The sequence below is a fragment of the Bufo bufo genome, chromosome 1 (assembly GCF_905171765.1).
Source record: "Bufo bufo chromosome 1, aBufBuf1.1, whole genome shotgun sequence".
NCBI classification, from domain to species: domain Eukaryota; kingdom Metazoa; phylum Chordata; class Amphibia; order Anura; family Bufonidae; genus Bufo; species Bufo bufo.
In genome coordinates, this window is record NC_053389.1 from 222,499,953 (window position 1) to 222,572,041 (window position 72,089).

Sequence of the window (72,089 nt, forward strand, 5' to 3'; positions counted from 1 at the left end):
TCGCCCCCCCCCCCCCCCCCCCCCCCCGCTTGGCGCCTATGGCACTAGCCATGGCTGCCATAGCTTAGATACGCCACTGGGTCCTGTGGGATCCATGCCTGGTTCATTTTTATGAACGTCAGCTTGTCCACATTGGCTGTAGACAGGCGGCTGCGTTTGTCTGTAATGACGCCCCCTGCCGTGCTGAATACACGTTCAGACAAAACGCTGGCCGCCGGGCAGGCCAGCACCTCCAAGGCATAAAAGGCTAGCTCTGGCCACGTGGACAATTTGGAGACCCAGAAGTTGAATGGGGCCGAACCATCAGTCAGTACGTGGAGGGGTGTGCACAGGTACTGTTCCACCATGTTAGTGAAATGTTGCCTCCTGCTAACACGTTCCGTATCAGGTGGTGGTGCAGTTAGCTGTGGCGTGGTGACAAAACTTTTTCACATCTCTGCCATGCTAACCCTGCCCTCAGAGGAGCTGGCCGTGACACAGCTGCGTTGGCGACCTCTTGCTCCTCCTCTGCCTTCGCCTTGGGCTTCCACTGGTTCCCCTGTGACATTTGGGAATGCTCTCAGTAGCGCGTCTACCAACGTGCGCTTGTACTCGCGCATCTTCCTATCACGCTCCAGTGTAGGAAGTAAGGTGGGCACATTGTCTTTGTACCGGGTATCCAGCAGGGTGGCAACCCAGTAGTCCGCACACGTTAAAATGTGGGCAACTCTGCTGTCGTTGCGCAGGCACTGCAGCATGTAGTCGCTCATGTGTGCCAGGCTGCCCAGAGGTAAGGACAAGCTGTCCTCTGTGGGAGGCGTATCGTCATCGTCCTGTGTTTCCCCCCAGCCATGCACCAGTGATGGGCCCGAGCTGCTTTGGGTGCCACCCCGCTGTGAACATGCTTCATCCTCATCCTCCTCCACCTCCTCCTCATCCTCGTCCTCCTCGTCCTCCAGTAGTGGGCCCTGTCTGGCCACATTTGTACCTGGCCTCTGGTGTTGCAAAAAACCTCCCTCTGAGTCACTTTGAAGAGACTGGCCTGAAAGTGCTAAAAATGACCCCTCTTCCTCCTCTTCCTCCTGGGCCACCTCCTCTTCCATCATCGCCCTAAGTGTTTTCTCAAGGAGACATAGAAGTGGTATTGTAACGCTGATAACGGCGTCATCGCCACTGGCCATGTTGGTGGAGTACTCGAAACAGCGCAACAGGGCACACAGGTCTCGCATGGAGGCCCAGTCATTGGTGGTGAAGTGTGTCTGATCCGCAGTGCGACTGACCCGTGCGTGCCGCAGCTGAAACTCCACTATGGCCTGCTGCTGCTCGCACAGTCTGTCCAGCATATGCAAGGTGGAGTTCCACCTGGTGGGTACGTCGCATATGAGGCGGTGAGCGGGAAGGCCGAAGTTACGCTGTAGCGCAGACAGGCGAGCAGACGGCCCGCACTTTATGCAGCAGCTCTGACATGTCGGGGTAGTTGCGAATGAACTTCTGCACCACCAAATTCAGCACATGCGCCAGGCAAGGGATGTGCGTCAAACCGGCTAGTCCCAGAGCTGCAACGAGATTTCGCCCATTATCGCACACCACCAGGCCAGGCTTGAGGCTCATCGGCAGCAACCACTCGTCGGTCTGTTGTTCTATACCCTGCCACAACTCCTGTGCGGTGTGGGGCCTGTCCCCCAAACATATGAGTTTCAGAATGGCCTGCTGACGTTTACCCCGTGCTGTGCTGAAGTTGGTGGTGAAGGTGTGTGGCTGACTGGATGAGCAGGTGGAAGAAGAGGAGGAGGAAGCTGAGTAGGAGGAGGAGGAGACAGGAGGCAAAGAATGTTGCCCTGCGATCCTTGGCGGCGGAAGGACGTGCGCCAAACAGCTCTCCGCCTGGGGCCCAGCCGCCACTACATTTACCCAGTGTGCAGTTAGGGAGATATAGCGTCCCTGGCCGTGCTTACTGGTCCACGTATCTGTGGTTAGGTGGACCTTGCCACAGATGGCGTTGCGCAGTGCACACTTGATTTTATCGGACACTTGTTTGTGCAGGGAAGGCACGGCTCTCTTGGAGAAGTAGTGGCGGCTGGGAACAACATACTGTGGGACAGCAAGTGACATGAGCTGTTTGAAGCTGTGTGTGTCCACCAGCCTAAATGACAGCATTTCATAGGCCAGTAGTTTAGAAATGCTGGCATTCAGGGCCAGGGATCGAGGGTGGCTAGGTGGGAATTTACGCTTTCTCTCAAATGTTTGTGAGATGGAGAGCTGAACGCTGCCGTGTGACATGGTTGAGATGCTTGGTGACGCAGGTGGTGGTGTTGGTGGTACATCCCATGTTTGCTGGGCGGCAGGTGCCAACGTTCCTCCAGAGGCGGAGGAAGAGGCCGAGGCGGCAGCAGCAGCAGAAGAGGCCGAGGCAGCAGCAGCAGAAGAGGTAGCAGGGGGAGCCTGAGTGACTTCTTTGTTTTTAAGGTGTTTACTCCACTGCAGTTCATGCTTTGCATGCAGGTGCCTGGTCATGCAGGTTGTGCTAAGGTTCAGAACGTTAATGCCTCGCTTCAGGCTCTGATGGCACAGCGTGCAAACCACTCGGGTCTTGTCGTCAGCACATTGTTTGAAGAAGTGCCATGCCAGGGAACTCCTTGAAGCTGCCTTTGGGGTGCTCGGTCCCAGATGGCGGCGGTCAGTAGCAGGCGGAGTCTCTTGGCGGCGGGTGTTCTGATTTTGCCCACTGCTCCCTCTTTTGCTACGCTGTTGGCTCGGTCTCACCACTGCCTCTTCCTCCGAACTGTGAAAGTCAGTGGCACGACCTTCATTCCATGTGGGGTCTAGGACCTCATCGTCCCCTGCATCGTCTTCCACCCAGTCTTGATCCCTGACCTCCTGTTCAGTCTGCACACTGCAGAAAGACGCAGCAGTTGGCACCTGTGTTTCGTCATCATCAGAGACGTGCTGAGGTGGTATTCCCATGTCCTCATCATCAGGAAAAATAAGTGGTTGTGCGTTAGTGCATTCTATCTCTTCCACCCCTGGGGAAGGGCTAGGTGGATGCCCTTGGGAAACCCTGGCAGCAGAGTCTTCAAACAGCATAAGAGGCTGCTGCATAACTTGAGGCTCAGACAGTTTCCCTGATATGCATGGGGGTGATGTGACAGACCGATGGGCTTGGTTTTCATGCGCCATCTGTGCACTTTCTGCAGAAGACTAGGTGGGAGATAATGTGAACGTGCTGGATCCACTGTCGGCCACCCAATTGACTAATGCCTGCACCTGCTCAGGCCTTACCATCCTTAGAACGGCATTGGGCCCCACCAAATATCGCAGTAAATTCTGCTGGCTACTGGGACCTGAGGTAGTTGGTTCACTAGGACGTGTGGCTGTGGCAGAACGGCCACGTCCTCTCCCAGCACCAGAGGGTCCACTAACACCACCACGACCATGTCCACGTCCGTGTCCCTTATTAGATGTTTTCCTCATTGTTCCCGTTCACCACAATTTTGAGAATGGCAAATTTGGGAATGGTTTTTCAACCCAGAAAAAAAAGTGTGCTTTTACGGTCAGTACAAATAACTTGACCAGCTAAAACAGTACAGATTTGGTTAAATAGAGATGTGAGGCCTGTTTTTTTTTGCGCTGTGTGACAGGTATAGGTTTAATCACAGAATCAGACTTCTATCAGCACGCTAGCGTGTGTCTTAGGTTTTTCTGAATGACACTATCAGTACCTTCAATGTAAGATATTCTTTTTGGGATAGATTTCAAGTAGGCCTCAAATACCAGAAACTAGTTATTTTGAGAATGGCAAATTTGGGAATGGTTTTTCAACCCAGAAAAAAAAGTGTGCTTTTACGGTCACTACAAATAACTTGACCAGCTAAAACAGTACAGATTTGGTTAAATAGAGATGTGAGGCCTGTTTTTTTTTGCGCTGTGTGACAGGTATAGGTTTAATCACAGAATCAGATTTCTATCAGCAGGCTAGCGTGTGTCTTAGGTTTTTCTGAATGACACTATCAGTACCTTCAATGTAAGATATTCTTTTTGGGATAGATTTCAAGTAGGCCTCAAATACCAGAAACTAGTTATTTTGAGAATGGCAAATTTGGGAATGGTTTTTCAACTCAGAAAAAAAAGTGTGCTTTTACGGTCACTACAAATAACTTGACCAGCTAAAACAGTACAGATTTGGTTAAATAGAGATGTGAGGCCTGTTTTTTTTTGCGCTGTGTGACAGGTATAGGTTTAATCACAGAATCAGATTTCTATCAGCACGCTAGCGTGTGTCTTAGGTTTTTCTGAATGACACTATCAGTACCTTCAATGTAAGATATTCTTTTTGGGATAGATTTCAAGTAGGCCTCAAATACCAGAAACTAGTTATTTTGAGAATGGCAAATTTGGGAATGGTTTTTCAACCCAGAAAAAAAAGTGTGCTTTTACGGTCACTACAAATAACTTGACCAGCTAAAACAGTACAGATTTGGTTAAATAGAGATGTGAGGCCTGTTTTTTTTTTTGCGCTGTGTGACAGGTATAGGTTTAATCACAGAATCAGATTTCTATCAGCACGCTAGCGTGTGTCTTAGGTTTTTCTGAATGACACTATCAGTACCTTCAATGTAAGATATTCTTTTTGGGATAGATTTCAAGTAGGCCTCAAATACCAGAAACTAGTTATTTTGAGAATGGCAAATTTGGGAATGGTTTTTCAACCCAGAAAAAAAAGTGTGCTTTTACGGTCACTACAAATAACTTGACTAGCTAAAACAGTACAGATTTGGTTAAATAGAGATGTGAGGCCTGTTTTTTTTTTGCTCTGTGTGACAGGTATGGGTTTAATCACAGAATCAGACTTCTATCTGCACGCTAGCGTGTGTCTTAGGTTTTTCTGAATGACACTATCACTAGCTTCAATGTAAGATATTCTTTTTGGGATAGATTTCAAGTAGGCCTCAAATACCAGAAACTAGTTATTTTGAGAATGGCAAATTTGGGAATGGTTTTTCAACCCAGAAAAAAAAGTGTGCTTTTACGGTCACTACAAATAACTTGACCAGCTAAAACAGTACAGATTTGGTTGAATAGAAATGTCAGGTCTATTTTTTAGGCGCTGGGTGACAGGCTCAACTTGCCCCTGATGTAATATATGGCCAAAAAATAACCACACTGTTGATGGTTAAATGCACTTGGGTGACACAGGCTCAGCCTGCACCAGATGTAGTATATGGCCAAAAAATAATCAGACTGTCGATGGTTAAATGCACTTCGGTGACACAGGCTCAGCCTGCAGCTGATGTAGTATATGGCCAAAAAATAACCAGACTGTTGATGGTTAAATGCACTTCGGTGACACAGGCTCAGCCTGCAGCTGATGTAGGATATAGCACAAAATAACCACACTATCGATGGTTAAATACACTTGGTGATAGCTTGTGCTGGCGCACCACAAGTCACAAAATGGCCGCCGATCACCCCAGAAAAAAAGTGATCTAAAAACGCTCTGGGCAGCCTCAAAAAAGTGAGCAAGTCAATAATAGCACTTCAATGATCCACAGCTGCAGATCGATCACAGAATGAAGTCTTTTGGAGGAGTTAATCTGCCTAATCTCGCCCTAACGTCGCAGCTGCAACCTCTCCCTATACTGATCATAGCAGAGTGACGTGCGGCGCTACGTGACTCCAGCTTAAATAGAGGCTGGGTCACATGCTGCACTGGCCAATCACAGCCATGCCAATAGTAGGCATGGCTGTGATGGCCTCTTGGGGCAAGTAGTATGACGCTTGTTGATTGGCTGCTTTGCAGCCTTTCAAAAAGCACCAAGAAAGCGCCGAACACCGAACCCGGACTTTTACGAAAATGTTCGGGTTCGGGTCCGTGTCACGGACACCCCAAAATTCGGTACGAACCCGAACTATACAGTTCGGGTTCGCTCATCCCTAGTTGCTATCAGTCAGGAATTGGCACAGAAGTTGATTGAGAGCATGCCCAGTCGAATTGCAGAGGTCCTGAAATAGAAGGCCCAACACTGCAATACTGACTCTTTGCATAAATGTCATGTAATTGTCGATAAAAGCCTTTGAAACGTATGAAGTGCGTGTAATTATATTTCACTACATCGCAGAAACAACTGAAACAAAGATCTAAAAGCAGTTTAGCAGCAAACTTTGTGAAAACTAATATTTGTGTCATTCTCAAAACTTTTGGCCATGACTGTACAGTGCTGCGCTTGGTAAATTGCAAGAAGGCCTCGGCGCTCACAGGGATGGCAGTGCCTTCTTGAACAGCTGATCAGCAGGGGTCCCGGATGTTGGACCCCCACCAATCAGATACTGATAACCTATCCTGGGGATAATTTATCAGTATTAAAATCCCAGAAAACCCCATTAATGCTGACTCATTTCATACTAGTTGGCTCTCTACCTGTCTACGACTAGGAATCCATGTACTTCACTGTCCAAATATACAGTAAATAACAAACCCGTTTTAATGTTTCTGATGGAGATCTGCACAACCTCTCACACAAGGTCCAAAAATGACCGCTGTTCTATATATGTTCTGTGAATCACTCCCCGAAAGATGGGAAGCAACCTCTATGGGAACTTTTACACAAACATGGAGCTACAATTAAATGGGTTTTCCCTAGTGTTGAGCGAGCATGCTCGGCCAAACTGCTGTTTGGCTCCAGCATCGCTATGCTCGGCACATGGCGGTTCTCGGCCGAGTACCGCATGTGCTTGAGCGCCATGCTCGAGTCTCCTTCCCGCACGTTTCGTGGCTGCTATGCAGCCAATAAATGTGCAGGTAAGTACTGCCCTTACTGTAATGCCAGTAGCCATGTTGGCAACTGGCATTACAGTGATTGGCTGTCCGGAACACCCGATGATGCATGTTCTACTCATTTGTAGTCAGGGAGAGCTGCGCTTTGGAAGGGACAGAGAGTGTAGGGAGTCTGATCGCAATCAACGTTTCAAATACCCAAAAGTCCTTTTAAGGACTATTGTGTGTGGTGGCAGGCTGGCAGTATTTATAGCTACAGTACAATTATTTTTTTTTCATCATTTTCAAGACTTTTTCTATAGAAGGTTTCTGCAGTGACTTGTGATATCTGTCCAATATTTATATATTTTTTCATCATTTTAAATACTTTTTCTATAGAGGGTGCCTGCAGTGACTTCTGACATCTGTCCAATACCTTCTGTGTGTCAGGGCTAGAGATTTGAAAAATATAAGTGAAAATGACTATATTTTTTCCATCATTTTCAATACTTTTTATATAGAGGGTGTCAGCAGTAATTTGTGACATCTGTACAATACCTTCTGTGTGTCAGGGCCAGAGATTTGAGAAATATAAGTGAAAATTACTATATTTTTTCCATCATTTTCAATACTTTTTATATAGAGGGTGTCTGCAGTGACTTGTGACATCTGTTCAATACCTTCTGTGTGTCAGGGCCAGAAATTGGAGAAATATAAGTGAAAATGTATATATTTTTCCATCATTTTCAATACTTTTTATATAGAGGGTGTCTGCAGTGACTAGTGACATCTGTCCAATACCTTCTGTGTGTCAGGGCCAGAAATTGCAGAAATATAAGTGAAAAGTACTATATTTTTTCCATCATTTTTAATACTTTTTATATAGAGGGTGTCTGCAGTGACTAGTGACATCTGTCCAATACCTTCTGTGTGTCAAGGCCAGAGATTGGAGAAATATAAGTGAAAATTACTAAATTTTTTCCATCATTTTCAATACTTTTTATATAGAGGGTGTCTGCAGTGGCTTGTGACATCTGTCCAATACCTTCTGTGTTTCAGGGCCAGAGATTTGAGAAATATAAGTGAAATCTATTTTCATTTTTTCATGCTTTTACATACTTTTTCAATATACTATGCTTGCTGTGAACTGTGACATCTGTGCCACATCTTGTGTGTCAAGCGTACATATAACATTTAATATGAAGAAGGCGAGCAGTAAGAAACGGGGAAGTGGGTGTGATGCTGATGGTTCATGCAGAGGCCGTGGCCCTGGCGCGTTGAAACTGTGCCTGCTGCCAGAGCACAAGAAAAATAATCATCCACGATACCTAGCTTAATGTCTCAGTTTGCAGGGCATCGCAGGACAAAACTCTTGAAGTCAGAACAGTGCGACCAGGTGGTCGGTTGGATTGCAGCAGATAATGCTTGCAGTCGGTTAAGCACCACCCTGTGTTCCACCAAGTCCAGTCTCAGTAGTCAAGAGTCTGGTCAAAAGAATCCTCTCCCTGATCCTCCTTCCTCCCACCATGGAGAGTCTGGCCAAACAAGTGATCCCACACTCAGAAATTCCAAGGAGTTCTTTTAATCGCCATTACTTGATTTGGCCCTCTTGCCCAGCACGCTTGAAGAGGGACATGAGATCTTGTGCCCTGATTCCCAACTTCTTGAGCATACACAGTCACAAGAACATGACGGTGGGGAACGGCAATTAGTGTTTAATGAGGTGGATAATGATGAGACACAGTTGCCAATGAGTCAACCACAATTACTGTCTCAAGAGATTGATGAAGAGGATGAGACACAGTTATCAATCACTGAGGTTGTGGTTAGGTCAACAAATCAAGAGTATGATCAGAGTGAGGAAGTGGAAGTGGAGGTAGTGGATGATGAGGTCACTGACCCAGCCTGGGAAGGTGGAAAGCCGAGCGAGGACAGCAGTACAGAGGGGGAAGGATCTGCAGCAACGCAACAGGCTGGAAGAGGCAGTGGGGTGACAATAGGGAGAAGGCGGGCCACACCAAACAGGTAAATCTTGCGTAAATCTCCCTTGCCAAGGGGTAGGTGTTCCACAGTATGGTGCTTTTTTGAAGAAAAGTGCAGACGACAAAAGAATAGTAGTTTGCAACCTGTGCCACACTAAAGTGAGCAGGGGCGTTAACACTAGCAACCTCAGCACCACTAGCATGATCCGCCACATGGCATCCAAGCACCGTAATAAGTAGGACGAATGCCTGGGTCCACAATCTGTGTCTGCGAGTCACACCACTGCCTCCTCTTCCCTTATGGTACGTGCTGGCTAATCACCTGTCGAAGGCGCAGGCGAGGATACCTCCTGCCCGGCACCTGGACCTTCGCAAGCACCATCAGCGACCACATCCACTTCCCTGTCCCAGCGCAGCATCCAAATATCATTAGCCCAGGCATTTAAACGCAAGCGCAAATACCCAGCCACCCACCCACAGGCCATAGCACTAAATGCGCACCTTTCAAAATTACTGGGCCTGGAAATGTTGCGATTTAGGCTTGTGGACACTGAGGCCTTCTGCAGCCTGATGTCGGCAGCCGTCCCGCGGTACTCTGTCCCCAGCCGCCACTATTTTTCAAGGTGTGCTGTGCCCGCCTTACACCAACATCTGTTCCGAAACATCACACGTGCCCTAACCAACGCAGTTACTGGAAAGGTACACTTAACCACGCACACATGGACAAGAGCATTTGGCCAGGGACGCTACATTTCCCTGATGGCACACTGGGTGAACATTGTGGAGGCCGGGATTGAGTCGTACCCTGGGATGGCACAGGTGCTACCGACGCTGAGGATTGCGGGCCCTAATTCCATCAGCGTTTCCGCCAGCACTAACGTTAGTGGCTCCAACCCCCACTATCCCTCCTCCGCCTCCTCCTTCACTTCCACCTCCGAATTATCCGCGTGCAGCACCAGTCAGCCATCAGTCGGTAGCTGGAAGCAGTGTAGCACTGCAGTGGGGAAGCGTCAACAGGCCGTGCTGAAGCTGAAATGCTTAGGGGACAAACAACACACCACCGCAGAGCTGTTGCATGGGATAAGAGACCAGACTGAGCTGTTGCTCTCGCCACTCAACCTACAACCAGGCATGGTTGTGATGGGGTATGTGATGGGGTGAGTTCCACACCTGTTCACATGGTGCAGTACTACACGGCGGCCATTGTTTCTTTGCTGCTGTCCCGGTGGGTTGGTGGGGCCCAGTGCCAGGGTGGCTTTGTTGGACAGCGGGGGCACTGTTTAACTGCTGGGTCCCGCTGCCTGCCAGGGTGGTGCTGCGGCGTCGGTGGTCACCGTATAGTGCTGCGCCAAATTTAGAATAGTGTCCCATTCGAAGAGGCAACCTTGTCGCGGTGAGTGGGCCTATACTTTTTGATCAAATTGTATACTAATGCCTCATGTATAGCATGCAGCATAGGGGTAGATATACGATAAATTGCGCTGAGAAGCGAAGTTAATTATGCTGAGAAGCAGTTAGATAAAAGCATCTTATTAGTATTGAGGATGTGCGATCCAGTTCTTTTTCTAATATTTTACATTACTGTAGAATCTATGCTCTTTTCCCTTCTGGTATCAGCACTCCTCCCCATTCGGCCCAGGTGTTTTTAATTAGCAGGAGTCTGCATAAGGGCCCATTCACACGTCCGCAACGTGTTTTGCGGATCCATGGATCCGCAAAACACAGACAGCGGCAATGTGCGTTACGCATTTTGCGGACCGCATATTGCCGGCACTAAGAAAATGCCTATTCTTGTCCGCAATTGCGGACAAGAATAGGACATGTTCTATTTTTTTCCGGAACGGAATTGCGGACCCGGAAGTGCGGGTCCGCAATTCCGTGTCCGGGAAGCACATCGTGCTGCCTAATAGAAATGAATGGGTTCGCAATTCCGTTCCGCAAAATGCAGAACGAAATTGCGGATGTGTGAATGGACCCTAAGGGTATAAATTCCTATAAGTTCCACACCTGTTTACATGGTGAGAGTATGTGATGGGGTGAGTTCCACACCTGTTCACATGGTGCAGTACTGCACGGCGGCCATTGTTGCTTTGGTGCTGTCCCGGTGGGTTGGTGGGGCCCAGTGCCAGGGTGGCTTTGTCGGACAGTGGGGGCGCTGTTTGACTGCTGGGTCCCGCTGCCTGCCGGGGTGGTGCTGCGGCATCGGTGGTCGCCATGCCAGTGCGGCAAGCTCAGACACATCCCATGCCTAGCCCATGTCTTAAACTTAGTGGTTCAGCGGTTTCTCAAAACCTACCCCAATTTACCTAAGCTACTGGTGAAGGTGCGCCGCGTGTGTGCACATTTCCGCAAGTCATCGACAGCTTCAGCCAGTCTGTCAATGCTCCAGCAGCTCTTTAACTTGCCAGCTCACCAGCTGTTGTGCGACGTGAGCACACGCTGGAACTCCACGTTCCACATGTTGGCCAGGCTTTGTGAGCAGCAGAGAGCAGTAGTGGAATACCAGCTGCAACATGGTGGTCGCCTCCGCTAATAATACCAGAAGGTCCTTGTTGAAAAATTGTTCCAAAAATTTCCATCTGACAACGATGGCGGCAAAGTCCGTACTTCCTTGGGCAACCGAGGAGGGGATACAAAGGGAACACACAGCAGTTCCAACAGAGGAAGGGCAACACTCTCCAAGGCCTGGGACAGTTTCATGACACCCCGCTAGCACCCTCACCCTGATGCGTGGCCTAGTGTCACAAGGAGGTAAAAGTTTTGGAAGATTGTGAAGGAGTACGTAGCAGACCGTGTCAGCGTCCTCAGTGATCCCTCAGTGCTTTAAACCTACTGGGTGTCCAAGCTGGACACGTGGCACAAACTGGCGCTCTACGCCCTGGAGGTGCTGGCCTGCCCTGCCGCCAGCATTTTGTCTGAGCGGGTATTAAGTGCTGCTGGTGGATATTATAACAGATAAGCGTATCCGCCTTTTAACTCAAAATAATGACAAGTTGACTCTAAAAATGAACAAGGCCTGGATTGCCCCAGACTTCTCGACTCCACCAGAGGAAAGCGGATGAACAAAGGCACTTTAAATGTGTTGTTTAATGTACACTGTATTCCCATGCACCCCTTCCACCACAAAAAAGGGTATATGGTTAAATCTTCCTTTTCTCATCCTCCTCTTCCATCATATCAACATGCTTATTCGTCACATATATGCCCTCGCATATAATGTTTTACAGGGTCAGCTCAACTGCAGGCCCTCGCATATAATGTTTTACAGGGTCAGTTCAACTGCAGGCCCTCGCATATAATGTTTTACAGGGTCAGCTCACCTGCAGGCCTTCGCATATAATGTTTTACAGGGTCAGCTCACCTGCAGGCCCTCGCATATAATGTTTTACAGGGTCAGCTCAACTGCAGGCCCTTGCATATAATGTTTTACAGGGTCAGCTCAACTGCAGGCCCTCGCATATAATGTTTTACAGGGTCAGCTCAACTGCAGGCCCTCACATATAATGTTTTACAGGGTAAGCTCACCTGCAGGCCCTCGCATATAATGTTTTACAGGGTCAGCTCAACTGCAGGCCCTCGCATATAATGTTTTACAGGGTAAGCTTACCTGAAGGCCCTCGCATATAATGTTTTACAGGGTCAGCTCACCTGCAGGCCTTCACCTACAATCTTTTACAGGGTCAGCTCACCTTCTGATGACAATAGAGAAGTCTTGCCTGTTGGTACTCTGGCACACATGGCTGACTTCATTTTATGTTGCCTTTCCCACGACCCGCGTGTTAAACACATTTTAGACAACACGGATTACTGGTTGTTCACCCTTCTCGACCGCTGCTACAAAGAGAACTTCTCATGTCTCATTCATCTGGTGGAGAGGACAAGCAAAATTGTGCTATACCAGAAGGTCCTTGTTGAAAAATTGCTCCAAAGTTGATAGGGCAGACATCCAAATGGATCGTCACCGTCACGGGGACATGCGATCGCCTAGAAGTTATCTAGAGTCAACAAGGTCTGAAAGAATATCTGCACATTAGTTATCTGACAGCCTCTTTTGGTTTCACTTTGTCTGTGTGTTGCTGGTATGTCCACACCCCCTGTTCAGGTGTGGATCATGTGACCTTCACCTCCCCCTATTTAGTCTGACTTTACCCATCACTCCTTGCTCTGAATAGCTTCATTTGATTTTTGGAAGAGCTGGAGTGTGGTTCATGGTGAAGTCCTGTTCGTCCATCATCCATCAGCCTCAGAAGTTAAGTGTTCCACTTGTTGTGTTTTGTATTCCCCCCCACCTTTGTTGTTTACTAGGCCTCAGCGAGACGCTGGTTCCTTCACCAGGGAAGGAGCGGGTTGTCTCTGCCCGGTCATTACTATTAGGGCAACTGAGGGCCACCAGGGTTTTCTAGGTTCCTGTGTATGGGCATCTCTACCATCGAGAGGTGCCCATACGGATAGGAGTTAGGGCCAGGAGCAGGGTTTTATAGGTGGTGACCCTTTTCCTTCCCTAGCGGTGAGGCCTAGTGTCTTTTCCCTTCCTTCTTGTTGTCCTTTGGTGTTCTCCCCTACAACATTCGTGACAGCAGCAGGCCCTCACCTACAAGTCTAGCCTCAGTAGTCAAGAGTCTGGTCAACACAATCCTCACCATTATGGCACACTGGGTGAACGTTGTGGAGGCCGGGAGCAAGTTTGCTGCTGGCACCAGATTTGCCCTCTAATAGATCCTTGTTAACGGAAAGTGTACTCATTCCAATAACAGGGCCGCTTAGGAGTTCTGTATTGTTATTTATCGTCACTACCTCCCCGAGTCGGGAGTGGGTAATTGCCGCGCGCCTGCTGCCTTCCTTGGATGCTTGTGCTTTAATAAGTTGACCCACCCTCTCTGGGTGGTTCACAATTAGGAAAAAAAAGTGGCAAGGCAACAACAGCCAATCAGATTTCAGCCATTGACCTCCCTTGGATGTGGTAGCCTTTTCTCAGGCTCCCTCTCTGGCATCGAACCCTGATTCCCTATTAGCCGTGATCACCATATTAAGCGCAGAAAAGAACATCAAAAGTTGATAGGGCAGACATCCAAATTGTTTGTCGCCATCACGGGGACATGCAATCGCCCAGAGGTTATCGAGTCACCAATGAGGCAGCAGTCCCTCGCCTCTAATGCTTTAGATGGTCAGATCAGCAGGCCCTTGCTCCAAATGTTTTTGAGGGTCACCAGCAGGCCATCAATCATAATTTTTCAAGGGTGTGTATGATGCCCTCCTTTATGTGTAACAAAGGGTGTATTGGAGTGCCGGTTCCTTGTAATTTGCCCTTTCACTTAATGCATAGGCTTTATGAGTGTAGGAGTCCCACTACCTGAACTATTGTACCACAATGTAAATGAGGCCCTCCATTTTGTGATATACAGGTTGTATCGGAGTACCTGTTCCTTGTAATTTTTGGCAGCACTTGCACTTTATATACATGTAAATATATAGGAAAGAATGTTTCTTAACAATTTTTCCTCTAAATTTTTTAATTTTTTTCCAGTTTTGTGCGTATTATTGTCAGTCTGTAACAGTGACGTACTAATCGGACAACATCGTTCCCAGCAGCGACCTGGGAGTCCAAGATGCATCCAGACATCCTCCCCATGCTGTTCCCGAACCATTTTGGTGGTGTTTCCATCAATTTCTGACCTTTTCCTATGAACCAGGCACCCTCCCCTCTTCAGAGCAGGGGGTGCCTTGTTTAATGCTTGGGTTCTACCATTGACTTCTATTATACTCGGGTGCTCGGATGCTCGGATGTGTTCGGCCAGAGCACCCGAGCACTTTGGTGCTCGATCTCTACTAGTTGTCCCACAAAAAATATTCAACAATATTCTACAAACCAACACCTGGATCTGAATACTTTTGTAATTGCATGTAATTAAAAATTTTGTATAACCGTTAAGTTATTCGCTGAAATCCATCTTTTTAGCACCACCTGCTGTTTGCTCTTTTTGTCAATTCTCTGCCCAGCTCACTGAGGTTGACATACATGCATATTTCTATCCTTTAACGGCAACCACCTTCAGTAGAGAGGACACACCCACTGGGCTGAGGCAGAAAGGACACACTCCCTGAACTGCCAGCCTGAAATAAATCTAGCAAAACAATTGCAGCAATGAATGGGCAGATCTCTGGATCCATGTAATGCACAGGGCTGGTTCTGGTTCTAACCGTGTTAGAAAGAGACTGCCATGCACTATATGATTTTCTTTTTTTTTACATTACTCATGGGATAACCTTTTAATGGCTGAACATCACTTGACAAGTTGTCAATAACACACTTAGAGACAGGAGAGATTGTATAGAAAATGTGTATTGAAATTTAGTTAGATAATACCAAAGTAGGCTGCAGGGGGGTGTAGCGAGCCAGGACTGACACTTATCATAGCTGCAGACATTCTTCTTTGAGATGCAGTTGCTACAGGCTGGATTCATGTCTTGCCGCATCAGTATTGATTCTCTTTAACTCACATAGGTGGGAGGATCACCCTCATCATTATTACCACCACAATGTTGACTAGAGGAAGAAGAATGCTGTACTTGTTCCCACTCAATATTCATCTTTAAAGGGATATTCTGGATGATCGCTCCACCTAAAAAGACATGACATGGTGACTAAGGAATGCTAAGACTGGCGCAAAGTATACTGCAAATCTACACCAGCTCATTGTAGACTTCAATCTCTTAATAAATTAGGTGCATCGCACCCCAGAACACTTCTGATTAAAGCGATTGCCCCATTACAACAATTTATTACATACCGACCGGATAAGGGATAAGTGTCTGATTAGCAGTAGCCCAACCACTGGGGCCCCTGCAGTTCAGACCACTCTCGTGATCAGCAGGGGCCCCAGAGGTCACACCCTGTTGATAGGGGACAAGTTATTCTGATAGGACAACCCCTTTATGACTGGCATATAAAACACCAGTCTCACTACATTTCTCTTTGGGCCAGATTTAAAAACTGTTTTTTGTTCACAGCAACCAGTCGCAGCAGATTGTACTGTCGACCATTAATTATGGCATAAAATGTAGTGGGAAGCGGTAAAAAAATTCCAAATGGGGTGGAATTGGAATAAAAACGCAATTCCTCCACCGTTTTACGGGTTTTGTTCCCACGGCGTTTTGTTTATGGCAAAACTTATCCATGATTTTCATTCTCTGGGTCAGTACGATTACAACGATACCCCATATGTGTAGGTTTTTTATGTCTAAATAGTGTAAAAATAAATGTAAACTTGTAAAATGTAAACTAGGGGCTAATTTTTTGCAAAACAATCTGTAGTTTTTTTTGGAGTGTGCTTGACTTTTTAATCACATTTTAAAAGAGAAGCCATGAAAAAATGCCAAATTTTTCCGTTACGCCATTCGCCGTATTGGAAATTTAAAAAAATATTTTAATAGTATGGGCGTTTTTGGTCGCGATGTTTATATTTTTTGTTATTTAGGTATTTATTTTTTAATTAGATGGAAAGGGGTTTATTTTTATTTATTTTTATATATTTTTACATTTTTTTATTTTTTGCAATCATTTTGAAGCTCATATATGAGCCTATAAATAATGTTTTTTAATTTTTGATTTTGTTCTATCAGGGATTTTTAAATTGACATTTAAACCCTAATTTGCTCATTTCTTATCCTGGCCTGCCATCTGGTGGTCAAAATAAGAATTGCAGCATGAACACTTTCAGCCTCAGCAGCGAGGCTAAAAGTGTTCAGTGCAACTAACGATCCCCGAATTGGCCACACGGGGCATCAGTAGCAAGCCTGGAAGCACGAGCTTCCGGGTTTTTGAGCATTTAGATGCCGTGGTCTCACTTGATCACGGCATCTAAAGCCTTTAATTACCGTGATCGGCATTATTGCCGGTCACGGTAATTAGCCGCAGGTGTCTGCTGTATGAAACAGCAGAGATCTGTCGGCCATGACGCCCGCTGCACGGGCGAGCAGGCGCCATGTTTACACATCGCTCCACCTCCGTACATGTACGCCGCTGGTAGCAAAGGGGTTAAAGCAGCTGTTCGCTGTTTTTATATTGACGACCTATCCTCAGTACTCCCCACTGATGAGCTTTTTGAAGAGAATACAACGCTTGTATGAGTGCTGCCTTCTCTTCTCTGTTTACCTTCTCCCCATCACAACCACAGCGGTGAGCAGGTGCAATTACAACTCCGCCATCCCATTCAATTCAATTGTACGTCTCCTTCCTATTGAAGTGTAATTACACAATGGCGAGCAGGTAAACAGTGAAGAGAAGGCAGCGGTCCTATGAGTGCTGCTTTCTCTTCAACCAGCTTATCGGCAGGAGAGCCGGGAGTCAGACTCAACCAATCTTATTTTGATGACCTATCCTGATGATAGGTAATCAATATAAAAAAGCAGTCAACACCTTTAATTTTTTAAGAGCAGAATATACAAAATGAAAGCTGTGCTGTGATTGGTTGTTAGGGGTAGCAAAGACAGTTTCACAGCTCTCCCTCAGAGATGCTATAGACATACAGACCCTCAGAAGATAATGGAAATGGCCCTTTAATTGGTGCATTTAGTTTAGACATATCAATCAATCCATCCATCATGAAAAAGAAAGGCAGTAAGTGAAAGGGTGGTGGACCTGCTTAATTCACTGCAACATTTCACCCTAAAACGGTTGTTCAGTGGTTAGCACTGGTGCCTTGCAGCGCTGGAGTCCTAGGTTCGAGTCTGACCAAAGGCAACATCTGCATGGAGTTTGTATGTTTGCCCTGTGTTGGCGTGGGTTTTCCTCCCACACTCCAAAAAAGACATACTGATAGGGAACTTTGATTGTGAACCCCATTGGGGACAGGGTGATTGTAAAGTGCTGCGAACTATAGAACCGCTATATAAGTGCACTAAATAAATAATAAGGCACTTTTCAAGCAATGTGCCATTGTGAGGTACATGTGGTATACACATGATGCCAATAAACAATGAAAATCAGTCAGTACATAATAATAAATTACATGATTTTGAAACTTACAATTCATTCCAATCACATGTATGACAGTGTTAAATGTGCCCAAGTACATGACGAAGTGATAATTCAGATAGATACATGTGTCCAAGTAAAACTACTAATGCAGGGATGGCGAACCTGCGGCTCTCCAGCTGTTGTAAAACTACAATTCCCACCATGGCCTGGTGTAGGCAGTCTCGGCATGATGGGAGTTGTAGTTTTGCAACACCTGGAGAGCTGCAGGTTGACCATCCCTGTACTAATGCCTAGGGTTAATTTTCCACTAATCAGGTGTCTCTTACAGCTGAATGACTTGGTAAAAACACATAACTTTCATATAAAAGAGCCTACAAGGCTTATAATATGGGCTTAATTGATAAAGAACAGTAAGTTTTGGTCTCTCAAGATGTGGAGTGTGCGGGCTCCGGTGTGTGAGCAGACGCAGGCGCAGTAGGACATTGGCTGTAAGAGACACCTGATTAGTGGACAATTAACAGCAGGCATTAGCAATTTTACTTGGACACATGTATCTATCCGAATTATCACTTCATCAAGTACTTGGGATGTATTTACCATTATGTACTAACTGATTTATTATCGGTGTTTATTAGCGCCATGAAAAAATGGAGGGGTCCACCACTCTTTTACATACTAAGATGCGGGGTTGCACCCTTTATCTGCCTGTCTATATCTTATCAATTACACACTCACATTAACAGCTCTACATAACGAATGTTTTTGTTCAGAACTTCAATGTCCTTCATTTCCTCGTCAGTCAGGGAGAAGTCAAATATCTGTGGAGAACAAAACACACAAAAAATAAGACGGTTTAAAAAAAAAAAGAAAAAAAATTATTTTAAAGGAACCTGTCACCATGAAAATGCAATGTAAGGTACAGACACCATGTTATAGGACAGGAAGTGCTGAGCAGATTTATATATAGCATTATGGGAAACAATTTAGTATAATTTTAAACATTTAAATTCCTGCTCATTCTGAGCTTTGAAGTCTAGAAGGCAATCTTATTAATGATCAGCAGCCTCTCTCCCATGTATGATGTGCTCCTTTTTGGGGTTATGAAAGTAACCACCCTAGTGCCAGCACAATGTCCCTTCTTACCAATAGGTTTATCAGAGTACATAAACAGTAGCAACAGAGTGCCCTCTATTCACAATAGTCCCAGCAGGTATAAGTGTATAATATGTGGTGTGTAGGGTAGTTTTTATCAAGACCTCCAAATTCTTGGCTTCTCTTCTCAGAGAGAATGATAAAATTCTGACTGCCTGCAATCACCACTAGGAGGAGCTCACTGCAAATGGATTTACATAGAAGTCAGTGGGAATCTTATACATACTGTACATATGTGTTCAGCTATTCCTAGTAATGTCTGAAGCGTTTCTTACCTGAAAGTTTTCTGTGATCCTCTTTAGATTGAAGCTTTTTGGAATGACCACAACCCCTCTCTGAGCATTGAATCGCAGTGCAACTTGAGCAGAGGTTTTGCCATACTTTTTGCCAATGCGAACTAAGGTTGGATCCTCTAGAAGAGGTGGAGAGGAGACATTTACCCTACAGTGAGAGAAATGGTACAATTACATTCTTTCCAGGTTATAGCATTTTCTATACTCATATATGAAGTTATCAAACAGATTTCTGCTGCTTCATGAGTGCTGCAACAACCACAATCATCATTAATGGGGTTGCCCCATAGACATACAGCAGCGAGCAGGAAGAGAGAAGGCAGACGGCCCCGTCTCCTCATACAGCTGATCGGCGGGGTGTCGGGTGTCAGACCAAAGCAGATCTGATATTGATGACCTATCCAGAGGATATGTCATCAATATTAAAAGCACAGACAACCTCTTTAAAGTGAATTTGTCAGGTGATTGATCATGCCTATCTGAGAGCAGAATATTATAGAGGGGAAGAATCTGAGCTGTGATTTCTATAGGTTTATATGATTTGAGTGCAAAGCAGAATAAAGCCTGACAGGACTCCTAGGAGAGTCAGTGAGAGTCCTGATAACCCCACCCACACAGTGATTGAGTGATTGCCAGCTTTCTGTGTACACTCATACTGATACAAGGGGAGCTGTAAATCACTTTGTGGATGGACTGCTAGGAGTCCTGTCAGGTTTTACTCTGCTTTTTACTGATTAATCCTGCCCCAAATTATATAAACCTATATATCATAGATCTTCTCTCCCTCTTCTCTCAGATATGGCAGCAACATCACCTGGCAGGTTCACTTTAAGTATGTTTTTTTCCCCTCTTCCTTTTTACTACTATACCCAGAATTTTGCTGTCTCTGTGTTGGGTACCAACACAACTTGGAAATCCCCTTTCATTTTCGATTTTGCTTCTATATGGTGGCCATAGTGGTTGTTGTTTGGCGCTACAGTTAGGTTTACCAGAAGGTTTAGGATGACCTTAAGATCTTGATGGATGGTGATTACAGCTGAACCGGGCGTATGGTTTACTGTATGATAAAATTCTGTGAGGTAACATTAGCAAGGATATAATAACTTACACCACCTACCATGATGCATCACGGCTTGTCCCAATTGGGCTGTATCCTACAATGACAATATCGTGCTGTCTGCAGAATTCCAGTAACTTTGGTTGGGTGAAGTAAGGATGGCATTCGACCTGCAAATACACAGCACAAGTCACACCCTGTACTCCATTAGACCCCTATTCATACACAAGCCCAACATCTTCCACCATAACTTAGCCTGCTATGTTCTCAAAGTCTCACCTGGTTAGTAGTGGGCTTGTATTTCAATCCTGGCTTATTGAGAATTAGCTCTAGCTGTCTGCGATTAAAATTGGAAACCCCCAAGGACTTTACAAGGCCAGCTTCTTTACACTCCTCTAATGCCTGTGCCAAGAAAAGAAAAGTATAATTATAATAATGTTTAGTTAAATTCTAGATACAAAATGGAATGAAAATAGTCTCCCCCATTGTGGTGCTCGATAAATTCATGGGAAATATTTAGAACAATATTTCTATTTCCCTCAGTGGGGCCTGGTTTCCCACTGCTCTCAATGTCATGCTGATGTTTCAAAAGAGCAGGAAATGGCTGGAAATGGTGCTTAGCCAACCTCAGGCAGGAGCAAGAAGTGGACTGCAGTGGTGAACCAGGTACCTTCAGAACTATTTCATGGTTATCCCACATAATTCTTCTTCTACTGGAATACCCATTTAAAATCACAGGACAGTTTAAGCCCCCCTTCCCTGTTATGCCCCCCAAATAGCTTAGGAACACCTCTGTTAACAAAACCTGAACCCTTTTTCAGTTTGTCTCCAGGAATATTGACAAAGTATGAAGTCAAGAGAAGAGCTCACTTCAAATGCTCCTGCCAGAACATACGTTTTTCACTCTGTCATGAATGGTCCTTCATAATACCACAGTATGTTGTCTTACCTCCCAAGTTGCGCACAGATCTGTCTTGTGATATATGTACTTTCCATTCTCATCTCTTGGATAAATTGCATCTCCAGGCTGCAAAATATAAAATGTTTACAGCAGCAGTAGTCACTTATTTACCACTAGGTAGAATTGGGAGAGCTTGAGTGAAGCATCATTGATGTGATATTATGTCGAAAACTGTGGCAGATAGGATATACTTTAAATGCGTGATAAGTGGGGGTCCCATCCCATTAAGAATAATGGGGGGGTGTCATTTGACCCCCTATTCCCCATTAGAAGCTGGGTAATTGTTGTTGCAATAGAAAATGGAGGTTGTGGAGTGGCCGGGTATGCATGCCTATGAGAGTTATTGAAATAGTCATGGGAGTGATGTTTATAACTCTGATAGCATAGGTTTCAGATATAGTGTATGTGTAGTTGGCTCCCCCTGAATCTCCATAGTGCAGCCGCCTCACAGCTTTTAATGCAAAATAGGGGTCATGGCATCCACCCCTATCAGACATTTATACACCCATCAATGCCATAATGTTGATAGTTGAAATTCACTTAAAAAAAGCAGCATAACTTAGAATAAAAAATATTCCTAATTATTATGTTAGATATTTACCTTGAAGGCCATTGGCAGCTCGACTATATATAAATCCACATAATCCAATCCTAATGTTTTTAATGTCTTTTCCAAGGTTGGTCGAACAAGTTCTGGGGGATGGCAAGTATTCCAAAGCTAAAACCATTTAAAATTTAAGAAAAACATTTTATAAATCAATAACATGATAATAAAGAATTCTGTTTTACACAACAAATCAAGCAAACTTGCTTAATCTTGAAGAACAACTAATTTTTACAGTGAGGATAAAGCACAAAATGCTGCTGGCGGCCACCACCCTAGATGCATATGTAGTAAAGGAGTTTTCCAGCCTTTAATAAGTGACTGCCTATCCTCAGGATACGAAAGCACCACTCCATCCCCAAGACCATCCAAAATTTCATTGAAAAGTGGACTGCTAGGAAGGTGATCTTTTCAAAGAAGATGACCAGTATGCATACTTGCCAACATTTTCGATGATAGATTCAGGGCATTTAATCCCTGCCTTAAGAATGTCAAAACCACCCAGGAATGCCCACTTCTGGGCCCTTGGCAGGGTTTACATAAACCCCACACACTTTTGGGCCAAGACAGGCTAAATTTCTTAGCATTATCTTCACAAATTAGGGACAATCCTGTCAAATTCGGGACTGTTGGCAACTACTGTATGCCATATGCATGCAATATATGGTGGAAATCTGAAGGAATTCCGATCTGGATAAAACAATGGTTTTCTCAAAGATGTGGTATTATGCAGACATTTCACTGTCATGCGCCAGTAACTGGGAAAGGAGTTAGCTGTGCGAAAGGCCAAGGGATCTGGGCACTTCCAGCTAAAATACCGCCCATGGGCACTTGCGATCCCTAATTTGCATATCTTTATAACCTCGTTTTTGCAGCTTTACAGAATCAGACAAGAACAACAAATGTACCATTACTATCATGTGTTTGTGTCTAACCGCACAATATAAGCAGTATAAAACTTGGAAAGTTGATGACAGTTGACTCCCTTTAAAGAAAATATAGATGTGGAAAAATATTCTGTTGTCCTTAACACTGCCTGGTGAACATACATTTCAATGGTGGAAAGAGAAACATATCTCAAGTTCTAGAAGAAAAATCCTCAGAAGTCATTCAGCTACTTGTGTCTGTGGACAGAAGCCATGAGGCAGAGCCAAAAGTTGCGTGGTGGGGCATAGATTCCTGGAAATTTAGGAGAACCTGAAATTGCCTTGTAGGACCAGGAGTCCTTCCAACCAGAAAACAAATTATGTGTTCTCTCTTGGAAGAGGTCATGACAGTTGCTTATTGGCAGAAGACCTGCTATTAGGAACCAACTGCCAGGAGAATATTCAATTACTCATCCATTTACTGAAAGGTTTATTCCAAATAATTAGAGTCGCTCCTGAACCCAAAAAAATGGATTTTCTTGGCTGGGGCTAAAACTACCTATTCTTTAAGTTACCAGTAACTTGGAGAAGGTTTGAATTTTACAATAAAAACAAAACTACTACAATTCATGTTTGATCCCCTTTGAAAGGGTGGGTGTGCATCAGTGCAATGTTATGCATCAGTAAGTCGACCTACCTTTCCACAATAGAAGATGTCTTCTCTCTTCACCTTCCCTTCAGCTATCTTTGTTCTGATTGCCTCTCCAACCTCATTCTCATTATAATAAACATAAGCCCCATCAATGTGACGATATCCAATGTCTATGGCCAATTTGACAGATTCCAAGCAGGTTCCTTTAGGGGTCTGCAAGATTCAAATAATTATTATAGAAAGTGTCCAAAATGGGGTCTACAATTATACCAAGCAAACCCTGGAAGATATTTCAGGACAACAACTGTTCATGATAGGCTTAATGATTTAGGTATTTGACCAGCATCAACGAAAGATCACTATGCGTGTTAGGCCGAGTTCACACTTTAGTTATTTGATCAATTATTTCCATCAGTTATTGTGAGTCAAAACCCGTAGTGAAGCCTACTCAGAAATCAGGTATAATGGAAAGATCTGCACCTGTTCTGTGTTTTGACCCGCACTAGGTTTTGGCTCACAATAACTGATGGAAATAACTGACCAAACAAGCGTGAACCCAGCCTTACTATGTCAAGTAGAGTAGGGTAAAGGTTCTAGAGGAATAATGTTCAGGACTATTTTTATGTTTTTGAGCCTCTGGTTCCAGTGAAGAGAAATCTCATTGTCCCTTCCTGTTGGACCAAGTCTGGGTAAATAAATGGTGAGAAGCTTGACTGCATAGAGTTCTGGCCATATAAAGGTTGTCACAGAACAGACATTGTAGGTACAGAGTCAATGACCAATCATGAGCCCTCTGGTGAAAGAGTGTCACTTCAACTTCAATCAAGCAATTGATTCCACTCACAATGGCCCTAGCAATATGCCATCATTAATATCTATCTGGAAACCTAACATCACTACCCAACCTTTCTAATGCTCTTGGCACCAATAAGGACAAAGTTACACAGCAATTTCTTATTGACAATTCCACTTTAAGTGATTTGTGGATGCACAATGGTACTAGTCCTCTTCTGAAAACAACCCATTTGATGTCCAATGTCAGTGCCCAACTTCTCTTACACTCTAGGGGCCAAATGGGCATAAATTCCTGCAGCCATGTTACAAAATAGCTTTGGAAAGCATTTGGTAGGAGAAAAGAGGTTGTTATAGTAATATTAGATAACTATCTATTCCAAAGCCATGGGAATAAATATGGATGTTCCACATGTACATATGCGTTTGGTGTCACATGCCCACAGAGTTTGGCCATGCACTTGTGGGAAAGGTTTTATCAGGTTTAAACCCATGACATTCTTTCCTAAAAGATAACAACAGTGCTGCAGAGTATTTACTTGGGCATCCATGTAAAAAGGTTTAAGCAGCAACAAAACTAAAAACTGTGTCTTCCCAGTGAACTTATCTTTTAGTCTTGGGTTATTTGAGGACCAGAGATGCTTTGATGAAGCACAAACAGCGCCGTAGGGTGTACTGCACTGTAGAATGCTACATTCATAGTTCAGTGTAAAATCATGTGAAGAAAAGTCACTAGGTTAAGGCAGACGTACATTGAAACTTTATTGTAGAATTGTATAATACAAGCATTGTATGCCATACCTCACTGCCATGGCTATCTGCCTTTAAAGGGCCTCTGTCAGCAGATTTGTAACTATGAAACTGGCTGACCTGTTACATGTGCGATTGGCAGCTGAAGGCATCTGTGTTGGTCCCATGTTGATATATGCCTAAATTGCTGAGAAAAATGACAATTTAATATATGCAAATGACCCTCTAGATGCAACAGGGGGTGTTGCCATTACACCTAGAGGCTCTGCTCTCTCTGCAACTGCCACCCCTTCTCCACTTTGATCGACAGGGCCAGACAATGAAAACATCATGACACCTGGCCAATCAAAGTGGAGAGGGAGCAGCAGCTGCAGAGAGAGCTGAGCCTCTAGGTGTAACGGCAACTCCCACGTTGCTCCTAGATGCTCATTTGCATATATTAAAACTTACTTTTTCTCAGCAATGCAGACACATAAGAACAACGGACCAACACAGATGCCTTCAGCTGCCAAGTGAACATACAACAGGTCAGCCAGGTTCATAGTTACAAATCTGCTAACAGATGCCCTTTAAACAATAACATAAATGGAACTGCTAGTTAAAAAGTTCATCCTACTTATTGTATTTTAATGGGTTATTCCACTTAAAGGGCTTCTGTCACCCCACTAAAGTCCTTATATTTTTTTTGGCTAGTTAAATTCCTTATACTGCGATATATGAATATATAATGCTCTTACTCACTTTCCTTCAGCAGTTTCTTAAAAAAACGGACTTTTATAATATGTAAATGAGCTCTCTACCAGCAAGTAGGGCGGCTACTTGCTGGTAGCAGCCGCATCCTCCTTTCATAAAGACGCCCCCTCCTCATGTTGATTGACAGGGCCAGCGAAAGCGCTCGTCCTCTGGCTGGCCCTGACTGCGTTCAAAATCTGGCGCCTGCGCCGTATCTGTCTTCAGTCGGCGCAGGCGCACTGAGAGGAGGACGCTCGCTCGGCCGCTCCTTCCTTAGTGCGCCTGCGCTGGGTGTAGATATGATGTCAAGCGTCCTCCTCTCAGTGCGCCTGCGCCGACTGAAGACAGATACGGCGCCTTCCAAGAGCTATAATTTTTTTTTTTGTCTATGTAGCTGTATGAGGGCTTATGTTTTGCATTACAAGTTGTAGTTTTTAATGGTGCCATTTTGGAATACACATAACTTCCTGACTAACGTTTAAAAAAAACAGCAATACTGCCAATAAGTTTTTACAATATAAATTTTGCGTTGTTCATTTTTCACCATAAAGAACTTAATATCTTTAATCTCTGGGTCGGTACAATTACAGCAATACCAAATACATATAGTTTATTTTACGATTTACTATTTTTGTGCAATAAAACCCAAGAAAGGAAAGAAAGAAAATCTTTTTGCATCGCCGCATCCCAAGACCCATACATTTTTAGTTTTCTCTCTGGAGTTGTGTGAGGGCTTGATATTTGCGGGACGACTTGTAGTTTTGGTATCATTTTGGGAATAATTTACAAGATATTTGTGTAGTGCATGTCGTTATGGATGCAGCAATACCAAACATATGGGGGAGATTTACATTTTGCAATTTCTTATTGAAAATCTTATTTTCAATGGGAAAAAAGTGTATTTTTTAATAGAATTTTTTTCTATTTAATAAATGTCATTTTTTTTTAACCACTTAATATTCACACACGTCCGGGCCAGCGCGGTGCCCTGGCAACAGCCTCATCGAGTATGATTGGCGCATGCGCGGGATTACAGCGCACTAATTTTAAAAAAAGGCTGGAGAGGAGTGAATTAATTAACAACGGGGCGGTGCTGGGCTCAGAGATCAGGGGCGCGGCTGGGCACAAACTGCTGGAGGGACATCACATTGGGCACGTTAAGAAGGTAATTACCATAAATATAAAACCAATTTTTATCAAAAATGAAATAATGAGATAATGGAGACTAATATGATGTTACCAAAATCTCAGTATCGAAAATCGAGCTGACAGAATCCCATTAATTCCAGGCTGTAATACAACAAAATAGGAAAAACACCAAGGTGTTAATACTTTCACAAGGCACTGCACTTAGCTACAAGCACACACACTGAATCCATCACATCTCCACCTTGATGATCACAGGTCCTTCAGCCACTCTCCACAGCTGAACTCCATCCCTTCATAAACTGATCACATGGTGGTGACAAAACACAGGTCCTTCAGCCACCATTGGTGCTTAGGAGATTGCCAAAGCTTCACAAGATCTCCCCATTTTTCGTGAGCCTTTCAGAAAATTCAGGAAAGTTGTCAAGCATGGTGACATGCAATCACATTGTCAGATTGAAATACCCTTATAAATCCACACTGGGGAGACTCATCAAAACTGGTGCTAAGGAAAACTGACTTAGTTCCCAATAGCAACCAATCAGATTCCCCCTTTAATTTTCTAGAGCTCTTTTGGAATACGAATGTATCAATCTGATTGGTTGCTATGGACAACTAAGCCAGTTTTCTCCCCCACATGAACATCAGTATGTTAATGATTACTTGGAAAAAGTAATTACTGAAAAAACTGTGAACTATAAACTGTGACCACTGGCCCCATGATACATAATCTTACAAAGTCATGGCCCTGACCCAGAAAAGATCAAATAAATTGCACTGGGAGGATCCTGGGAAAACCTGGAGAAACATTGACTAACTAAGACAACATGAACTGCGCATTCATGTAATAACAAATACAAGAGGTGAATGATCCAGGTTTTCAAGGGTAAAGAAAGAGGAGCAAATAAGTCTATTCCACAGCTCTAAAATACATAATAGACTAAGTGTCACTATTCCATATCCCAAGTGTCAGCGTGTCATTCCCCTGTATCCCAAGTGTCAGTGTGTCATTCTCCTGTATCCCAAGTGTCAGTGTGTCATTCTCCTGTATCCCAAGTGTCAGTGTGTCATTCTCCTGTATCCCAAGTGTCAGTGTGTCATTCCCCTGTATCCCAAGTGTCAGTGTGTCATTCTCCTGTATCCCAAGTGTCAGCTTGTCATTCCCCTGTATCCCAAGTGTCAGTGTGTCATTCTCCTGTATCCCAAGTGTCAGTGTGTCATTCTCCTGTATCCCAAGTGTCAGCTTGTCATTCCCCTGTATCCCAAGTGTCAGTGTGTCATTCCCCTGTATCCCAAGTGTCAGTGTGTCATTCTCCTGTATCCCAAGTGTCAGTGTGTCATTCCCCTGTATCCCAAGTGTCAGTGTGTCATTCCCCTGTATCCCAAGTGTCAGTGTGTCATTCCCCTGTATCCCAAGTGTCAGTGTGTCATTCTCCTGTATCCCAAGTGTCAGTGTGTCATTCCCCTGTATCCCAAGTGTCAGCTTGTCATTCCCCTGTATCCCAAGTGTCAGTGTGTCATTCCCCTGTATCCCAAGTGTCAGCGTGTCATTCTCCTGTATCCCAAGTGTCAGCGTGTCATTCCCCTGTATCCCAAGTGTCAGTGTGTCATTCCCCTGTATCCCAAGTGTCAGCCTGTCATTCTCCTGTATCCCAAGTGTCAGCTTGTCATTCCCCTGTATCCCAAGTGTCAGCGTGTCATTCTCCTGTATCCCAAGTGTCAGCGTGTCATTCTCCTGTATCCCAAGTGTCAGCTTGTCATTCCCCTGTATCCCAAGTGTCAGCGTGTCATTCTCCTGTATCCCAAGTGTCAGTGTGTCATTCCCCTGTATCCCAAGTGTCAGTGTGTCATTCTCCTGTATCCCAAGTATCAGTGTGTCATTCCCCTGTATCCCAAGTGTCAGCGTGTCATTCCCCTGTATCCCAAGTGTCAGCGTGTCATTCCCCTGTATCCCAAGTGTCAGTGTGTCATTCCCCTGTATCCCAAGTGTCAGCGTGTCATTCTCCTGTATCCCAAGTGTCAGTGTGTCATTCCCCTGTATCCCAAGTGTCAGCGTGTCATTCTCCTGTATCCCAAGTGTCAGCGTGTCATTCCCCTGTATCCCAAGTGTCAGTGTGTCATTCCCCTGTATTCCAAGTGTCAGTGTGTCATTCCCCTGTATCCCAAGTATCAGTGTGTCATTCCCCTGTATCCCAAGTGTCAGTGTGTCATTCCCCTGTATCCCAAGTGTCAGTGTGTCATTCCCCTGTATCCCAAGTGTCAGTGTGTCATTCCCCTGTATCCCAAGTGTCAGTGTGTCATTCCCCTGTATCCCAAGTGTCAGTGTGTCATTCCCCTGTATCCCAAGTGTCAGTGTGTCATTCTCCTGTATCCCAAGTGTCAGTGTGTCATTCTCCTGTATCCCAGGTATCAGCGTGTCATTCTCCTGTATCCCAAGTGTCAGTGTGTCATTCTCCTGTATCTAAAGTGTTAGCGTGTCATTCCCCTGTATCCGTCAAGCCATTCTCCTGTACGTCAAGTGTCAGTGTGCCAGTTTTGGGAGTTGGGCCCATAAGTGCTATCCAGTTATTGAGCTTGGACTTCATACAGTATGTTAGTTTGTTAGTCGGTTCTAACTAGAAAGCAGTACTCCAAATATACAGGAATAAATATGACACCTATGTGATATCACTGATCATTTCTATTGCAAAACAGTTGTTTCCTTATAAGCAACATTGTGGAGCCCGTGGCATTAGGGTGCACTCAGACACTGCAGAATTTCGCAGGAGCAAATTATATAGAATTGAGTTTTTTGTTGTGGATTATACTGCGTATTTTGTTCCGGATTTTTCGGCAACGTAATATAATAGGTATTTCATTGAGAACGACATTGTGGATTTTTGTGCGGATTACATGTCCACTGAAAAGATGGAGACTTTCAGCTACAAGAAATCTGCAACAAAACATTATTTGTGTTCTGTTCCACTGACACTTTTCATCCTCGTAGGCTATCATAGGATTGTTAGAGAAAATTCCACCACGTGTGGGGGCACCCTTAATGACTCTTGTGATTTTAACAGCTGAAGGGAAATAAGGGAAGAAGATTCTCATCATAAAAAAAGACTGGCACATTTTCATTAGCAATTCTGCCCCACTGTGTTTTCATCGAGTTCAATGGGAGCTGTATAAATATGTATGCAGTGAGCTCCTCCTAGGGGTAGATGTATGTATCTAGAGACTATCATGTTACTATAGTTCTGTGAAGGAAAGCAGACGATGGTAAAACCTCTTAAACGTATATATATTTCAAAATGGTAGGCATGTTGTGTAAATCAAATGGTACACCCCCCCCAACCCCCCAAAAAAATAAAAAAATAAATCAGTTATAATTCCAGGCTGTAATAGAACAAAATAGGAAAAACACCAAGGTGTGAATACTTTCACAAGGCACTGCACTTAGCTACAAGCACACACACTGAATCCATCACATCTCCACCTTAATGATCACAGGTCCTTCAGCCACTCTCCACAGCTGACCTCCATCCCTTCATAAACTGATCACATGGTGATGACAAAACACAGGTCCTTCAGCCACCATTGGTGCTTAGGAGATTGCCAAAGCTTCACAAGATCTCCCCATTTTTCGTGAGCCTTTCAGAAAATTCTGGAAAGTTGTCAAGCATGGTGACATGCAATCACATTGTCAGATTGAAATACCCTTCTAAATCCACACTGGGGAGACTCATCAAAACTGGTGCTAAGGAAAACTGATTTAGTTCCCAATAGCAACCAATCAGATTCCCCCTTTAATTTTCTAGAGCTCTTTTGGAATATGAATGTATCAATCTGATTGGTTGCTATGGACAACTTAGCCAGTTTTCTCCCCCACATGAAGATGAACATCAGTATGTTAATGATTACTTGGAAAAAGTAATTACTGAAAAAACTGTGAACTATAAACTGTGACCACTGGCCCCATGATACATAATCTTACAAAGTCATGGCCCTGACCCAGAAAAGATCAAATAAATTGCACTGGGAGGATCCTGGGAAAACCTGGAGAAACATTGACTAACTAAGACAACATGAACTGCGCATTCATGTAATAACAAATACAAGAGGTGAATGATCCAGGTTTTCAAGGGTAAAGAAAGAGGAGCAAATAAGTCTATTCCACAGCTGTAAAAGACATAATAGACCAAGTGTCACTGTGCCACTATTCCATATCCCAAGTGTCAGCGTGTCATTCCCCTGTATGTAAATCAATGCTTGTGTTTTCTAATAAAGAGAGTTCCTGTTTTTATACCTTCATGAAGTTTTGGCTCATGTTTGGGGAATGGGATAACTACACTCTTGGGGATTGCTATATCACAATACTCCCCTGAGTATAAGCTCTTGTAAGAGCTTGTTCATGGTTCCTGCTCTCTGCATTTAGGAGAGGTTCACCCACTGGAGCCTGGAGACTTGTCGTAGGTCCAGGGTGGGTAGGAGACGGCGAGACCTCCACCAAGCTTCGGCGGTTCGTGGGGTCTGCAGCGCTGACGGTGTCAAGTGGAGTGCTTGGAGTCCTCTGGAAGCACTAGGAGCATCTATCAACAGAGGTACCCGGTCGGGGTGCTAGGCGTTCTGTTACATTGGTGGCAAGCAGTGGGATGGCGTCCTAGTGTGAGGAGAAGCAGCTTGGAGACACCGTTCGTGGAGTATATTGAGGGCAACGCTAGTATCCGTACAGCGCCCCTGGCTACAGCAATATGGATGCCGTTGGTTCCTGCACAGCATTCCATGAGGAAGATCACCCGGATTACAGGGATGCCGAGCGGAAAGGCGTATGGCACCAGGCCCTGGAGGACGTGCAGTGTCGGAGGGGTGAGAGTCTTCCCAGTGAGGAGCAGAGATTACGAATGCGATTGGCGCTGCGACTATCTCTACTGGGAGAGCAACCATTGACGGAGTGGGTGTCAGAGCTTGAGACACTGGTATGGCAGGAAACCTGGCTGGATGACGCTTACCAAGCACTATGGTGGGACACAGTACGACAGTCTCCATGGATGGAGGAGTACGCCAAGCCCGAAGGTGAGGAATATAATTGCCCTGGGTTATTGTGGGAGTCTTTTGAAGACATTGATTTTGACAGAAGAATCTAGATTTTGGGACATTACTGACTACAGGGGGGACTTGCACAATTGGCCTACAACTAGTGGGGTGAGGGCAGATCTGACCTTTCTGGTCCAAAGGGAGTGGAGCTGGAGCAAGATTATCAACAGTTGTTTCGCTCCATTCAAGCCCAGCGCAAGATACAAGACAGTTGGATACCAGGCCCAGACCTGCAGCCCTACCCCTGGCAAGTCACAGCTGAGGTATCCCCTACTTCCTCACCAACTGTGGAGGTAGGGGACTTCATAGACTGGTACTGGGAGGAACCCCAGTCAGCAGGTGGAGATGGGACCGTAGTCACTCCACCGGCCCAACAGGGTGGCTGGGGAGGCGGCCCAGATCCCCAACTGCCACTGGGAGTCCAGGGGGAGGAGATGGTCGGTCCCTCACCCCTGCAACAACCAGCATCACGGGTAGTGGAGAAAGTCGGTCTCACTCCCCAGCGGCAGTGTACTTTGAAGGGAGAGGAGACAACCGGTCTCTCTCCCCAACCACAGGGGGACAGCACCCCTAACTCCGATGGTGCAGATGGGATTGCAGTCTCTGCACCAGGCCTACCGGGATGCTGGACGGCCGGTACGGATCCCCCACCAACCCTGCAGGAATGCCAGGAGGAGGAGGTAAACGATCCCTCCTCTCCACAACTGATCCGCAACAAGGTCCTGGGGGCAGGATTCCCTGACCCCATCCCAGCGGAAGAGCTGGCATCTGGGCAGAGCGCAGTCGGCCTCTGCCCTCCCCTATCCTCTTCTCCAGAGCCGGACTTCCCACAGGCTACCCCAGCGGAAGAGCTGGCATCTGGGCAGAGCGCAGTCGGCCTCTGCCCTCCCCTATCCTCTTGTCCAGAAGCTGACTCCCCACTGGCTACCCCAGTGGAAGAGCTGGCATCTGGGCAGAGTGTAAAACGGTTAGTAAATGTGATGCTAAGCATGCATGCCTGTTTTTTTTTACGCAAATTGCACATTTTCATTCGTAAACCTGCCTCACAGTTTTTTTATCGCGTTCAATGGTAGCTGTATAAATATGTACCTCCTAGGGGTAGATGCAGGTATCTAGAGACTATCACTTAACTATGGTTGTGTGAAGGAAAGCAGACGATGGCAAAACCCCTTAAACGTATATATTTCAAAGTGGCAGGCATGTAGTTTAAATCAAATGGTACACCCCCTAAACCCCCCCAAAAAAATAAAAAAAATCAATCACTTATAATTCCAGGCTGTAATACAACAAAATAGGAAAAACACCAAGGTGTGAATACTTTCACAAGGCACTGCCCTTATATTTTGTAAGTCTTCCAGTATATACTTGAAAATAGCGGTCACTTCCAATAGGTAGGAATTCTCCGGCTGTAGCAGCATGTCATTCACACCACTCTTAATGCATGATCTTCATAGTAATGTGATAGTTCCTGGTTCTGAATGAGGTATGTGCACATGAACTGTTGTTACCCTGGCTTAAGTGTCCCGGCTGCACAGTGCATCTGTTCAGGGCTTTGAGGAATTCCTGGAGGAAGCGATGCCAATTTCCATTAACATGCACAAATATAAATGGACTTTGCATGTTTCTTTTCCCTAACCATTATTATCGGAAGGCCTGGAGACAGTTCAGCATGTTCCTGGCATAGTAGATCATAAGTGTAAGATCACTCTAAACTTGCTCGCTGCAGTCAGCAAGAAGACTTGTGAGTTTGGAATCCTCACTGTTCATGGCGCTTCTATGAGCCTGTGCAGCAGGCCCAGGAGGAGCAGGTGGTGGATGGGAGTGGTAGTAGTTCTGGCGTTATTACCTGAACACATGGATCACAGAGACAGTCCTCACACTGATACGCCCTATGGTTGTGCAGTAACAGGAGGGTGCACCTTTCTTCCTTTGGGGCACACCCCGGTGTTAGGGCTCCTGCCTGGTGGTAGTTGGGGTGCTCTTGCTGTTAAGTGTTTTTGGCAGGGTGCCAGGCAGGAGTGTGGAAGCAGATGCAATGGCTGGGGAATGGTGATGGAGTCAATGATCGACTAGATAAAAAGACATCAATAAAATGAAATGGGTGCAGAGATGGGCTACAAAAGTGGTGGAGGGTCTTAAGCATAAAACATACCAGGATAGACTTAACTAAGGGGCACATTTATTAAGACTGGCGTTTTAGACACAGGTCTTAATAAACCCTATAGCCGGCGGTGGATCGCCAAAGTTATGTAGAGGTGCCAGGGAGCGGTGACTGAAGTGCTGCTAGCACAATCTGTACTCACCTCTCCATCTTCTGCGGGTGAGGCACTGCACTGTCCTGAGTGTGTACAGTGCCAGGACGTAGTGTGCATACTATGAGCTGAAGCTGCACACAGGTAACTGTGCAGAGGGGGCCCGGAGAAGATCAGGGAGCGTGACTGCAACACAGACCGCCCAACCTGGAGAATAGCGGCGAAGCAGGAGAGGTAAGTTCATTTATTTTATCTCTGATAAGCAGCTGATGCGGGATCTAATATGGGAGGTCTGATCTAAGGTCTTACATGGGGGGGAAGGGCTTGATATGAGGTCTGGTGTGAGATATGACATGAGTGCAGGGCTGATTTGAGGTCTGCCGAAAAATATTTTTTTCTTATTTTCCTAGTCAAAAACCAAGGTGCATTTTAGGTGCCTCTAGTAAAAGGGAAAATACAGTACTAAAAATTTAAATGTAAAAAAAATATAAAATGATACTTCTGCTATATATAAATACATAATACATGGGAAAATTCTAACTAGGTATTTAGCCAGAATTTATCCTACATCTATTAGTATTGAGTTCTATACACTGGCGGATCCGGGGGGGGCAACGGGGCAATTGCCCCCCCCCTGCTCACAAGTGGGGGGCGGTGGCGGCAGGGCACAGGGAGATGAGCGCTCATCTCCATAGTCATCTGTATCGCTGTCCTCAGGACAGCGATACAGATGGCTGTGCTGTGGGGCAGGGGAGGGAGAGGCGTGTCCCTTTCCCTTCCTCTGATAGGCTGCAGGCACTAAGCTGTACAGCGCGGGACACAGGCCGGAAGAGGCCGGCATCGCATCGCTGACATGGAGGTAAGTATAACAGTTTTACTGGCACATTGGGGGGGCTCTTGTTACTGGCACATGATGGGGGGCTCTTATTACTGCCACATGATGGGGGAGCTCTTATTACTGCCACATGATGGGGGAGCTCTTATTACTGCCACATGATGGGGGAGTGCTCTTATTACTGGCACATGATGGGGGGCTCTTGTTACTAGCACATGATGGGGGTTCTTTTTACTGGCACATGATGGGGGGCTCTTATTACTGACACATGATGGGGGGGTGCTTTTATTACTGGCACATGATTGGGGGGGCTCTTGTTACTGGCACATGATGGGGGGCGTCTATGTGGCACATTTTACTGGCACATGATTGGGGGCACTTATTATTGCCACATTATTGGGGGCACTTCTTACTGCCACATTATTGGTGGGCACTATAGGGGCATCTACCGAGTCCACAAAGAGAGGGTATTTTTTATGGGGGGCTCTGTACAGTAGCATTTTATACTGGGACACATTATGGTGGGTACTATGAGGAAGGGGGAGAGGAGTACTATGGGGTCATCTACGGGGGGGCACTAAGAAGGGGTATTTTAGACTTTCAAATTATGGGGGACACTGAGGGCATCTAATGGGGAACTATATATGGGGCATTTTATATTGGTACATTATGGGGGGCACTAGGAGGAAGAGGGGAGAGGAGCACTATGGGGGCATTTACTGGGGGCGCTATATAAGGGTATTTTATACTGGCACATTATGGGGGCACTATGGGGACATTAGCTCAACTGGGGGCATTACAAGGGGGTATTTTTGCACTGTCTATTATAAGGAGAATTATTACTACTGGGGGGGCATTATGGTGGGCTTTATTACTCCCCCATGGTATGACCCCCTAGTAGCAGCACCAGCCTCTCCCTGCTCTGCGACCCCACTGCCCCTTCTGCAAAACCTTATTATGAAATCTTTCTCATTAGGATAAAACACAACATCAGCTCCACCTAGCCCCCCAGCCAAAGTGTTGAAGTGGTGTCCAAGATCCCCAAGGGCCAAGCCAAGTAATTGTAAGTTTTCATGTGAAATATGTTTATATTATACACATATAGCATACACTGTGCCACACCATATACAGTATACCTCTACACTGTGTAGTCTGTTCTATAAGCACCATTGTTTTGTGGCGGCGGACAGAAAATAATCTGGAAGTGCCCCTCCCGAGACTAGGGTCTGGATCCGCCACTGGTTATACAGCTCAGTGGTTAGGATTTTTGACTTAAATGCAGATGGGTATGGGTTTTGAAACCTGACAAAGATGATTTAAAAATTGTGATTAAATAAACGTTAAATACGCGTGAGTGTCCCCAACAGGGAAAGAATTGAGTTTTATGTAAAAAAAAACTAACAAAAAAAACCTGTAAAACTCAAAATATGATCAAATAACACCCTGTGTTAAGCCATGCCCCATAGCCACACCGCCCTCTTTACGCGTGTAAGCTTAGCCGATATTGTTTGTTGGGAAAGGATAGCAGCAACTTTGGGTGTTTTGGTAATCCCCTCTGTCTTTCTAAAGTCTCTAAAGTCTCTCTGCAGAACCTTAGGCATGCAATTGAGGTTCTGGGTATACACTACTCACAAAAAGTTAGGGATATTAAAATTTAGGGTGAAATTTATGGAAAACGTAAAAAGTTCACGCTACAGTGATAAATGTCCTACTTTCATGATATAAGTAGAAGCATGCAATGGTGATTTCCTCATCTCAATTTATTGAAACATAAGCTAACAACAGTGGTGGGTATACCCCACAAAAAATGCCAATGTCTCAAAAATTTGTCACGTTACCTTGAGCATCAATTACAGCTGGACAACGACATCTCATACTGTTCAAAGGTCGCCTTATTGTCTGCTGAGGGATGGCATCCCAGTCTTTTTGAAGGGCGGCCCTCAGGTCATTGAGGTTCTGGGGCACAGAGCAACGAGCCTCTACACAGCCACACATCTGATCCCATAGGTTTTCAATAGGATTCAGGTCTGGAGAAAGCGCAGGCCACTCCATTTGAGGTACCCCAGTCTCCAGCAGCCGTTTCTTAATGATTCGACCTCGATGAGCTGGCTCATTGTCGTCCATGAAGATGAAATTAGGCCTGTGTTGTTGATGCAGAAGCCCAATGACTGGATTAATGCCATCCAAGTAGTAAGGGCTTTTTGTGAGTAGTGTATGTTCTGTTATTCTCAGGCTGAGGGGTACAAAATTAAGATATGGCTGGCCAAACCAAAGTGCGGAAGGGTGTGTTAGCAATGTTCTCTCTTACAGCAGCAAAGTCTCTTCCTGCCATAAATTAACAGATTACCTTGCTGACTGACTCTAATGCAAGGCCTTGTAGATTATGGACCTTCTAATCTTCCTTTCTTTCTATGGAGTACTTTTATACGCATAGTAGCTTGCTTGGGTAGCTGTAGTCTGAGAGATGATGGTGGTACTTGACTAGATTATTTTGGTATTAATTATCATAATTTTATAGCTCACAGTAAATGCTGGCAACCCTAGGGTCCATTCACACGTCTATAAGCGTTTTGCGGATCCGCAAATTGCAGATCTGCAAAACACGAACACCTGCAATGTGCGATCCGCAATTTGCGGACCGCACCTCACAGACACTATAATAGAAATGCCTTTTTTGGTCCGCAATTGCGGACAAGAATAGGACATGTTCTATTTTTTTCAAGGAACGGAATTGTGGATCCCGAAAATGCGGATGCGGATCCCGGAAATGCGGATTCGCATCCGTTCCAGCCCCATTGAAAGTGAATGGGTTCTCAAATTGCGGAACGAATGCGGACCCAAATTATGGACATGTGAATGGAGCCAAATGGCAGTAATTGGGAACCCATTACAGAGTTTGCGTCAAGTTACGGGGAAAAGGTATCAGGTTGAACTGGAAAATGTATGATAAGCAGCAACAGAGGTGTTTGCCCACCATCTCCTCGTTCCCCTTAAACACCACAGCTGTATGGGAGGAGGGGATGTCTAGAAGCAGAGGTGTAACATGAAGTTCTTGGGCCCCAGTGCTAACCTGTCAGAGCCCCTCCACCTGACACGTAGCATTTTTAACATTCGGTCTTGCAATGTACTTTTTGGCCAACCGGTTTTTAGATGTGAGGGTACTTTCACACGTGGTGGACTTGGACTTGCTGTTCAGGACTTTGTTCTGCAGATCTGCAGTTTTACATATTACTAACTAAGTGGGTGAGATTTAAACCATAGTAATTTATTACAAACGGTTTTGCTGTGCAGTAATTGGTCATGTAATACACTACAACTACATTTGAATCCAGCCTAAGCAGACATTAAGGCCATGTCCCTTACAAGTGTCTGGCATTCATAGATCAATTCAACTGTATGGATAAATAGTCATCACCCACAGAAAGAGAACTGCCGTGGTAGTATCACCTTTTGGGTGTGGCTCCCTATGAGTCGGTGCGGCTTATTAACAATTTTTGGAACACGCCAAAGGCATAGGTAGAGAGGGGAAAACAGGGGCTTGAAGCCTGTGTGCTGGTCGCCAAGGGATTTAGTAACAGGGTGGGGGCAGTGAACTGAACCTTTGCCCTGGGTGAAGAAAAGCCTAGCTACAGCTCTGGCACCAGCAGTGTGCAGCCAGACAGCTATAACCCCATCAGCAGTGTGTAGTCAGAGTTCCAGCCCTAGAAGCATACAGACAGAAAACTAACGCCCCGGCAGTGTGCAGCCAGTGAGCTACAACCCAGGCAGTGTGAAGCCCGTCGCTTAGCAGTATGAAGAGGCTGGGGCCCTACGTGAACGCTTAGGCCTCTTTCTAGGCTATGTCACGTTACATTTATTGGTCACATGTCCTAGGCACAGCTCAGCCCCATGCAAGTGAAAGAGGCTGAGCTGTGATACCAAGCACAGCCACTATCAAATGGATGGCGCTGCAGCTTCCTCAAACAACTGATTGGTAGGAGCACCGGGACCCAGACCCCCGCTGATCTCATGTTGATAACCTATCCTGAGAACAAGTCATCAATATGTAAATTCCGGAAAACCCCTTTAACCCCTTCCCAACATCCTCCATACAGGTACAGCGAGCTGTACCCACCCAATCAGCGGCAGAAGTCCAGCTGTTCCTGACAGCTGAGCCCCTGCTGTATACGCTGACATCGGTAAATGCACTGATGCCGGCGCTTTAACCCTTTGCCACGGTCAGCGTTTACTGCGGCATGTATGGGCTGTGTGGAGGGAGGGGGCTGGGTGACCAGATGGCTGGGAAGACAGCCCAATGCCTTCTACAGAGGTCTGTAGGTGGCCCCCTGGCTGGGTCTCACAGACATTTTTTGTAATGCATTGCAGAGGGGATCAGATCCCCAAAAGTTCAAGTCCCACAGTGGGACAAAAAGTAAAAAAAAAAAAAAAAAACGTAAAAAATTTGTTTTTCATAATAAAAAATTTCAAGTTAAAGTAAGAACCGAAAAAAACACCCCTTTCCCATAATAAACACTTAAAATAGAGAAACTTACGTAATGACCGGCTCTATAAAAACGTCACATGATATACCGCGTCAGATTAATGCCGTAAAAATAATAAATAAATAAAAAATTGCGCCAAAATAGCAATTTTTTGGAGACTTTGCCATGCAAAAAGTACAGTAGCAAGCAATCAAAAGTAATGTACCCCACTGAAAACATCACTTCATCCCACAAAAAAAAAATCTGCCACTACATAAGTTTGACTCAAAAATAAAAAAAATGGCTCTCAGAAAATGGCAACACAAAAACAGCATATCTATTGTACTGGTTGGGAATTGGACTACACAGGGGGTGTAATACTGGTCTGCGCCCAGTTCATATATGGGATTGTTCTGAAGGGTTATACGCCCATTGTGTCTCTATTATTTTGTATATGCATGCCACTGTTTTTGATCTTTTTAACATTATTTATGATGGATCAATAAAATATATTTCTAGAATTATTGTATACTGTGTATTTATAAATTCTTGTTTTTTTTGGTGTGGTGAATCTATTCTAATATACACAGTGGTGACTTTTTGGAGCCTTTTGTATATTTGGGTAACTGCTAAATAAAAAGTGATAAAAAAGTTGTATGTACCCCAAAGTAGAACCAATGATAGAGCTCAGTTGAGAGAAAAATAAAATGTATGGTTGTCAGAAAATGGCTGTACTGGTCTCCAGAGGCTGATCAATAGCAAAATGTCGCCCGTAAACCATTCCAACAAAATCTGCCCTCCAAAAACCATATAGCGCTCCTTCTCTTCTGATCCCTGCCGTGTGCCCAAACAGCAATTTACAACTACATATGGGGTGTTGCCATGTTCAGAAGAAAATGCTTAACAAAATTTGTGGTGCTTTTTCTCCTGTTACCCTTTGTGAAAATGAAAAATGGGGAGCTTATGCAACATTTATTGGAAGAAATAAAAATTTTCATTTTCACACCCAAGTGTTTTTAAATTCTATTAAAAGTCTGTGGGGTCAAAGTGGTCAGTACACCCCTCAATAAATTCCTTGAGGGGCCTAGTTTCCAAATTAGGGTCACTTTTAGGGATTCTACTGTGGGGGTACCTTAGTGTGCCTTCAAATATAACATGTAGCCCAAAAACCAGTCCAGCAAAATCTGCACTCCAAAAACCATATGGTGCTCCTTTCCTTCTGAGCCCTTCCATGTGCCCATACCGCAGTTTATGACCACACATGGGATGTTTCTATAAACTGCAGGTCTGTTTGGCTGTTAACACTCAAAAAAATTTATTAAAATTTAAAATCTGCAATAAAAGTGAAATGTTGAAATTTCGTCTAGATTTTCCTTAAATTCTTGTGAAGGGTTAACAACATTTGTAAAAACAGTTTTGAACAACTTGAGGGGTGTAGTTTCCAAAATAGGGTATATTATGGGTGGTTCCTACTACGTAAGCCCCACAAAATAACTTTTGGTCCTCAAAAAAGTGAATTTTGAAAATGTCCTTAAAAATTTGCTTCTAAAAATCTAAGCCTTCTATCATAAAAAAATAAAATGACATTCACAAAATGATGCAAACATAAAGTAGACATATGGTGAATGTTAGTTGATGACTAATTTATGAGGTATCACTATCCTTCTTAAAAGTTGAGAAATTAAAATTTCGAAAATAGGCAATTTTTCTAAATTTTCCATACATTTTTGATTTTTTTTAAATAAATAAAGGTAAAACATATTGACTAAATTTTACCTTTAAAATAAAGTACATTGTGTCACGATAAAACACTCTCAGAATGGCTTGGATAAGTAAAAGAGTTCCAAACTTATTACCACATAAAGTGACAGATTTTCAGAAATGGGCTCTGTTAGGAAGGCGAAAAGTGTGTCCTGAAGGGGTTAATAAAAAAGAAAAAACATTAAAAATAAACTGGATTTCCTGATTGGATCAGTTAGAGGTGATGGTGCACTTGTGGATACACGGCTAATACCTCACTGTTCAAAGGTACGACTAGTCAGCAATTTCCCAGCCGTCCTGGTGAGACCATGGAGAAATGTGATTAGTTTTATGGCCATGGTGAGACCTTTGCTCAATGTTACTATTACGCTTTATTTATACAGTGCTGACATATGACTCTGCTCCATACAGAGCTTTTATTCATTAACCAAGACTCTTTTTTTTGGGGGGGGGGGGGGGCTGTTCTAGTAGAGAACTGGCATCTAAGGGAATGGAGAAGGGGAGGAAGGAAAACAGAAGAAACTGGCTGACAGGAACTGCAGGCTGGGCTTCATGGTGACCATAATATAGTATTATAAAAAGGAAATTAATTGTAGGTGGATGTGTCCTGCACTGGCTGGGACAAGTTACCAATTGCTTAGGGGATTGGCATTTCAATATCAGTAATGTGGGTGGCTATAATATACACTGCTCAAAAAAATAAAGGGAACACTTAAACAACACAATGTAACTCCAAGTCAATCACACTTCTGTGAAATCAAACTGTCCACTTAGGAAGCAACACTGAGTGACAATCAATTTCACATGCTGTTGTGCAAATGGGATAGACAACAGGTGGAAATTATAGGCAATTAGCAAGTCACCCCGAATAAAGGAGTGGTTCTGCAGTTGGTGACCACAGACCACTTCTCAGTTCCTATGCTTCCTGGCTGATGTTTTGGTCACTTTTGAATGCTGGCGGGGCTTTCACTCTAGTGGTAGCATGAGATGGAGTCTACAACCCACACAAGTGGCTCAGGTAGTGCAGCTTATCCAGGATGGCACATCAATGCGAGCTGTGGCAAGTAGGTTTGCTGTGTCTGTCAGCGTAGTGTCCAGAGCATGGAGGCGCTACCAGGAGACAGGCCAGTACATCAGGAGATGTGGAGGAGGCCGTAGGAGGGCAACAACCCAGCAGCAGGACCGCTACCTCCGCCTTTGTGCAAGGAGGAACAGGAGGAGCACTGCCAGAGCCCTGCAAAATGACCTCCAGCCGGCCACAAATGTGCATGTGTCTGCTCAAACGGTCAGAAACAGACTCCATGAGGGTGATATGAGGGCCCGACGTGCACAGGTGGGAGTTGGGTTACAGCCCAACACCGTGCAGGACGTTTGGCATTTGCCAGAGAACACCAAGATTGGCAAATTCGCCACTGGCGCCCTGTGCTCTTCACAGATGAAAGCAGGTTCACACTGAGCACATTTGACAGACGTGACAGAGTCTGGAGACGCCGTGGAGAACGTTCTGCTGCCTGCAACATCCTCCAGCATGACCGGTTTGGCATTGGGTCAGTAATGGTGTGGGGTGGCATTTCTTTATAGGGCCGCACAGCCCTCCATGTGCTCGCCAGAGGTAGCCTGACTGCCATTAGGTACCGAGATGAGAACCTCAGAACCCTTGTGAGACCATATGCTGGTGCGGTTGGCCCTGGGTTCCTCCTAATGCAAGACAATGCTAGACCTCATGTGGCTGGAGTGTGTCAGCAGTTCCTGCAAGACGAAGGCATTGATGCTATGGACTGGCCCGCCCGTTCCCCAGACCTGAATCCAATTGAGCACATCTAGGACATCATGTCTCGCTCTATCCACCAACGTCACGTTGCACCACAGACTGTCCAGGAGTTGGCAGATGCTTTAGTCCAGGTCTGGGAGGAGATCCCTCAGGAGACCGTCCGCCACCTCATCAGGAGCATGCACAGGCGTTGTAGGGAGGTCATACAGGCACGTGGAGGCCACACACACTACTGAGCCTCATTTTGACTTGTTTTAAGGACATTACATCAAAGTTGGATCAGCCTGTAGTGTGTTTTTCCACTTTAATTTTGAGTGTGACTCCAAATACAGACCTCCATGGGTTGAAAAATTTGATTTCCATTTTTTTATTTTTGTGTGATTTTGTTGTCAGCACATTCAACTATGTAAAGAACAAAGTATTTCAGAAGAATATTTAATTAATTCAGATCTAGGATGTGTTATTTTTGTGTTCCTTTTATTTTTTTGAGCAGTGTATTTATAGGTAGGTGGAATGTTCAGGGCAATGGCTGAAGACTTGCAGGTTGACAGCCATTTTCCACCCAGGTCAAAGATACAATTTGTTGCTGTGCCCTGTATCTTCAGGGGTGCACCTAGCCTTTCTGCTGTCTGAGGCGCAAACTGAAACGATGCCCCCCATGCCAATTTCTTAACCTAACCCCTTTGCCACAATGAAAGCGCTCATTGCCTATGGCCCTTCCGCTGCCCCCCTCTTGCCCCTACCTGGTGCTGACTGAGGCGATCGCCTGGCCTCATTGGTGGTGCACCCCTGTGTATCTTAATACCCTGGCACTGAGTGCACATAACAAAAAACAAAACAAAAAAAAAAGCCAATATCAACAAAAATATATACAGGGAGTGCAGAATTATTAGGCAAGTTGTATTTTTGAGGATTAATTTTATTATTGAACAACAACCATGTTCTCAATGAACCCAAAAAACTCATTAATATCAAAGCTGAATATTTTTGGAAGTAGTTTTTAGTTTGTTTTTAGTTTTAGCTATTTTAGGGGGATATCTGTGTGTATTACTGTGCATAATTATTAGGCAACTTAACAAAAAACAAATATATACCCATTTCAATTATTTATTTTTACCAGTGAAACCAATATAACATCTCAACATTCACAAATATACATTTCTGACATTCATAAACAAAACAAAAACAAATCAGTGACCAATATAGCCACCTTTCTTTGCAAGGACACTCAAAAGCCTGCCATCCATGGATTCTGTCAGTGTTTTGATCTGTTCACCATCAACATTGCGTGCAGCAGCAACCACAGCCTCACAGACACTGTTCAGAGAGGTGTACTGTTTTCCCTCCTTGTAAATCTCACATTTGATGATGGACCACAGGTTCTCAATGGGGTTCAGATCAGGTAAACAAGGAGGCCATGTCATTAGATTTTCTTCTTTCATACCCTTTCTTGCCAGCCACGCTGTGGAGTACTTGGACGCGTGTGATGGAGCATTGTCCTGCATGAAAATCATGTTTTTCTTGAAGGATGCAGACTTCTTCCTGTACCACTGCTTGAAGAAGGTGTCTTCCAGAAACTGGCAGTAGGACTGGGAGTTGAGCTTGACTCCATCCTCAACCCGAAAAGGCCCCACAAGCTCATCTTTGATGATACCAGCCCAAACGAGTACTCCACCTCCACCTTGCTGGCGTCTGAGTCGGACTGGAGCTCTCTGCCCTTTACCAATCCAGCCACGGGCCCATCCATCTGGCCCATCAAGACTCACTCTCATTTCATCAGTCCATAAAACCTTAGAAAAATCAGTCTTGAGATATTTCTTGGCCCAGTCTTGACGTTTCATCTTGTGTGTCTTGTTCAGTGGTGGTCGTCTTTCAGCCTTTCTTACCTTGGCCATGTCTCTGAGTATTGCACACCTTGTGCTTTTGGGCACTCCAGTGATGTTGCAGCTCTGAAATATGGCCAAACTGGTGGCAAGTGGCATCTTGGCAGCTGCACGCTTGACTTTTCTCAGTTCATGGGCAGTTATTTTGCGCCTTGGTTTTTCCACACGCTTCTTGCGACCCTGTTGACTATTTTGAATAAAACGTTTGATTGTTCGATGATCACGCTTCAGAAGCTTTGCAATTTTAAGAGTGCTGCATCCCTCTGCAAGATATCTCACTATTTTTGACTTTTCTGAGCCTGTCAAGTCCTTCTTTTGACCCATTTTGCCAAAGGAAAGGAAGTTGCCTGAAATTATGCACACCTAATATAGGGTGTTGATGTCATTAGACCACACCCCTTCTCAATACAGAGATGCACATCACCTAATATGCTTAATTTGTAATTGGTAGTAGGCTTTCGAGCCTATACAGCTTGGAGTAAGACAACATGCATAAAGAGGATGATGTGGTCAAAATACTCATTTGTCTAATAATTCTGCACTCCCTGTATACCTTTATTAATATACCTGTGCACATGACCTGGAGCAACTGATGGCTCCTGAGGCTTGTGACTACCTCAGATCTTCAGAGTAATCTTATAGTGTTACTATGTATTACTAGATTACAATATGCATGGAGCAGCTATAAAGTTACTGTATGGGGATAGTTAAAATCTTTATGTACATCTTTATTACTATTTTTTACAATTATTGAAACCACATCCCCTGCTCAGCCGCTTTACTGTTCCATTCGGATGAAGTTCCTTTTCAAAAATGGCTAAGGAGAGACACGTGACCAGACAAGTCATCATGTCTGCTCCATTGAAATACAGTGTGTCTGCCATTAGCGTATGCTGTAGGAGTCGAGAGAGTACTGTGTTTCAATGGAGAAGGTATGATGATATTCAATAATCATAAACGGACCAAGGAGACATAATTAAAGATGTATTAGAAAGTGACGGACAATTCATGATAACATTCCTAGGTATAAGAGCTCATGCAGACGAACATATTTTCTTTTCGTGTCCGTTCAGTTTTTTTTGTGGACCATATGCGGAACTGTTAATTTCAATGGGTCCGCTAAAAAACGGAAGTGGCTCTGTGTGCATTCCGTTTCTCTAAAAAAAAGAACATGTCCTATTATTGTCCGCTCCGCAAAATATGGAATGCACACGGACATCATGCGAATTGTTTGCAGATCCGTGTTTTGCGAACCACAAAATACATATGGTCGAGTGAATGAGCCCCAGAAAAGGGGCTGACCTCTGTAAGGTTATGTTTATAATATAGCTCCAAATATATTGCAGCGGACCGCTGGGAAGTGCTTGGAGGATGGGATCGGTAGTACTCACAGATCACAGTAGCGATCTCCACTCTTGCACTCCCTAGATCCGTGCAATTACTGGAGGGCACACCCTTTCTGACCTTGGGGTACATCCTGGTATTGGGACTCCTGCCTGGTGTTGATTGGGGTGCCCTTTATGTTGGATTCTTTGCTGAGTGTAAGACAGGACCGTTGAACGATGGAGACAGTGATCAGGTCCGTTGTCTCTACACTAAGGTTATGATAAGGATTATAGTACAAATGGCAACAACAGTATGTCGCAGCATATGGAAAACAACAGTCTTGGTGGTTATAGTACTCCTTGTCTCTAAAGACACTTTGCAGTCTCTCAGAAGACCCATAGGTGCAGCGTCCCACATATGTGTGTACATGGGACACTTCAAATATCTTACATGTGTTTATTTGCATTGTATGGTATTTTCCTTTTATCAGACTGGCAATGTCTTTGCAGCCATTCGCCCCTAGGTGGTGCTGGCACCACATAATACATATAGCTTGGGTGTGTCTAGACAGGAAGATAGTTAGTTGGAGTCTGAGTTAGTTGAAGTTGGAGTGTGAGAGGAGGAGAAGCAAGTTCATGGAGGAGAGAGACAGGCTAAAGTCAGCAGTTTTCTTTTCCTTTGGGCCCTGATCAAGCCTGGAGAAGACAACTACAGAACTCAAGCACCAGACAGTGAGTCTATGTAAAAAGATGCAGAGAGCCTAGTGAGGGTAACAGCTAAACTTAGCTTATGGACCTCATAAGCACAAGTGACTGAGAGCAACTTTCCGAGTACCTGGACACAACTGGATGATTAAGGCCATAATTGTCCTTATCCACTAAACAAGCCTTCCGGGTCATAGTGGAAAAACCTATTTATAAGAGTATCCTGCCAAATAATGAAGCAGATGTGTTTGCCTGCCACAAGGAAGAGCGCCCTTAAAGGATAACCAGATATATCAGCATACTTTAGTACCAGAGTGCTATAGAGTGAACTTGGGATTACCACCAGGATCCTTGCCTGTAAAGTATCAGCATTAGAAGAATCCCTCCATTGACAACTGCCACTACCTGATAATAGGATTACCAGTGAACTTATTATTACTATACAAAATGCTTTCCATTGATGAACTGTACCAACTGTCCAGAGACTATTGATTCTTCAGTAAATGTTCAACTGGTTTACAACAACTGACTCCTCATTCTTACTACTACTCTCAACATTTGCACCTAACGGTGCTGGCGTCACGAACCAGGGGCCCAGCCACCAAAGCACCTTACACCCATTACCATCAAGGGCACCTCAACTTCCATCTGGCTGGTGTTCCCTGCAACCGAGAGTGTCCTGGAGGATTTCGTGCTGTCTTCCCATCCATTGTATGCCAGCCCAGGGAGGCATCTGCTAACCATGAGTACAAACAACTATTGCACCCATCGGCCCACCGTGAGCCTCACGTGTTTCCCTGTGCTGTTTGAGTTCAATGTATGGCTTTGTGAGCTCTAGACCTTCTCAGATGTCTGGTCTCTCTCTCAGGAGTACTTTTGTAGTAAAGAGGGTCAGAGATTAAAGGGGTTGTGCAAGAAGGGGGGGGGGGAGTGTTGGCAACCACCTCATTCTGCTGGACCTGCAAGAAGAAGATGATGACTTACCTTCTTCCTGACTCCAGTTCCTCATTCTTTCATTTGCAAGTTGTTTTGTATATTATAATGTTACCTATTTTGTGTTTTGGCCGTACATTCCAGTAGGAAATATGGATGGCAAAAGGTTAGCAGGAACAGGGCCAACCGCCCTGTCCCTCCCCTCTTAGAGAGAGTGGGCTGGTCCAGCTCCCTGCCGGGGGAGAAGGGGGGAGTTTGTGTGTAGGCACAGGAGGGAGAGGAAGCACACCGCAGAGCGCCTCCAGAGAAACCTACCTAATCCTGCCTCAAGAAAAACCCTTGAGAGACAAGATAGGAGAATGATCAACAAAATCCTGCATTTCAGACACCCAAAACTACCACTAGGCCAATCAAAGTTCAAGTCTGAACCTTACAGTGGACACCTATACCCACACGTGCTAAGCTGTAGCCATCCAACCTGCCTCCATACCTCCTTAACCGGTGCCAGAAACTGCTTCTATTGGATGTACCATAAGGAATATTTTGCACTTAGTATAGAGAGGCTGTTATACGTTCACTTCTGGTCTCATTCTTTAAACTGCATTTCCGCTGAACTGATCCCCATGAAGCAACGACTTGAGGGAGTACACCATGAAATAACATCTCATCAGGACCACTACCACTCCCATCCTCTGCATCGGCTCCTCAAGGGCTCACTGCAGGCTGTCCGTTGGCAGATTAGCCCCATTGAATGGTGTTAATCAGCAGTCGGATCCAGGGCATTCAAACTACAAAATCAGTGGCAGAAACCTCAGGGTCAGCCTCAGATTTAGGCCCCATTCACACATTATTTTTGGTCCGCATCTGATCTGCATTTTTTGCGGATTGCACAGGGACACAATTATTTCTATCGGTCCCATAGACCCACATTCTTTTTGCAATCCCCTCCAAAAATTTTCACAATGGATCCGCAAAAAAAAAAAAAAAACTGATTTAACTCAGACGGATGTCATTCACATTTTTTGTGACCACAAAATACAAATGGTGGTGTGAATGCACCCTTAGAGATCTGCAAAAAATACAGGTGATGTCCATGTCACATCCGTGTTGCATCTGTTTTTCTCGGACCCAGTGAAAAAATGCTGGCGTGCTGTCCTTTTTTTTTGTGGAACTATGGAAATGATTGGGTCCATGTGCGATCCTGAAAAAAAGTGGAACAAAGATACGGTTGTGTGAATGGGGCATAATACAGTGTATTTCTCTGCAAGTACACATCAGTTTTCTGATGTATAATTTTCGCTGTATGAAGAAACCCTAAGGACAGCTCATTTACTATTACCCAATCATGAATTCTGAATCTAGCTGTTCTGGGACGCCACCTTTCTTTTCTAATTTCTACCCCAGGAAGAGATCATACAGGGTAGGCAATGGTTGACTGACCCCTGACATCTTACTTTCTAGGAGGGTAAAGCCTCACTCCAGGGGCGTAGCTAAAGGCTCATGGGCTCTGGTGCAAGAGATCAGCTTGCCCGCACCCCCCCCCCTTCCCCCTTCACTCAGCGCGGGTGCACCTAGCTTTTCTGCTGCCCAAGGCAAATATTGAAATGCCACCCCCCTTCATTCCAGTCCTACTGTTAAAGGGGTTGTCTTCTTTTTACTACTGATGACCTATCCTCAGCATAGGTCATCAATATCAGATCAGCCGGGGTCCTGCGGCACCCCCGGCGATCAGCTATTTGAAGAGAGGGCAGCGATCATATGAGATGTTCTGTTCACCTGCTCGCTGTAGCATTTACAGTGATGAGCAGGTAAACAGAGCAGAGAAGGCAGTGCTCATACAAAAAAGCGGACAACCCCTTTAAAGACATATTTGGAAAACATTACATATAGCGCTACAGAACATACAGGGTCATGCAGCGCCACATACCTCTTACATCCAGTGACGTCTCCTCTGATGTAGATATTCTCTTTCCTCTTCTTCTCCTGTTAGACCAGACCGCCATGGTGACTTCTTTCAGCCGCGCCTCGTCTCTGCAGAGTTTAACAAACATACATCTTTACTTTCCTACTTTTCCATCCTCCCACCTTCTCAACACCCCATCCTGCCACCCCCAATACAGTGCCTACTGTGCTCCCCAATACTTTCCTGCAGAAACAGTCCCCCTGAAAATACTAGTACCACACCAATAGTGCGTCAGTACAAAAACACCCCTTCCTTTCAGATCAGACCCCTATATAAAACCCTAAATGAGATCCCCCCATCTCAGACCAAACCTCCTTTAGACCTCTATGTCAGACCCCATATAAGACCCCAGTTTTAGACCTCAGATCAGACCCCCATTAGACCTCCATGTAAGACCCCGATCCAATATCAGACCTCAGATAAGCCCTCCATTAGACCTCCAGACCCCCATATAAGACCCCCATTAGACCTACAGACCCTCATTAGACCTCCATATCCCCATAACAGACCTCCAGACCCCCATATCAGACCTCTAGACCCCATTAGATCTCCAGACTCCCACTAGACCTCCAGACCCCCATATCTGACCCCCATTAGACCTCCAGACCCCCATATCTCACCCCCATTAGACCTCCAGACCCTCAATCAGACCTCCAATCAGACCCCCAATCAGACCCCCATTTGACCTCTAGACCCCCAATCAGACCCCAATTAGACCTCCAGACCCCCAGTCAGACCTCTCCAGACCCCCAGTCAGACCTCTCCAGACCCCCCCAGTCAGACCTCTCCAGACCCCCCAGTCAGACCTCTCCAGACCCCCCAGTCAGACCTCTCCAGACCCCCCAGTCAGACCTCTCCAGACCCCCCAGTCAGACCTCTCCAGACTCTCAGTCAGACCTCCAGACTCCCCTGTTAGACCTCCGGACCCCCCAGTCAGACCTCCAGACTCCCAGTCAGACCTCCAGACCCCCCAGAGAGACCTCCAGACCCCCCCATTAGACCACTTCAGACCCCCAGTCAGACCTCCAGACCCCCATTAGACCTCTCCAGACCCCCCCATTAGACCTCTCCCGACCCCCCCATTAGACCTCTCCCGACCCCCATTAGACCTCTCGAGACCCCCCATTAGACCTCTCCAGACCCCCCATTAGACCTCCATATCAGACCTCAGATCAGACTGTAAAATAATAAAGTAACTTACCTCTCCTGCCACCACTCTCCTTGTCCTGGCTGTCTTCTCTTCTCAGGGCCCGCGCTGCAGTCACCTGACCTCCTGCAGCGTCGGGTCACAGTGCGCTCTGTACATCCTGACGCTGCAGGCAGCCAGGACACAGCAGAGTGGGCCCTGAGAAGAGCAAGTAGGAGGAGGGGTAAGTACTGTATAGCGCTCACAGCGCTTCTCTACCCCTCCTCCTGCAGACTAGTGAGCGCTTCCATTATGGAAAGTACAGTACTCTCTGGGCCCCCCTGGCAACCGCTGCGACCCCTATAGTTATGCCAGTGCCTCATTCACATAGTCAGCGTTTGGTCAGTGACTTTGAGCCAAAATCAGGTTTGGAGCCTCCACAGAGATAAGGTATAAGGCTGGGTTCAGACCTGAGCGTCTTTGATATGCGCGTTTAACGCGCGTTTTTGACGTGCGTTTTTGACGAGCGTTTTTTGCAATAGTAAACGCGCGTTTGTGTGATTGACTGCAATGTCCTATGGCCACAAACGCGCGTCAAAACGCCCCAAAGAAGCTCAAGTACTTGTTTGAGCGTAGGGCGTTTTACAGCGCGTTTTTCAGCGCTGTAAAACGCTCAAGTGAGAACCAGGGCCATAGGGAAGCATTGGTTTTCATGTGTTGAGCGTTTTACAGCGCGTTTGAACGCGCTGTAAAACGCTCAAGTGTGAACCCAGCCTTAGAGAAAGATCCGCATGTGGTTTTGGCTCAAAATCACTGATGAAGATCACTGACCAAAATACTGTGTGAATGAGGCTTTAGGCAGGAAAGCAGATGATTTAAGAGCACTGTACAGTACATGGACACTATGAATGGCTGGCACTATTATGGAGACCCCAAAGACATCTGGCACTGTTGTGCCGTGACTGGACTTCTCAGATTGGCTTTGTGGCTTGCTGGCATTGTGATAGGAAAGCTGTGCCCCTAGCATAGGTAGGGTGCTGTCACCGGCATGCACTCTATGAGGGTTGCGGTGACTGGCAATTGATGACTGGCACTATTATTTAAGTCCTATCGTTAATCTTAAAGGAGCACAATGTTAAAGCGGCACTGTGATAAAGGGTCACTTAAAAAAATTCCTGATGAACAAGTCAAGACAAGCTCCTTCGGCTTTACAACTTCCAAAACTGTGGAAATTAGTGGTGAAAGTTGTCATTACTAAGGGATCCAGTTACATTATCAGTTGGGGCACTCAGTCCTCCCTTGGATAAAATCAAACCCCAATGTCCTATGACCAACCTGAACAACACTACTGCAAAAGACTGCAAAACCAACGTCTACTTTACCAAATGCCGTGGTAATTACTATTTTTATTCCCCTGTAAAAAGAGGGGGCCTCCTACAACAAACAGCATCACATTATATGCAATCATGCGATGTTTTATTTAGCAATGTGTAGTAAGTACACAGTTCTAGCCACTAGGTGCTGCTGTAGCATTCACAAAAAGCAGTACAAACCATGGCAACAAAAATGTACTTGGGGGTCATTTATTAAGGCCGGCGTTTTAGACGCCTGGTCGGTGGATCTGCTGAAGTTATGTAGAGGCGCTAGCCTCTACATAACTTTGGCGCAACCAGTGCTGCTTTCTGGGGTCATGCTGCATATGCCAACTGGACTACTGGATTATAAGGTACTAGAATAAATAAATGAGGTCCTCAATGAAGGCCTCTGCCAAATGACGATGAACAGGCCGATGTGAAGACGGGGGAGGAGGACTGGGGTGCATACCTCCCAACTTTTGAAAATCGCAAAGAGGGACAATATATGCCGGAACACATCACTGCAATTTTATCATACTAGGCCACGCCTCTAACTCCGCCCAAAGCATAATTTCTGTCCCCATCACAACTGCAGCAGCTGGGGATCGATCGGGTGAGTGTAAGGCCCTGTATTTTTTTACAGCATGTGGAGCCCCTGGGATAATTTTGTTTTTGCGCTTAAATATCCATTTAAATATTAGCACATAAATCATCGGATTATAGATATTTTAAGGTAGAAATTGCACAAAATAATGAAGTTCTGGTCTAATATAGAGGTAGAAACCATACAGACACTTTATTAAGAAGCAATTTAGTAAATTTATGCATTAATTCCCCAGGCCAGGGGGGTGAGTATGAGACCCTAGGAGTGATGCAATATAACAGGTGTATGGGAGATACAGTATACAGGGTCAGACTATAGAACAACAGGTGCAGCATATTATAACACATATTACATTGTATTACATTATATTTTGTTATACCAGGTTATTACAGTGTATGTTCTATAGACAGCTATTTCAGAAGAGTGTTATTATGGGAGTAATAGGCTTATTATAGAATTCTATTGTAGGTATGGATAATATAATCATAAGCACTAGTAGAGTTATTATAGTAGCTATAGTGATATTACAGCACTGGTAGGGTTGTTTAATAGTAATAGTGATATTACAGCACTAGTTATAGTAGTAATAGTGATATTACAGCACTGGTAGGGTTGTTATAGTAGTAATAGTGATATTACCGCACTGGTAGGGTTGTTTTAGAAGTAATAGTGATATCACAGCACTGGTAGGGTTGTTTTAGAAGTAATAGTGATATCACAGCACTGGTAGGGTTGTTTTAGAAGTAATAGTGATATCACAGCACTGGTAGGGTTATTATAGTAGTAATAGTGATATTACAGCACTAGTAGGGTTGATATAGTAGTAATAGTGATATTACAGCACTGGTAGGGTTATTATTGTAGTAATAGTGATATTACAGCACTGGTTATAGTAGTAATAGTGATATTACAGCACTGGTAGGGTTGTTATAGTAGTAATAGTGATATTACAGCACTGGTAGAGTTGTTATAGTAGTAATAGTGATATCACAGCACTGGTTATAGTAGTAATAGTGATATTACCGCACTGGTAGGGTTGTTATAGTGGTAATAGTGATATTACAGCACTGGTAGGGTTGTTATAGTAGTAATAGTGATATTACAGCACTGGTAGGATTTTTATAGTAGTAATAGTGATATTACAGCACTGGTAGGGTTGTTATAGTAGTAATAGTGAAATTACAGCTCTGGTTGGGTTTTTATAGTAGTAATAGTGATATTACAGCACTAGTAGGGTTTATATAGTAGTAATAGTGATATTACAGCAATGGTAGGGTTGTTATAGTAGTAATAGTGATATTACAGCACTGGAAGGGTTATTATTGTAGTAATAGTGATAATACAGCACTGGTTATAGTAGTAATAGTGATATTAACACACTGGTAGGGTTGTTATAGTGGTAGTAGTGATATTACAGCACTGGTAGGGTTGTTATAGTAGTAATAGTGATATTACAGCACTGGTAGGATTTTTATAGTAGTAATAGTGATATTACAGCACTGGTAGGGTTGTTATAGTAGTAATAGTGATATTACAGCACTGGTTGGGTTGTTATAGTAGTAATAGTGATATTACAGCACTAGTAGGGTTGATATAGTAGTAATAGGCATATTACAGCACTGGTAAGGTTGTTATAGTATTAATAGCGATATTACAGCACTGGTAGAGTTGTTATAGTAGGAATACTGATATTACAGCACTAGTAGGTTTATTCTAGTATTAATAGTTATATTACAGTTCTAGTGGGGCTTATTTTGGTATTAATAGTGATATTACAGCTCGAGTAGGCTTATTATAGTGGTAACAGTGATATTACAGCAGTAGTGGGTTATTATAGTAGTAACAATGATATTACAGCACTAGTAGGGGTATTATAGGAGTTATAACAGCATAAGGGCTCATGCACACGACTGTATGTATTTTGCGGTCCGCAAAAAAACGGATCTGCCAAAAATACAGATGACGTCCGTGTGCATTCCGTATTTTGAGGAACGGAACAGCTGGCCCCTAATAGAACAGTGCTATCCTTGTCCGTAATGTGGACAATAATGGGGCATGTTCTATTTTTTGCGGAATGGAAATACAGACATACGGAAACGGAATGCACACGGAGTAACTTCCATTTTTTTGGCGGACCCATTGAAATGAATGGTTCCGTATACGTTCTGCAAAAAAAACGGAACGGACATAGAAAGAAAATACGTTCGTGTGCATGAGCCCTTAGGCTGAGTTCACATCAGTGTTCAGCCTTAGGGCTGTTTAACACGAGCGGATGCCGTGCGTGTCATCCGCAGCATGAATGACAGCCAAGCCCCGAAGTGGACAGCAGAGACACGGAGCAGTAACATGATTGATAATGCTCCGTGCCTCTCTGTCTTTTTACTACAAAATGACAGTGAGATAAAGTTGTCACCGTGATTTTGTAGTAAAAAGGTCACAGAGAGGAACGGAGCATTATCAATCATGTTACTGCTCCGTGTCTCTGCTGTCCAGAACACGGCTTGGCTGTCATTCATGCTGCGGATGACGTGCACGCCATCCGCTCGTGTGAAACAGCCCTTACTGTTCTGATGCTCCGTTATAGGACAGAAGAACGGAAAGGACAGAATCAGCACATAACTGAGCTGCAGAGAGACTACAATGGGGTCCAATAGGTTTCCGCTCAGAGAAAGATTTTTGAAGTGGAAACAAAAGTTCTGCATGCACGACTATTGTCTGCTTCAAAAATCTTCCGCAGGCTCCCATGGGCTCAATTACGGTATGTGCCAAATCTGTCCTACAACGGAGCAGGAGAATGGAAAGGCTAAACACTGATGTGAACTCAGCCTGAACTGGCTACTTTTTGAGTAATAAGTATATTACAGCAGTAACAGCATATGAGAAGTATATAACAGCAGTAATAGGATGTTATAGAAGTAATGTAATAGGGTATTATAGGAGTAATAAGTATATTTCAGCAGTAACAGCAAATGAGAAGACGTATATAACAGCAGTAATGTGGTGTTATAGGAGTAATGTAAGAGAGTAATAAGTATATTATAGCATTAATTCGCTATTTTTGGAGTAATAAGTATATTACAGCAGTAACATGGTATTATATAGTAGGAGTAAGAAGTGTATTACAGCAGCAAAGCTATAATGGGAGTAATAAGTATATTACAGCAGTAACAGGTTATTATAGGAGTGAAAAGTATATTACAGCAGTAACTGGCTATTATAGGAGTAATAAGTATATTTCAGCAGGAACAGCATATGAGAAGAAATATATAACAGCAGTAATGCGGTGTTATAGGAGTAACGTAAGAGGGTATTATAGGAGTAATAAGTATATTATAGCATTAACTGGCTATTTTTGGAGTAATAAGTATATTACAGCAGTAACATGGTATTATATAGTAGGAGTAATAAGTGTATTACAGCAGTAAAGCTATTATGGGGGTAATAAGTATATTACAACAGTAACAGGGTATTATAGGAGTAATAAGTATACGGATGTAGCAGGGTTAACACACATGCTTTATGAGACATGTTATCTAAACTAAATGCAACTAAATGTGTTAAGCAATTGCTTTTCAATGGCTTTTGTTTCAAGATAACGCAATGAGTTAAGAAATTTGAGTTAAGAGTGTGTGTGTGTTACCCCTGCTACATCTGTATTACAGCAGTAATAGGGTATTATAGAAATAATAAGTATATTACAGCAGTAACAGGGTATTATAGAAGTAGTAAGTACATTACAGCAGTAACAAAGTATTATAGGAGTAATAAGTATATTATAGCAGTAACAGGCTATTATAGAAATAATAAGTATATTACAGCACTAACAAGGTATTATAGGAGTAATACGTTTATGACAGCATTAAAGGTATAATAGGAGTAATCTGAATATTGCAGCAGTAACAGTTTGTTAAAGAAATAATAGGGTAATTACACCAGTACTAGGGTAATATATCACTGACCAGGTTAATGCAACAGATAATAGGATATTAAAGTGGCAACAGGGTATTAAAGCAGCAAAAATCAAGCATTTATGAGTATTACACTATTACTGTTACCAATGTTACTATTACTTATATTAACAACCATATAATAGAAGTAATAGAACTATAAAAGAACAACAGGGTATAACAAAAGTATTACGACTGCTTAGAGGAATAGTAGGGTTAGGAGCCTGTGAGTTTTTCTGGCAGTATTACTGTAGGAGAATTAGAATTAGATTCTGGATGAAAGTAATAGGGTTGTTAGAAGAGTAATAAGCGTATGAGAGTACTAGGGTTATTATAACAGTAATTAGATAGTACTAGAGTTCTACAATGAGTAGCACAGCAGTACCCGGTTATCAGCGCAGGAGTATCAGGGATTATTATAACTGACCGTAGCAGGGGGGGAGTAGGTTCCAAGCCCCAACACCGGGATGCTGTTGCCGTCATTCAGTGGGATGCGGTGCTGCTCCACAGTGAGCTCCATGCTGAGATCCACCGTGAGGGGGAGCACCGAGCAACTCATAAATGCCACTGAGGAGGGGGCGGGAGGGAGGAGTAGACGACACCGGGAGGAGGGATACCACCGGGGGACATAAAAAGAGCAGCGCTGCCGTCCACCACTTTGTGCCGACTTACAGTTAGCTGTGGTTGTGAAACGTGTCATTGCTGCATCAGGTGTGCACACAGCGCTCACCTCAGTAGTCACCTGCCATTTCCAGTAAGGGCTCATGTACACGAACGTATTTTCTTTCCGTGTCCATTCCATTTTTTAAAATATGTGGAACCATTAATTTTAATGGGTCCGCAAAAAAAATTATTCCGTGTGCATTCCGTTCCCGTATGTCCGTATTTCCGTTCCGCAAAAAAATAGTACTTGTCCTATTATTGTCCTTATTACGGACAAGGATAGTACTGTTCTATTAGGGGCCAGCTGTTCCGTTCCGCAAAATACGTAATGCACACGGACGTCATCAGTATTTTTTGCGGATCCGTTTTATGCAGACAGCAAAATACATACGGTCGTGTGCATGAGCTCTAGTTCTGATAGACACCGGACTGCATAATAATGAGGTCTCTAACTGCAGAGACTTCCTAAGTTTGAGTGTAGAAAGGGTTAACAGAGCAGCCAGCCTGCTGGAGCAGATGTAGCCATCAGGCTAAAAGGGGGAAGGGGTGTGTGTGTGGACAGAGTGTACTGAATCCTGTAGCTGCAAGTGGTGTGGTTCCCCCCTCCCTCCCCTTCAAAATAATGCAGGAATGGTTAATTCCCTGGGCTCCTCCACCCCTTCCCTGTGAAATGTTAAAAGAGGAGCAAAGCTGGGAGGTCAGCCTCTTCTCTCCGGCTGCTGTCAGGAGCTTTATCCTGCAGGTATGGCTGATGAGAAGCTGGTGGCTGTCCTCCGTTCCCGGGTGCAGGCTGGTCTGGAAGTGTCGGTCGTCGTAGGCGGCACCCTAATGCTACCTGGAAACGCAGGTGGTCGCGACACCGTTCCAGATCTTCCCGTCACAGCAGGTGTTCTACCCGTTCCAAATCTTCCCGTTGGCGCTCACCATTGATGTCCGATCTGAGTTCCTCATCGTTCTTTCGGCCAGTCGGTCGTCCCGCTGGGTCAGTCAGACCAGCGCGGTTTCGGTGGCACCTGTTCTTCCAGAGTTTCAGCCAGTGGTTCCTGTGGATCTTCCGATGCCAGAGGGCGGTGAGTTTAATTTTACGAGAGCCTGGGATTCTGGGATTTCTAATAATAATTTAATTCCAGCCCTCAAGGCTTTGTTACGTCAGCTTGAGCCGGCGGCTGCTATTGCGTCCCCGCCGCCCGTTGATAAAATTCCTAGAGCAGGGGTTCATAAAGAAGCTGTTTTCTGTGGAATTAGCCCACTGGGTTCTCATGTGGATGATGACACTAAGCAGACGACTCACGGCGGCAGTGCTTGGTGGAAATTCCATGAAGAGTTTCATAGATCCCTAGCCCTGCAGCCGGAAATCAGGTGGGGAGTAAAAGCAACTGACGTCTGGCTGCGTTTAATGTTGCTGCAGAAGACTCAAACATTTCAGTCGGCGGCTGCTGGTCCCTCCATTAATGCCCCTGGACCAGCGGCCGTGCGCCGCCCAGGAGCATGCTGGCTCTTTAATAAAGGGTATTGTAGATTCTACGGCCTGTGTAAATCTAAGCATGAGTGCTCGTCCTGTGGCGGCACCCACTCTGCAGTCCGATGCCCCTGCCCTTCCCCAAGATTATCTACCAAAACCTCAACAGCGACTGAAAAAAAGGACCCTGGTGAGCGTGGACGCAATGGCCCATTGGCTCGATCTGTATCCCAATAAGGAAGCTGTAGCGCAGTTGCGTTTTGGTTTCCCTTTAGTTTTTTTCATCCCATTTATTTTTTTGTGACACCCATCTTTTGTGAACAGTTTAAAATCGGCCCGCGACCACCCCGATGTTTTGCGGAAAAAGATCGCTAAGGAGGTAAATTTAGACAGGTATTCGGGCCCCCTTCTATTCTTTACCCTTCCTTAAATGGGTGGTACGTTTTGAGTCGGGATCCTGTTCCATTACCCACTACCTCGACGATTTCCTTTTTGTTTCCCCCGGCGGCTAAATTTTTGCCAATTTTTAAGATACCTTGCAACAGGGGCGTACATAGAAATAATTGGGCCCCATAGCAAGAATCTGAATTGGGCCCCCTAACTACGCCCACTACTCATCCATGGCCCATCCCATCACCTGCCATGGCTCCTCCCCTGCTACACCCTCAAGAACGATAGGGAAGAAAAATGAGAATGTAAAAAATGAAAAAAAAACTCTGGTATCCTAATTAAAGAATGAATGTTCAACCAGTGGCCCCTCATCTATTGCAACTACAAGACAGGGCATGCAAGTGTTTTGTAAGTTAGTTTTGAATCAGCTGGAGGGCCGAAGTTTGGACATCCCTGACTTAAAGAAGTTCAAGTATACCCAAACTTTAAAAAAAAAAGTTTGGGGGGATGGGTGCGGTTGTGGCAGCCAATAGCAGACCGTGATGGGAACGGGCCTCCCTAGCGTCACCCGCGATGCTAGGGAGGCTTTCTCATTGCGGCCTGCTATTGTCTGTCCCCATGTCGCCGGATAGGCTGCTGGGCACACTGTCCTCCATATATAACAGCAAGCAGCGTTCATGATGGGAGCCTGGAGCAAACTGTCCTAAGTCCTCTATGAGCCATATACACAAGTGTCCCCCCACCCTGCAGGAACTCTGCTTTCTGCTGCCCACTCCCCACCAAGAATCCCCCCCCCATAAACGTATTTTTTTAGTCACTCCCTGTTCACTGCTCTTAATGGCTGTGGACAGGTGGCAGTGGCACACAACAGGGGAAAGTCAGTGTTGCTGGGCCAGCAGCGGTGAAGCTGAGGGCCTGGGCTGTGTTCAGTCCGTTCTCTGGTCCGCTGGGTGCCTGACTGAGCAGGCAGCACGTGACCGCGGTATACAACTGCCGCGCCCGCCTGCACAACTGCTGAGCCTGGTGCACTACTCCTGCTGCGAGCGATACACTGGCGAATCAGCAGCAGGAGCTTTGCACTGCTAAATGCTGATTAGACAGTGTGCAGCAAAGTCCAGCAGACAGAAGAGAGAGCAGCAGCAGGGAGGGAGGGGCGTGTACTTTCTTTGCCCCCCCCCCATACTTAAAAAAAAATTGTACCCCCTCACAGTAATATTGCCCTCATTGTGCCCTTTCACAGTTGTAGTACCCTCTTTGTGCTCCCTTAACAGTAATAATGCCCATTGTGCCCCATTAATAGTAGTAATGCCCACTGTGCTATTAATGGCCCCTGTGCCCCCTCCATAGTAGACATCCTCATTGAGCCCCCTTCACAGTGATGTCCTCTGTGTCCCTTTCATTGTAGTTATGCCCTCTGGCTCTGTGCCCCCTCCATAGTAGAAATGTCCATTGTGCCCCCTTCACATTAGTAATGCCCTCCGTGCCCCCTCCATAGTAATAAAGCCCTCTTTATCTCCTCTGTATTTAAAAAAAATAAAAATAAAAAATCACAGTAACAATTTACCGTGTCCTGTTCCTGAAGCTCACATACCTCTCTTCCCTGCAGGCACAGATCGCTCTGCAGCACTGTGGGGGCGGAGCTTATGCAGATTTCCGGGCTGCAGGCTCAGTTCACACAGGCCAGCAGCGCGATCTGTGTCTGCAGGCTAAATGGTGGAGCCGGGAGAAGTCTTCCTGCTTCACCATTCTGTGCACCACCGGCCTGAAGGAAGGGAGAAGAGGGGAGAAGCGAGGAGCTGAGCGGTGAGACAGGGCCCAGCTCCCTGTGCTGCAGCAATGAGCGCTTCCATCTGTATTGATGGAAGCACTCATTGCTTCTGGCACCCACCTGAGAGCTGGCACCCGGGGTGGACCGCCCCCCACACCTCCCCTTCCTCAGTACGCCACTGCCCAGAGCAGAGGAGAAGGGCCCGGGACTGAAGACAAGTAAGCCTCATCAATGATGTTAACTAGTAGCCCCATATTAGCTAGTAGTGTAGTGTACTAGCAATCATAAGTCTGCAGGAGGCGGGGCCTTCCATGCGCTCCGGCCCCCCCCCCACCCCCAGGCCCCATAGCAGCTGCGTGGTCTGTCTATATTGGCGGTACGCCACTGCCTTCCAATTCTTCATGCATCGCTTCGGCGTCCCCATTGCGAAGGATAAAACTGTGGGTCCCACTACTTGCCTAACCTCCTTAGGGGTTAAAATTGACACCGCTCTTATGGGTTTCCGCCTTCCCAAAGACAAATTTGCAAAACGTACAGACTTGATTGAAGGGGTCTGGTCGGTGACCTTGCCCCAAATGCAATCCCTCCTGGGTCTCGTGGTTTTGCATGTAGTGTCATGCCCATGGCTGGGGTTTTTCCCTGCGTCTTTCCCTGGCTACCAGGGGTATTAAGAAGCTGGAACACCACACCCAATTAACGACTCAGTTGAAAGCTGATTTGCATGTCTGGTGGGATTTCTTCCGCCTTTACAATGGCCACACCTGCTGGCAAACCCCCGACTAGTCTAATGTGGACTTGTACTTTTTATTGACGCGGCAGCTTCGTTGTGTTTTGGGGCTATATGAAGGCACCGCTTGTGCCACCTTCTGCCAAGAATCTTGGTGCGCTGCAGGCCTCTGCAACAATGTTGCCTTATTAGAACTGTTTCCCATAGTGGGGTCCACCGAGCTCTGGGGTAACTCCCTCCGAAACCGTTGTATTTTATTCCGGACTGATAACATGGACGTGTTCTTATTGTATTAACAGCTTGTCATCCTCATCCCTTTGCGGTTTTCTCCTTATTATGGCATATGGTGCTACGGTGCTTGGAACTCAAAATCTGGTTTCGGGCTCGTCATTTCCCCAGTTCACATAATACCATTGCTGATGCTCTCTCTCGTTTCCAGTTGCGGAAGTTTCGAGACCTGTTGCTGGATGCGGAGATGGAGGGCTTTCTCATGTCCACCCCACCTGTGGGATCTGGTGACCAGTGGTTGATTTCTTTATTCCAGGCTTGGTTGCACCAGCCACCTGGCTAGGTCATGGTAAGGTGTGGGCAGAATGGTGGGCGTTGTTGATAAACAGGTGCCGATTTGTACTGAGGAGTCCTTATCTGTCACGCTAGCTTATTTACTTTGGTTACGCGACCGCAGGGTTTCTGCTGTGGTGGCCCAGCACTGCATGGCTTCCATTTCCACCTTAATGGCTAGACAGATGTAACCAGGCATTTCCTAATCCGGCAAGCCTTAAAAGGCTGGCGTAAGGAATATGTTAGAAAGGAATGCAGGCGCCAATGTCCTACTCTTTACTGTGCTGCCTACTGGGAGTTACTGAGTTTGTCCTACCCCTTTTGAAGCTGTGTTATTTCGGGCTAGTTTTTGTATAGCGTTTTTCGGCGCCCTGAGACTCAGCAAATTAGTGGCCCCATCTAAACTTCAGCCAGTTTACTGTTCCCTGACATAGTCCTATCAAATGGGGCCCTCCACCTCTGCATTCAGCGGTCAAAGACGGACACATTTGGCCGGGGTGCATGGATAGTTCTCCGAGCAACAGCCTGCCCTGCTATCCCAGTAAAGGCGATGACTGAGTACCTGGCCCTGCGCTGGACCGGGGATTGTTTTTTTGGTGCACGACTCGGGTTTTCCCCTCATCTGTTTTTAAGCGTTGTCTTATTACGTCCGGAGCACCCCCATCGGAGTTTGGTACCCATTCTTTCTGTATTGGGGCCTCCACGGAAGCAGCACGTTCCGGGCTACCTGATGCAGAGGTCCAACTCATTGGCCGGTGGAAATCCTCCTGTTTGCCTCTTATGTGCGCCTGGATTTGTTAACCTAGTTTTTTTTTTTTTCACAGATATCCGCCGTCCGATGGTTTGCGTCCTCGGCCACTCCTATGTTTTCTGGGCAGCCCAGAGGATGGAATATAGACCTGGAGGTAGAAGCCTGGGTTTCACGAATATCAAGGTCCACTGGCGAGGGATGCGCGGCCTGCGATGGTCTCAGGTATTGCAGAAAGCCGTTGAGTTGAGCAGGCTTTATTGCTCCCCTGTCATGTTGATTATATATGCCGGCGGTAACGACATCTGTTTTCCAGCTCATCCCTCATGACAGCACAACAAGAGGTTGTTCCCCTTTGACCTTCTTGGCACAGGAAACAGAGGTTAAAAGGTCCCTCTCCCCTCCACCCAGCAGTGTTCTTCCTGTCCCTACAGGGGATAGACACAGAGAGGTTCCCTGCTCTAGGGTTGAAGAGATTCTACAAGCCCTTTTAGGGCCTAAGGCTGGGACTAGGATCGTGGGGTGTCCGGCCTCTCCTTCCAGGTCTCGAATAGCCTTGCTAACACCTCTCAGGGTAGAGGTCCCTAAGCAGCCCCGAACCCATCTGGCAGAGTCCAAGCCTATCGGTGGGTTCTCTGATGGTCTGGGTTCGATCGTTGGGTTCATCCTCATCCTTCCTACCCTATAAGTGGCCGGGCCAGTACCTCTTATGTGGAGGTCCCCTGGCTTGCTCCTAACCCTGATGAAGTGGGTAATGCAGCTGGTGGTTACCTCACTATGTATGGCTATGGGTTCATGGAGCTTAGATCCGCTGTTCCTTACTGGAGTTCAGCAGTGCATCTGAAACAGTCAGCAGCTGGAAACAGTCAGCAGCTGGAAAGGGGCCTTTTCTTTTCTCCTTACCAACGCTCCATATGCAAGATTTGGCAGAAGCTGCATGACATTATTGGTGCTTGCGTTGGCAGCACATACTCCAAGATTGGTAAGTAAACCATGCAAACTATTTGTCAGATAAGTAAACCATGAATGTGTTTAACCAGCTGGAATGCCTCAACAGTTCTAATTACTTTAATTGAGAATGTGTGTGGATCTAAATGGGAACTCGGGCAATAGTAGCATCAACTGTTTCTTTAATGAGTCCTGAATGTGGATTTAATATTTTCAGGCTGCATTCAATTGACAAGGTCGCAGACTTAAATCTTTCAGGTCTAGCAACCTGGCTTAGTTATGTTTGACTTGATTCCTTTATCTAGGAAAAATGTATCTGTGCCTGGCGTGATCGCCTCATGGCCTCTGTGCCTGGCGTGATCGCCTCATGGCCTCTGTGCCTGGCGTGATCGCCTCATGGCCTCTGTGCCTGGCGTGATCGCCTCATGGCCTCTGTGCCTGGCGTGATCGCCTCATGGCCTCTGTGCCTGGCGTGATCGCCTCATGGCCTCTGTGCCTGGCGTGAGCGCCTCATGGCCTCTGGGCCTGGCCTGCCCACACTTGCCTCCTACTGGTGCCCTGACACATAAAAGTAATTAGGTCGGAAGCAGGAAGTAAAATTAAAGCTAAAGGGGTCCTAAGGTGAAGACCTCAGGTAAGGTCCCAGTGTGACAGAAAGATTAGGGAGAGCCTAGTGGAGATGAGTGGTAGTCAATCTATGCACTCTACTATAATTTGGGAAGTGGAGTAGCCTACTACAGTGGTATTGTATACTCTACACCCGAAGACAGTATGGGTCAGCCTGAAGTTAAAGGAACATTACTAAATGTCAATGCTCTGGTCATACTAAAGATCCTACCCAGACCTGTTATAATGGAAGGCAGCACCATCCTGGCTGGGAATTCATCTTGTATGGATTATAGCTATCCCTTCTATGGCAATAAATTGGTATATCTACCTCAAGACAAGTGATTTTCAGTAAATGTCAACTTGTGCCCAACTAAACGCTTCTGTTTTATCTATTTGCATCTAAGGGCGCTGATGTCACGAACATTAGGGACCCTGCCTTCATTGACCCTAATACCCAAAACCTCAAGGGCACTTCTGTCACCTCTGGGAAGGAGACTGCTCTCGCTGCACACCAACCCTGGGAGCTACAAAACGTCAATAGACTGCATTTCTCTGTCCACATTCACACTTGCTGCCATGCTCGCACATATAAGCTGTGGCTATGTATGCTGCACGGGTCCTATAACCTTTTGCCACTCCTCAGTCGCTGTGTCTCCTGGCTAGTGCCATATAAAGATCTTGTGAAACCCTTAAGACTGCCTCTGACCTTGAAGCTATGTGGGCAGGTGGGTTCTTGGTTGGCCTGGTTTCATCAGGAAGGTTCTTTCTCCTTTCTTCTCCCTTGAGTTCATACCAACACCTCCTGGTACGGGGTCCAAGCTTGTCCTGGACCGGTATGAAGTTAATGGTACAGTTTGGGTTACCTCATCATTGATCTCCATGCCTGCTGTGCGCCAGTGTGGTCAGTTTGGCTTCGTTTCTTACATATACCTTTGTAGACATTCCGGAGTTAGTTGTTGATCATATTATAGCAAGCTCTTGGGAATGAACTGCAATGGGGTCTACAGTAAATGTTTACTCTGTGTAGTGGTTATATATGATGTTACAATATTTTATCTGGTTTTAGAGCGAGCCACTTTTACGCAATGATACTTACCATATAGACTAGGCTTAGAGGTAAAGGGCATCCTTTTTATGGTTTATTCCTGATTCTATAAAATGGTATTTATTTATCTAATATATCTGAGATATGTTGTCCTTACACTTGGTGTCCCCCCCCCTAAATTATAATTTGGTACGTCTCCTGTTGTGCGGTCATGAGGGATGAGCTGGAAAATAGGAATTAGGGTCTATTCACACGTCCGCAATTTGGTGCGGACCCATTCATTTTCAATGGGGCTGGAATGTGCTGTCCGCATTTGTGGATCCGCACTTCTGTTCTGCAAAAAAATAGAACATGTCCTATTCTTGTCCGCAATTGCGGACAAGAAAAGTAATTTTCTATGAGTCCCAGCGATGTGCGGTCCGCAAAATGCGGAACACACATTGCCGGTGTCCGTGTTTTGCAGATCTGCAAAACACTATACGGACGTGTGAATGGACCCTTACACTTACCGGTAATTCGGTTTCCAGAGATTCCCTCATGACAGCACCCGTACATTCCCTCCCTTAATAACTACTATGTAAATATTGCATATAAGATTTTCTTATGATTTGTGTAGTAATCTGGAAAAACACTGGTGAGTGGAGGTGGGAGGGATCTTTTAACCTGTTTCCTGTTCCAAGAAGGTCGAAGGGTATGCAACCTCCTGTTGTGCGGTCATGAGGGAATCTCTGGAAACCAAATTACTGGTAAGTCTAATTCCTATTTTCTTAAGCTAGCTGAGCTAATCACCCTAATCCACGCAGACCTGGAGAGGATCCCAAGTTTTTTCACCGAATTGGTCTTGGTCTGGTCTGAAATAATTCCCCTGGTAACTTGACAAGGGGCCAGAGATTCTGCACCAGTGGAAAGGGTACGGAGAGCAGTCAACGTGAGAATTGCTCGCTATGTGCACTCCAGATTAGGAGTTGTGATCCGCCATCGCCAATTGGAAGGTGATAATTCCAGACTGATGAGGCCGGATGGAGTTCACCTCAATGACATAGGCCTTGACATTTTCTTGTTGGGGATCCAAGATGGCATTGAGAATTTTTTTTTTTTTTTTTAGGTGGGGGTCAGCGCTCCATGTAGGAGTATACGGACTCCTTTGTGGTGGTGTTGGTCATAATTGAGTGTAACAAATGGTGGACTGGCCCACCGGGAGTCCAGTGGTCTGGCATACCGCTTCTTTAAAAATTCGATATGCTGTTTTTCATGTTGAAATGTTGGTTGGGAAAAATTTATGCCTTTTTAATAAAGCTCCTCCCAACAAATAAAATTGTCAGTGTTTATGGCAGGTGGGATGCAAGGTTGGGTAAAGGGGTTATAGTTCTCGGCAGTCTGATAGACCCCAGACTGCATGAGGAGGAGGTCTCTGACTGCAGAGACTTCCTAAGTTTGAGTATGGAAAGGTTTAACAGAGCTGCCAGCCTGCTGGAGCAGATGTAGCCATAAGGCTAAGGGGGGCGGGGGGGGAGTGTACTGAATCCTCCCAATGCAGGAATGGTTTCTCCCCTGGGCTCCTCCCTCCCCTGTGAAGTATTAAGAGGAGCAAACCTGGGGGGTCAGCCTCTTCTCTCTGGCTACCGTCAGGAACTTTGCCACCCTCCCTCCCTGCTCTATGTTGGCGTTTTTGTGTGGTTGTTTTAACTGTTTTCTCTCTTTTGTAGAGATTGTTTCTTCAAGTCACAGCTGTTGGGCGGTGTTGGTCATAATGGAGTGTAACAGAAGGCGGACTTGCCCACCGGGAGTCCAGTGGTCCAGCATATCGCTTCTTTAAAGACTTGATATGCTGTTTTTCATGTTGAAATAATGATGGTTGGAAAATTTACGCCCTTTAATAAAGCTGTGAGTGACCTCCTACCAACAAATGTAATTGTCAGTGTTTTTTATGACAGGTGGGATGTAAGATTGGGTAAAGGGGTTATAGTTCTTGGCAGTCTGAGGTTCACTCAAGTTGCCTGATGTTAAAGGGGTTTATTGGGTTCCCGGGCATACTCGCCCCATGTCTCTCAAGCAGTGGCGTGCCTAAGGTTTTTGGCACCTGGGGCAAGTCCTTTCTCTGGTATTCCCCCATACTTTAAAACACTTTCCCCCCTCACAGTAGTTATATCCACATTGTGCCCGTTCACAGTAGTTATGCTCTCAATGCATCTCTTCACGGTAGTTCGATTCACATTGTGCCCCCCTCAGAGTAGTTATGCCCACAACATGCCCTCTGACAGAAGCTATGCCCACATTGTGCGCCCTCATCGTAGTTATGTCCTCACTGCACCCCATCACAGTAGTTGTGCCCACCTCACAATAGTTATACCCACATTGTGCACCTTCTCAGTAGTTCTGCCTTTATTGTGCTCCCCTCACAGTAGTTAAGCCCACATTGTGCCTCCACTCTTTAGCTATACCTGGTCTGTGCCCTTCAGAGTAGTTACCGTATGCCCTGATTGTGTCCCCCCTCACTGTAGATATGCCCTCTGAGCCCACATACGTTGTGCCCCCTTCACGGCAGTAAAGCCCTCTCGGTGCCCCCTTCACGGCAGTAAAGCCCACTCCCGCAGGCTCCTCCCACACAGGCGGCAGTGGGATCTATGTCTACAAGCAGAATGGTGCAGTGAGGAGCAGAATTCAGTGCGTCGGCTTGGAGGAGTGCAGGGTAGCTGAGAGGTCAGTAAGTAAAAGGGCCGCCAGCTCCCCTGCATTCCAGCAATGAGCGATTCCATCAGTATTGATAGAAGCCCTTTTTTTCATCTGGCACCCGGGGCAGACCACCTCCCCCTTGGCACGCCGCTTGTCCTGAGACAGCCTACACTTTATTGCTGAAGCTTGTTGACAATTTTCTATCCATAGTTGATGTCGCCACATTGTCAATAAGTAGCACTGGGTAGACTCAGACTCAGACAGTAATAGTGCATCACACAGAAGGGCTTATGCACCCAACCGTGGTCAGCCTGGGAAACATGGTCTATTTGTCAGTCGCACGTCCTGGGCCAATTGTGACTCCCCTGCCCCAAAATGACCGCCAAAATAATTTATGATACAGTCAGTCACATGATGATGAGTTCACAGAAAGGCAAGACAAAGGGTTTATAGCTAAGTGCTCTTCCATAGGTTTCCTCAGGACGCAGATAAAGTTGAAAGAGGACCTTGCTACACAGAGACACAGGAGCTCCACATCTCTTAACTTCCACCTCCAGCCCATGGCTGGTGTATCTCATAGCTGCTATATTCTGTTCTGAGCAGGTCCCTCTGGCACACTGACACTCTGATGTGTAACTCTCCCTTTTAACACATCCGTTGCCTCCTTCTCTCAGAGTTTCATGATTTCCCCACCTTAGCTAGCCTTCTTAGATTTTTTCTAAAAGACATGCAGAAATTTAATGGAGTACCCCTGTAACAGACTGGAATGACTTGTCATATATATAGACCTTTATTATTATACGAGTAAACGGCTTATGTACAGGATGTCCCCAAGCCACTGCTGTTTACCGTAGATTATGCATAGTAGTCGTGACTCGTGAAACATCAAGCCCTGCATACCTGTGTTTTCTGTATATACTTGATGATCATACTTTTTCTATGACACTGTCCATACACTATCACTACTGGCTTTTTTTTTTTTTTTTTAGAACTTTGCATTGCTAGCTCCCAGGGTGCACCTTGTGGTCAAGGCTGGTGCAAGGATTTTTGTCAACACAAGCGAATCTACATTTTGGCGCCCCTCCATCATTTCACATATCTGCCCCTCATGATTCATGTCAATTGCTTGCCTCCCCCCATCATTTCACATTTCTGCCCCTCATGATTCATGTCCATTTCTTGCCCCCCCCATGTGCTAATATCATAGTGCCATCCCCCTGCCCCCTAATGTGCCAGTATCATGGCGCCAATAGCCCCCCCTCCCGCGTGGCAGTAAAGTAACAGTCCGGTATTTAAAAAAAAAAAAACACACTTTCAGAAAAGTGTCTCCTGGGATTTGAACTCACAACCTTTCACATCAGAGGCAAGGCATTTAACCACACAGCTATGAGAGCAGTATAGCCAATTACTTAAAAAAAAATATAAGACTTCTACTGTAGATAACTTTGATACCTAGTGTACATCCATGCACATGACAGCTGCCCCAGTACACTGTGTATGGATGTAGCAGAGCTGGGTGTGTTGGGGCAGCTGTCATGTGTATGGATGTACACTAGGTATCAGTTACCTACAGTAGAAGTCTTATATTTTTTATTTTTTTATTTTTTAAGCTAACTGGCTATACAGCTTTCATAGCTGTGTGGGTAAATGCGTTGCTTCTGGTGTGAAAGGTCGTGAGTTTGAATCTTTTCTGAAATGAGATTTAAATACACCAGGGTCTCGTAGCTGTTTGTCAGCTGCGTGCCGAAGTGACTGAACAAACTCATACTCGCAGCGCATCTGGCCGGCAAGTACAGGAACAGAAGGAGTCAAGGCGATGATGTCAGATGGATCACAAGTATGGGGCGGGGCGGGGCGCAGGCGGCGGCCGGGTGCTACTGCTTGACATTCAGACTCCAGAGTGCCGGCGCCCCCAGGCAGAGTGCGCTCTACGCGGTGGCCTACTCTGCTTATGGGTGGCGCCGGCCCTGCTTGTGGTTGTCCTTATCTCAATGTGACAATACCTACCTCTTGTATGCTAGTCCAAGTATGCATAGAAGGCAGTGGTTGGTTCACTATGGAGGCAGCATGCATGAGACTGAAAGACATGGAGGTGGGAGGGGAGATCAGGGATCTGTCTGTCTATACGTATATACAGATTTGTTGAAAAGATGACCTTTGGCCAGATAGACAGGATGTCCAGTGGCTGTAGCTCTGCCACCAATACTGCAGGTCTGTCCTATTCACTGCATGTAGTCCAATTTTTGCCATCAAATATGACAGAATTTGTTTGTTCTCCAGGTACTGATTGGCAGCTTTCTTCCCATTAGGCCCCTTTCACACGAGCGTGACGGATTAGGTCCGGATGCGTTCAGGGTGTGTTCAGTGAAACTCGCACTATTTTGCAAGCAAGTTCCATCAGTTTTGTCTGCGATTGCGTTCAGTTGTTCAGTTTTTTCCGCGTGGGTGCAATGCGTTTTGATACATTTTTCACGCGCGTGATAAAAAAACTGAAGGTTTACAAACAACATCTCCTAGCAACCATCAGTGAAAAACGCATCGCACCCGCACTTGCTTGCGGATGCAATGCGTTTTTCACGCAGCCCCATTCACTTCTATGGGGCCAGGGCTGCGTGAAAAACGCAGAATATAGAACATGCTGCGATTTTCACGCAATGCAGAACTGATGCGTGAAAATCAACGCTCATGTACACAGACCCATTGAATTGATTCAGTGCGGGTGCTATGCGTTCACTTCACACATTGCACCTGCGCGGAAAACTCGCTCATGTGAAAGGGGCCTTAGGCTGAGTTCACATGGGCGAGATTTCCGCGCGGGTGCAATGCGGGAGGTGAACGCATTGCACCCGCACTGAATCTGGACCCATTCATTTCTATGGGGCTGTGCACATGAGCGGTGATTTTCACGCATCACTTATGTGTTGCGTGAAAATCGCAGCATGCTCTATATTGTGCGTTTATCACGCAACGCAGGCCCCATAGAAGTGAATAGGGCTGAGTGAAAATCGCAAGCATCCGCAATTAAGTGCGGATGCGGTGCGATTTTCACACATGGTTGCTAAGATGACAGTCTATTCACTGTATTATTTTCCCTTCTGACATGGTTATAAGGGAAAATAATAGCATTCTTTAATACAGAATGCTTAGTAGGTGGTCAATTGAGGGTTAAAAAAAAAAAATTATTAACTCACCTTCTACTCTTGATCGCGTAGCTGCCAGTCTCTTCTTACTTCTTTAATCATGAGCTGCTGGCTAAAGGACGTGTGATGACGTCATATCACATGGTCCAATCACATGATCCATCACCGTGGTGATGGACCATGTGATCTGACGTCATGAGCTGCCGGCTAAAGGACTGTGGTGACGTCAGATCACATGGTCCATCACCACGGTGATGGATCATGTGATTGGACCATGTGATATGACGTCACCACAGGTCCTTTAGCCGGCAGCTCATGATTAAAGAAGTAAGAAGAGACTGGCAGCTACGCGATCAAGAGGAGAAGGTGAGTTAATTATTTTTTATTATTTAACCCTCAATTGACCACCTACTAAGCATTCTGTATTAAAGAATGCTATTATTTTCCCTTATAACCATGTTATAAGGGAAAATAATAACATCTACACAACACCGAACCCAAACCTGAACTTCAGTGAAGAAGTTCGGGTCTGGGTACCACAGTCAGTTCTTTATCACGCGCGTGCAAAACGCATTGCACCCGCGTGATAAAAACTGAACAACGAAACGCAATCGCAGTCAAAACTGACTGCAATTGGGTACCTACTTGCGCGGGTTTGCCGCAACGTATCC

General features: G+C 45.3%; 1 protein-coding gene across 1 annotated transcript; it reads right to left on the bottom strand.

Annotated features, from left to right (window-relative positions):
* Nucleotides 1-15,032: 15,032 nt before the first annotated feature.
* LOC121003676 (aldo-keto reductase family 1 member D1-like) lies at nt 15,033-57,258 on the bottom strand. Its single transcript, XM_040435546.1, has 9 exons — nt 57,115-57,258; nt 23,320-23,487; nt 21,754-21,870; nt 21,141-21,218; nt 20,471-20,593; nt 20,252-20,361; nt 19,117-19,282; nt 18,425-18,507; nt 15,033-15,332 (listed from the first exon to the last, which is right to left on the bottom strand). Exons 1-9 carry the CDS (start codon nt 57,244-57,246, stop codon nt 15,290-15,292), a joined length of 1,020 nt encoding a protein of 339 aa, XP_040291480.1. The 5' UTR covers nt 57,247-57,258; the 3' UTR covers nt 15,033-15,289.
* Between the last annotated feature and the right edge of the window lie 14,831 nt (nt 57,259-72,089).

Bases quoted from the DNA above. Each gene is read 5' to 3' on its own strand.
- LOC121003676 (XM_040435546.1), bottom strand. From the start codon at position 57,246: ATGAGTTGCTCGGTGCTCCCCCTCACGGTGGATCTCAGCATGGAGCTC. The intron at 21,219-21,753 runs GTAAATATCTAA...TATATTTTGCAG, and splicing joins AGCTGCCAATGGCCTTCAAG to CCTGGAGATGCAATTTATCC. The intron at 20,362-20,470 runs GTGAGACTTTGA...GTGTATTTGCAG, and splicing joins ACAAGCCCACTACTAACCAG to GTCGAATGCCATCCTTACTT.